At 41.3% G+C, this 67,191-nt stretch overlaps 3 protein-coding genes across 7 annotated transcripts; all 3 read right to left on the bottom strand.

Annotated features, from left to right (window-relative positions):
- Window positions 1–14,309: 14,309 nt before the first annotated feature.
- On the bottom strand, window positions 14,310–26,100 carry LOC124273540. Of its 2 annotated transcripts, XM_046708850.1 has the most exons (4): window positions 25,487–26,100; window positions 18,954–19,043; window positions 16,287–16,371; window positions 14,310–15,380 (listed from the first exon to the last, which is right to left on the bottom strand). In XM_046708850.1, exons 1-4 carry the CDS (start codon window positions 25,587–25,589, stop codon window positions 15,209–15,211), a joined length of 450 nt encoding a protein of 149 aa, XP_046564806.1. In that variant the 5' UTR covers window positions 25,590–26,100; the 3' UTR covers window positions 14,310–15,208. The 2 variants fall into 2 exon arrangements, with proteins under 2 accessions (XP_046564806.1, XP_046564863.1); XM_046708907.1 differs by lacking the exons at window positions 18,954–19,043; window positions 25,487–26,100 and adding an exon at window positions 16,549–16,809.
- A 15,300-nt stretch (window positions 26,101–41,400) lies between these two features.
- On the bottom strand, window positions 41,401–62,107 carry LOC124273781 (ribosyldihydronicotinamide dehydrogenase [quinone]-like). Of its 4 annotated transcripts, none has more exons than XM_046709121.1 (5): window positions 61,947–62,107; window positions 46,651–46,895; window positions 44,564–44,808; window positions 42,841–42,942; window positions 41,401–41,880 (listed from the first exon to the last, which is right to left on the bottom strand). In XM_046709121.1, the coding sequence occupies exons 2-5, from the start codon at window positions 46,868–46,870 to the stop codon at window positions 41,683–41,685; spliced, it is 765 nt and encodes a 254-aa protein (XP_046565077.1). In that variant the 5' UTR covers window positions 46,871–46,895; window positions 61,947–62,107; the 3' UTR covers window positions 41,401–41,682. The 4 variants fall into 4 exon arrangements, with proteins under 4 accessions (XP_046565077.1, XP_046565146.1, XP_046565279.1 ...); XM_046709190.1 differs by having other exon boundaries at window positions 61,943–61,960; XM_046709323.1 differs by lacking the exon at window positions 61,947–62,107 and adding an exon at window positions 47,637–47,711.
- Window positions 49,724–61,445, bottom strand: LOC124287961 (ribosyldihydronicotinamide dehydrogenase [quinone]-like; the record flags this gene model as incomplete). Its single annotated transcript, XM_046724496.1, has 5 exons — window positions 49,724–50,249; window positions 51,683–51,784; window positions 54,311–54,555; window positions 60,318–60,564; window positions 61,410–61,445. Coding segments are annotated over 5 exons (915 nt in total), but the record flags the coding sequence as incomplete, so codon positions are not given.
- Window positions 62,108–67,191: the final 5,084 nt, after the last annotated feature.

Genomic DNA, 67,191 nt, shown 5'->3' on the forward strand with positions numbered 1-67,191 from the left:
CAATTTGGACCCGTCCCAGCCGTATTTCATAGGAGAGAAGTGTCCCATTCTCTGAACATGTTCTGTGTTCTATTACAAACGCAAAACGTTTGACAGCAGAAGAAAAGACATTTATAATGCCATACTGTGTCCATGGTGTCAACAATTTTCAAAGTTGTTATTTTTTCATTCTCCTCGATGGTCAGTTGCATGGTGTCTTTGTAACGTTCTACATTGGACCTTGTGAAGTACGTGTTTTTGACTTCACCATAGTTAAATACTTAGTCATGTGATGTTCTCAGGTAATGATTGGCCTATCCTGTATGTAGGGCATTCTCACTGGTATCACTGCCACTGTTAATTGTTCTGTAAAAATGTATGATAATAAACTGTTGGATTGCCACGTGTTTGTTGAAATCGAAGAGGCATTTGAAAGCAAGTCAGTAACCTTTTTAAATGGGTGGGCGGGGTGGACAGTGGGGTTAAAGCGTCCGCTCGTCACGCCGAAGACCCGGGTTCGATTCCCTACATGGGTACAATGTGTGAAGCCCATTTCTGGTGTCACATGCCGCGATATTGCTGGATTGCTGCTAAAAGTGTCGTAAAACCATACTCACTCAGGGGCCGTAGGGTAGCCTAGTGGTTAAAGCGTTCGCTCGTCACGCTGAAGACCCGGGTTCGCATTCCCCATATGGGTACAATGTGTGAAGCCCATTTCTGGTGTCCCCCGCCGTGATATTGCTGGACTATTGCTAAAAGCTACGTAAAACTAAAACTCACTCACTCACTCATACACGAAAAAGGAAAAGCTGTTCCTGTCGCTTGAACATGTGGGATAAATTCCCCTAAAATATTGCTCATCATTTGATATGGGTAATCTGAATCTCCTGGTTAAATCTGACTGGTTGTTGGAGATGTGTGTAGGTAGATTTTTGATGACTGTTACTTAAGTAAGGCTTAACATGCGTCCATTTAATGCCCAAATCTCATCCTGTTCGTTGCTAACATCTCTAAACGATCCGATTTATTCCCCAATGTGGAAATCCACCTCCCCCAACCCCCAGTGGAGACTTCCGCAATGAAATGGCGAGTGTATGACAGGACAGATTTGGGAAAATGCCATGAGATCAGCTGCTGTGCCTGAGGCAAATGTCAGAGTAACACTGTTTTGGTGTTAGGCGGGTTGTGCACCCAGTGGCATTTCATTTGGCAGAGAAGCATCAGGCGTGAAGAACATGGGTTCAAACACTATTCCTGCCTTTAATGAGTTCAGACGAGTGGCTTGCAAACCACGTCAAGCTAAATGTCTTTTCTCGGATCCAAATATGTCGCCAGAGTATCATGCACTGGTACATGCATCTTTCTACCATGCGTCGAAACATGTGGCCGGATGACCATAAGATGTATTTGCGCCTGCTTTCTATGTGGCAAAACACGTGGCCAGATCTCCATGAGATTGTATATAATCCTTTTACCATGCGACAAAACACGTGGCCAGATCACCATTAGATTGTATATATAAACCTTTTTACCATGCGACAAAACACGTGCCCAGATCACCATTAGATTGTATATAAGCCTTTTTACCATGCGACAAAACACGTGGCCAGATCTCCATGAGATTGTATATAAGCCTTTCTACCATGCGACAAAACACGTGACCAGATCACCATTAGATTGTATAGAAGCCTTTTTACCATGCGACAAAACACGTGGCCAGATCTCCATGAGATTGTATATAAGCCTTTCTACCATGCGACAAAACACATGGCCAGATCTCCATGAGATATGTATATAAGCCATTTTACCATGTGACTAAACACCTGCACCAATTTCTCCATGACAATTTTGTATATAAGCATGTCTACCAGGTGTTAATCCCAGTGGAAGACTATTTTCAAGTCTTTATTGAGACTATATCTTCATTATTAGTCAATGTAGAACAATTAAAATAATATGTGATGGTAGCCACTAACGTCTGCTATCACATGTCCAGATTCTGACTCATAAGATTAATGAATATTTTTTTGGCTATATCATAAAACTTGATGCTTGAGAAACACAGTCTCTAAGTTTCAAGTATCAATTCAAGTTTCAATCTTTCTTGGCCAAGTCAGAGGTTGTCCCCTCTGACGTCCGGCAACTCCCTATAAATTCCAAACCATTCTAGTTGGCGGGAGTTTCCACGGTGGACTCACTCCAACTAGGACCTCTTGGAACGCTGGACACAGGAATATGTTGGTAAGTTCCTTGTAATCTTACCTTCAGTCTGGCGTTCCAATTATTACTTCACGTAATAATACACTATTCCTGTCAGGGGGTATTTTTATTATAACTGGTTCTTCATGTCCATATAGGCTTAATAGGAGTTCAGCTCATTGCAGATCTACATGTATAGTCCTAATAAATGTATTAACATTACTGTTTGGTTGTGCTCTTTTTTTTATTATATATTATTTTATCTTAGTCACTGGTGCGGTCATTATGGTGTCTCTAGACGACCACACATGGTTGAGCCAATGACCCTTAACGCAGGGGTCATTACCTTTGCCAGCACCGTGACATTTACCATGCGACAAAACACGTGGCCAGATTTCCATGAGATGGGTGTAGAAGCCTTTCTACCATGCGACTAAACACGTGGCCAGATCTCCATGAGATGTGTGTATAAGCCTTTCTACCATGCGACAAAACACGTGGTCAGATCACCATTAGATCGTATATAAGCTTTTACCATGCGACAAAACACGTAGCCAGATTACCATGAGATTGTATATAAGCCTTTCTACCATGAGACAAAACGCGTGGCCATATCGCCATTAGATTGTATTAAAGCCTTTTTTACCATGCGACAAAACACGTGACCAGATCACCATTAGATTGTATATAAGCCTTTTTACCATGTGACTAAACACGTGGCCAGATCTCCATGAGATTGTATATAAGCATGTCTACCAGGTGACTAAACACGTGGCCAGATCTCCATGAGATTGTATATAAGCATGTCTACCATGTGACTAAACACGTGGCCAGACCTCCATGAGATTGTATATACGCTGCAACACATGGCCATGTGATTATATTTAAGCCTCTTTACCGTGCGACAAAACACGTGGCCAAGTCATCGTGTAATTACACCTGTTTCCAATGCGACAAAACATGTGGCCAAAACGCTACAAAATTCTATTTAAGTCTCTCTACCATACAACAAAAAAATGGCCCCTATCACTTTGGCCATTTAAACCTGCCCACCACGTGACAATATACATGTGGCAAAATCTCAATAAAATATGTATGTAAGCACGTCTGCTAAGTTTTAATATTCAACACTGACAGCCTCTATTCACGTTTCAATTCGCGTGGCCAGTATTTGGCATGCACGCTGTGGAATACTGATGCGACATGATTACTGAAATGTCAGTGCTGTCGGCGTCGATAGGCACCCTCTGTAGGTCATTCAGTTATTCAGTCAGCACAGCTCAAGAACATTGTAATAAACAACAACAAAAACATAACACGAAGATAAAAAAGGAAACATGAAAATACTTTGGAGTAATTTAAATACTCGTACCTATGTATATTGACAATTGAATGTTGAGATGTTCGGACCGCATTTGAGAACACGGAAGGAAGTTTTATATGATAAAGCGTGAGTGAGTGAGTGAGTTGGGCTTAAGCAATATTCCACCAAAGTCACGGCGGCGGACACCAGAAGTCGGTACTGCTTGTGAGGCCGTGAAAGTTAAGTATGGTATACCGCTTGTGAGGCCGTGAAAGTTAAGTATGATATACCGCTTGTGAGGCCGTGAAAGTTAAGTATGGTATACCGCTTGTGAGGCCGTGAAAGTTAAGTATGGTATACCGCTTGTGAGGCCGTGAAAGTTAAGTATGGTATACCGCTTGTGAGGTCGTGAAAGTTAAGTATGGTATACCGCTTGTGAGGCCGTGAAGTAGTATACTGCTTGTGAGGCCGTGAAAGTTGGTATACCGCTTGTCAGGCCGTTAAAGTTAAGTATTGTATACCGCTTGTGAGGCCGTGAAAGTTAAGTATGGTATACTGCTTGTGAGGCCGTGAAAGTTAAGTATGGTATACCGCTTGTGAGGCCGTGAAAGTTAAGTATGGTATACCGCTTGTGAGGCCGTGAAAGTTAAGTATGGTATACCGCTTGTGAGGCCGTGAAAGTTAAGCATGGTATACCGCTTGTGAGGCCGTGAAAGTTAAGCATGGTATACCGCTTGTGAGGCCGTGAAAGTTAAGTATGGTATACCGCTTGTCAGGCCGTGAAAGTTAAGTATGGTATACTGCTTGTGAGGCCGTGAAAGTTAAGTATGATATACCGCTTGTGAGGCCGTGAAAGTTAAGTATTGTATACTGCTTGTGAGGCCGTGAAAGTTAAGTATGGTATACCGCTTGTGAGGCCGTGAAAGAAAAGTATGGTATACCGCTCGTGAGGCAGTGAAAGTTAAGTTTGGTATACCGCTTGTGAGGGCGTGAAAGTTAAGTATGGTATACCGCTTGTGAGGTCGTGAAAGTTAAGTTTGGTATACCGCTTGTGAGGCCGTGAAAGTTAAGTAATGGTATACCGCTTGTGAGGCCGTGAAAGTTAAGTATGATATACCGCTTGTGAGGCCGTTAAAGTTAAGTATATACCGCTTGTGAGGCCGTGAAAGTTAAGTATGGTATACCGCTTGTGAGGCCGTGAAAGTTAAGTATGGTATACCGCTTGTGAGGTCGTGAAAGTTAAGTATGGTATACCGCTTGTGAGGCCGTAAAAGTTAAGTAAGGTATACCGCTTGTCAGGCCGTGACAGGTAAGTATGGTATACCGCTTGTGAGGGCGTGAAAGTTAAGCATGGTATACCGCTTGTGAGGCCGTGAAAGTTAAGCATGGTATACCGCTTGTGAGGCCGTGAAAGTTAAGTATGGTATACCGCTTGTCAGGCCGTGAAAGTTAAGTATGGTATACTGATTGTGAGGCCGTGAACGTTAAGCATGGTATACCGCTCGTGAGGCCGTGAAAGTTAGGCATGGTATACCGCTTGTGAGTGCGTGAAAGTTAAGTATGGTATACCGCTTGTGAATGCGTGAAAGTTAAGCATGGTATACCGCTCGTGAGGCAGTGAAAGTTAAGTTTGGTATACCGCTTGTGAGGGCGTGAAAGTTAAGTATGATATTTGGCTTGTGAGGCCGTGAAGTTAAGTATGATATACTGCTTGTGAGGCCGTGAAAGTTAAGTATGATATGTGGCTTGTCAGGCCGTTAAAGTTAAGTATTGTATACTGCTTGTGAGGCCGTGAAAGTTAGGTGTAGTATACCGCTTGTGAGGCCGATAAGGGTAAGTGTAGTATACCGCTTGTGAGGCCGATAAGGGTAAGTGTGGTATACCGCTTGTGAGGCCGATAAGGGTAAGTGTGGTATACCGCTTGTGAGGCCGATAAGGGTAAGTGTGGTATACCGCTTGTGAGGCCAATAAGGGTAAGTGTGGTATACCGCTTGTGAGGCCGATAAGGGTAAGTGTGGTATGTCGCTTGTGAGGCCGATAAGGGTAAGTGTGGTATACCGCTTGTGGGGCGAATAAGGGTAAGTGTGGTATACGCTTGTGGAGGCCGATAAGGGTAAGTGTGGTATACCGCTTGTGAGGCCGATAAGGGTAAGTGTGGTATACCGCTTGTGAGGCCGATAAGGGTAAGTGTGGTATACCGCTTGTGAGGCCGATAAGGGTAAGTATAGTATACTGCTTGTGAGGCCGATAAGGGTAAGTGTGGTATACCGCTTGTGAGGCCGATAAGTGTAAGTGTGGTATACCGCTTGTGAGGCCGATAAGGGTAAGTGTGGTATACCGCTTGTGAGGCCGATAAGGGTAAGTGTGGTATACCGCTTGTGAGGCCGATAAGGGTTAAGTGTAGTATACCGCTTGTGAGGCCGATAAGGGTAAGTGTGTGGTATACCGCTTGTGAGGGCCGATAAGGGTAAAGTGTGGTATACCGCTTGTGAGGGCCGATAAGGGTAAGTGTAGTATACCGCTTGTGAGGCCGATAAGGGTAAAGTGTGGTATACCGCCTTGTGAGGCCGATAAGGGTAAGTGTGGTATACCGCTTGTGAGGCCGATAAGGGTAAGTGTGGTATACCGCTTGTGGTAAAGTATACCGCTTGTGAGGCCGATAAAGGGTAAGTGTAATGGTATACCGCTTGTGAGGCCGATAAGGGTAAGTGTGGTATACCGCTTGAGGCCGATAAGGGTAAGTGTGGTATATACCGCTTGTGAGGCCGATGAAGGGTAGAAGTGTGGTATATACCGCTTGTGGGGCCGATAAGGGTAAAGTGTGGTATATGTCGCTTGTAGAGGCCGATAAGGGTAAAGTGTGGTATACCGCTTGTGAGGCCGATAAGGGTAAGTGTGGTATACCGCTTAAGGCCGATAAGGGTAAGTGTGGTATACCGCTTGTGAGGCCGATAAGGGTAAGTGTATGGTATACCGCTTGTGAGGCCGATAAGGGTAAGTGTGGTATACCGCTTGTGAGGCCGATAAGGGTAAGTGGTATACCGCTTGTGAGGCCGATAAGGGTAAGTGTAATTATGTCGCTTGTGGGGCCGATAAAAAGTGTGGTATACCGCTTGTGAGTGATAAGGGTAAAGTGTGGTATACCGCTTGTGGGGCCGATAAGGGTAAGTGTGGTATACCGCTTGTGAGGCCGATAAGGGTAAGTGTGGTATACCGCTTGTGAGGCCGATAAGAGGCTTAAGTGTAGTATACCGCTTGTGGAGGGCCGATAAGGGTAAGTGTAGTATACCGCTTGTGAGGGCCGATAAAGGGTAAGTGTGGTATACCGCTTGTGAGGCCGATAAGGGGTAAGTGTGGTATACCGCTTGTGAGGCCGATAAGGGTAAGTGTGGTATACCGCTTGTGAGGCCGATAAGGGTAAGTGTAGTATACCGCTTGTGAGGCCGATAAGGGTAAGTGTGGTATACCGCTTGTGAGGCCGATAAGGGTAAGTGTAGTATACCGCTTGTGAGGCCGATAAGTGTAAGTGTAGTATACCGCTTGTGAGGCCGATAAGGGTAAGTGTAGTATACCGCTTGTGAGGCCGATAAGGGTAAGTGTGGTATACCGCTTGTGGGCCGTTAACGTTGAGGTGCTTCCCAGTTATACTGCATATTTTCCATGCACAGTGTCTTTGTTTCTGAGAAATTATAGATAACCATTTCTTTCCTGCTGTGACATAAATTGTCGTGATGGGTCGTTGTAGTGTTTTCATTGGAATGTCATCTTAATTATTTTCGTGAAATGGATAAGATCTGTGAAATGCCAGCCTGAAGAGCCTTTGTATAATGTTATGCGTGTTCCGTCCCGAACACAGCTACTGAGATGATTACGGTGTGAGGCATTATTCATCATCTCACATTAAGCTGTGCTTCCTGCACAGATACACGCCGGAGGCAGGCATTGTGACCTCATAAACAAGTCCTCTTCCACACCGAGCTGGTGTCACAATATGCACATTCATTATACAAACAATGAATATGAGCATGATGAAACAATGAATATTCATGTGGTATGAACGACAATACGTTCTTCAGTGGAAATATACATGCTTTCATATGAATGTAGGCATATATCAATAGCACCGCAGAGAAACACTGGTACACAATTTTGAGATCATAATCTCTTTTGTTGTATTCGTTTGTTTGGGGAGGGGGTGGGGTATTATCTGTGTGGGTGCTGGTTCGATATCCAGCAATCAATGTCTATTATTGGCAAACACTGATTTAGTATGTTAGGTTAATCCTTTTATGGCTTATTTCAAGCAATCATACTTGTTTGTATCTTAATCCACGAAACAGGTAATCCTGTTGATCGATACCCTGAACTGAACATTAATGCAACTACACAGTCACTAGCCTCAGGGCAGAAGCCATGTCTCTAAACAGGGCCGAGGCACTGACTTCAACTACTCAGTACCTGGAGCTTGTCATTTACACGAATTGTGGTGTTATCACTGTCATTCAGTCATCCATTCATATTATTTTCAATCCAGTTTTGTATTTCCGCACTGTAGAATCTCGGTTGATAATCGAAACAGGTTAGTCTCCAGCGTTGACGGTTTATACTTGACCAACCTAGTTGAGTGCAATAAGTCCTACAGAACATTTGGAGAACACTTTCATCGTCTAATTTACCATATAAATATGCAAGTCTACATGTATCCAAGGAACAACGACACAGTGTGTCGGTTCCCCGCTATCAGACTATAGGGCTTACCTGGAAATGGGCAAAAGGTTATAACGCGCATTAATCGACAATAATCTTACTCACCTCGTCGTGGAGCAGGAAAGAGTAATTCCGTAGCTACCCCATGCTTCAAGTATTTGACAAAATTTATGACATATTACCCTGCCAAGGATCAAAGTTCGGGCAGGAACGGGTGGTAGATAAAACTAGAGTGCATATCTTTGTACTATGAGTGAGGGCCAACGACACTGAAGTGTTTCTGATCAATTCACGAAAGCGTCGACACTAAATATGGTAGGAAAATCAAACGTACCATAGGTTGTAAGTGTTTATTATGAGTCAACAGACGAGCCCCGGACTTTGGCTGGCAGACCACCGGTCATAATCAAGCTGATATCGGATTCGAACCTAGACAAACACCTCCTGTAAAGACTAAGTGAGTGAGTGAGCATATTTCTACGCCGCTTTTTAGCAATATTCCAGCAATATCACGACGGGGGACACCGGAAGTCGGCTTCACACATCGTGCCCATGTGGGGAATCGAACCCGGGTCTTCGGCGTGACGAGAGAACGCTTTAACCACTAGGCTACCTCACCGCCCGAAGACTAAGTGAAGTACTGGAACTGTGTCTTTCATACACCTGGGCACCTCGGGCTTCTTGAATGATAAGGTATTCTAAGATTTATTCACGAGTGTCGGTGAGTGAGTTTAGTTTTACGCCGCACTCAGCAATATTCCAGCTATATGGCAGCGGTCTGTAAATAATCGAGCCTGGACCAGACAATCCAGTGATCAACAACATGAGCATCAATCTGTGCAAATGGGAACCGATGAGATGTGTCAACGAAGCCAGCGAGCCTGACCACCCGATCCCGTTAGTCGCCTCTTATGACAAGCATGGGTTACTGAAGGTTCATTCTAACCCGGACCTTCACGGGTTTTCCATGTTGGTAATTAGATGTGTTGCAACCTAGTCTTAAGCATGCCAGTCCTATGCACCAAGGCGGAGGCAAATGTTCGATTCCCTACATGATTATTACGTGTGAAGCCAGTATCTGTGATAGGCCCAATTTTTCATTCTTTCCATCATCCGGGGTGCCGTTGTACAAAGGAATCTTAACGGTTAAAGCTAAAGTGACCGTAACTCCCTATCTTTACATAGACGTATGACAGCCGTGGAACTGGGGTTCCATTGTACCCTGATATAAGTAAGGATAGATTTACTTATACCGGTACCACTAAACGTATTTTCTGCGCATGATCGGAAGGAAGCTTAAGGTTAAGGTTAGGGTTAGGGTTAAGGTTAAGGTTAGGGTTAGCAGGGTTAGTAGGGTTAGGGTTAGGGTCAGACTCCTATACACAACAACCGGAAGTACCTAAAACAATGGTACCGGTATATGTAAAGTGCTCCATAAGTAATAATAACTGACATACGTATCGCACCTTATCTATCGACAAATGCACGAACTCAGTATAATCAAGTCTGAACATATGTCTTTTGTCAGAGCAGCTTCTATGAGCTGGAGATTGCTTGATGACCAACTGTAGAGACGTTCACAGCGTTAGACCTTAGTGTGAAAAAGTCCAAGGATTTTAGGTTTTTGATAATAAATATTAGCAGCTCTTCATCCTTCAGTCGGAGACTTCTGAAAGGAGTGTATTCATTGATGGGCTCAGTCAGAAATTCTGAAGCTGCTTGCACTGATATAACGTAGGGAAAACTCCAGTCGTCAAATCTACCAACCAAAGACAAAGAAGAATTAGGACAATATTATGGATATACAACTTCTGTATTCTGTATAGTCGACGTTTAGACATAGATTCGTTGTCAAGTTGTCTTGCTTGACAAAGACATCAGAATCTATGTCGAAACTTCGCCTATACAGAATAAAGAAGTTGTATATTCATAAAAATGTCCTGATTCTTCATCTCCTCAACTTCTAGAATGCCAAAGAAAGAAGTCAACCCAAGACAACAATGTAGATCCTTTACAGTAGCTGCAATGTGTTGCTTTTCTAAGAGTGAGTGAGTGAGTTTAGTTTTACGCCACACTCAGCAATATTCCAGCTATATGGTGGCGGTCTGTAATTAATCGAGTCTGGACCAGACAATCCAGTGATCAACAGCATGAGCATCGATCTGCGCAGTTGGGAACCTGAGCCTGACCACCCGATCCCGTTAGTCGCCTCTTACGACAAGCATTGGTTACTGAAGGCCCATTCTAACCCGGACCTTCACGGGGCGCTTTTCTAAGAACATACACCCCAACGGAAAAGTTCAATCCACAATTTTATACCCACACCATGGTCATTACCACTGTGAACGCTAGCACATGGTCTGCCATCGTGTGACTTTGACATAACGCGCAAAACCAAACATGCATGCGTGGCCATTCTGCTCGAGGCAAACTATAGGAATTATGGCTATTTAAAAGCCATACCATATATTATTATTTGACTGTCGTTAATGCGTTCAAATCGGCCCCTGTAACAGAAGCACCCGAGGGTGAATGTCGGATTTGAACGAGCCAATGCTATTACGCGTGGTTGCTTATGCATGGCGATCACAGCAAGAGGGAAGACTCCTGTAATGACGCTTAGAAAGACTTTTGATCATGTTTTCTAATAACTGTGACGTTTAGTTTTTCTTGATCTTCTGGATTGGTAGAACTTGTAACATACAGTTCAAGTAGTCAATATGCCATGTACTCCTTGTAAAGCGATCACCATCGGTCATATGGGTCCACTTTCCAATACAGCCTGCCTCGGGCCAATACGATGACCTTGACCTATGACAAGGCAAATGTGAAAACACGTATATATAATATTCATGTGTTGTATTGGACGGTTTGTCCACGTCATTAACGCCCATTATATTTAAGTAGTTGTCTCTGGGTGTAAGATGAGCTTGAGTTATGGTGTACTGAAATTCCATTCTATAACCATGACAATTCTGATGCATTGGCATCATTCATTGTCGTCCTTGACAATCATTCCATGACAAGCCGTACTCCCATTTCATATCAGTTGTCAACACTCGGTCATTTCCGTAATGTATCCGATGACACGAGCTGGCCACAGATGTTTCTTAAAGATTACGGGAAGTTGCGATCAGCGACAAACCTTTAGTCTGTCTCACAGTCCTAGGCCTTGAACCACTTTATTTTCGCTTTCGTCCAGCCCTTTCTGCAATGCTAGAGCCCTAAATGAAGTCCAGATTTCCTCAGGTTCTGAAACTCACAATTCACTGGGGATTCTTTTGATTTTAAATGGAATTATTTGTTTCTAAAAAGTGTATACATTCAAAGACTATGGATCAGTCTAACAAACCTTGTACGAAACCGTGATCAACTCGTGTTGTTCCGAGCAGGTTACGGAAAGGGGCGGTTGGTGACGAATGGTCCTCGTACATACCAGAAGGCCATTCGTGACCAACTCGTGTTATTCCGGGACAAGCCGAATAGCTGGTTACGGAAAGAGGCGAGTGGTGACGAATGACCAGAAGGCCATTCGGCTATTCTGGAATGTCACGTACTCCTGACGAATGGAACCGAATGTCATTTGCCGAAGGCGGCACTGCTGGTGAATGTTTAAATGCGTAAACAACCTGTTTCTTACATAATCATTCGTTATAAATGGAGCAGATGAAATGTAAGATATTCGCGGATGGGATCAATGCAGTTGCGGTTGATTTCGGTCAATCGGGGTCAAAGTCTGGTCACCTATGCGGAAGGAATGTACGATAATGGCTGACTGTTGTAGAGCTGATTTATTTCCTGACAGATCTACAGCGAGCTGTCGGTAATATTCAGGACAGAACTGTATGATAATTATGAAACTGCTGTTAACTCAAACAAGGGCACAGGTGGTTAAACAGGTTGTCCATTTGTCCCAGGAGTGAGTGTGGTTTTTCGCTGCTTGTAGCAATATTCCAGCAATATTACGGCGGGGAGACACCAGGAATGAGCTTCACACATGTAGCCATGTGGGGAATCAGACCTAGGCTTAAGCGTGACGAGCGAACGAAATGAAATACCAATTGAATCATCTCTCAAACTTGTTAAAAAGGTTTCAATTTGCTTATAGTGTTAAATATTGGAAATGTGTCTGTATCTAGCGTAGATTCACAGATAAACAATGATTACACTGGATACGGTTTGTGTCCAGTATGAAACTAGAATAGAACAGATGTGCTTGTGAACTATTCCACAGGCATTTCTTATCGCCCTGGTGTGTTCCGAATGCAAAATGAATCAGTGTTACATTAGGATAGGTCTCGATCTTTATGAACTTGTTTAGTCTTTTAACACAATATGTACATGTTATTCAAATTTTACTGAGATGTGGGCAATTACGAAACCTTGAGAAAACAAAAAAAACTATTCGACATTGGACACAAGTCTCCCAAATATTTCCACTACTCCCATGGACGCCTAGGTTGTTGTGTATTTTGATACGGACTATAGGCCATTTGTCAACGGCGGGTGTGAATACTTTTAGACGATGACTGCATTACAGTCCTGCACTTTGAATAAATGGCGCCTTTCTCTACAATAGCTGTGTTAGTATATAGTCCAGTTGCAAGGTCAGATGAAACAGAGAGAGATGTAGAGACAGATGAGTTGATGTAGCAGCTGGGTGATGGCGGTCTGTAAATATTCGTGTCATTAATGGTCATCAATCCAGTGATTGACATCATGAGCATTGAATGGAATACGATGGCAACTCCCTTTACCACCGATCCAGTTAGTAGCCTCTTACGACCAGCATGGGTCTACTATGGGCATTGCATCTGTCTGTAGGGGCAAGAGTAACAGAATCTTAAGGACGCTGGTTCGATTCCAAGATTTGAAGAGAATCCTGTGTTAGCTTGATCTGTATCAATTTTGACTGTAATACAAATAACGCTCAAGCCATAATATAACATCTATTTCTTATTCACCTCACCTTGCCATACTCTTGAAAAAACCCTTTAGAGGATCGTTGACCCCAACACACCCAATGCATAGAGGAACCCACCAAGATCTGGGTCAGAATTGATCTTCAGCAACCCATGCTTGTAGTAATAGTCCACTGAAGGGATCAAGTACGTGTTGACATAGTTGATGCTTGTCATCGTATCTCAGTTGCCTATACCTCGAAGCACATGATGTCAGTCACTGGATTGTCTTGTCCCGGCTCGATTACTTACAGACCACCATTGCTACTTCTACTACGACTGCATGGATGCCTGCACAGTGCTTTGTGTTTCCATTCTATTTCACCCGTGAAGATCCGGGTTAGAATTGGTCTTCAGCAACCCATGCTTGTCGTAAAAGGCGACTAACGGGATCTGGTGGTCAGGCTCGCTGACGTGGTTGACACATGTCATGGTATCGCAGTTGTGTAGATCGATGTTCATACTGTTGATCACTGGATTGTCTGATCCAAACCATTATATTTCAATGAACAGAGATATAATAAACTACAGTACTTATTGAGGATGTGCTTGAGTTGGCATTCTGACCCACAGCTCTCAACTAGTTGCCATAGCCACCCTGTGCCTGGACAGTGTGATGACCCCACGCTCCCCGTCCCCTTGGCATGTTTAAGCCTGCACCCCCATATAACCTCCGGGCAGAAGGTGACCCAGCTGGGCACAACCCCAGCATGTCAAATATTAATGCAACCATAAGTGCATAATCGGAGTGTAATGTGAGTTCATCCATCACAAGATTTCACCCATGTGACTGTCATACGTAATTTTACAAATCGAAAGTACCCTGATGCAACACTTTATGGAGGAAATTAGTGTTAGGTAACAGATTAATTAGCTGGAGGCATTGTGCAATATAACATTTACCATCCTACCGAGGGAGGTCAAGGTAACAGCTTGTCAGGCAGCGAGACTTTGTGTAACCTCAGTAGGCAGTTTATTAGGTATATAGTGCAGCTGTTGTAACAATATCCGCTTGCACATTTGTATAGTTTCTTTGTGAAACGTTCAGAACTTTACGTTCTAGCATCACGACAAAGCAAGATCCCCCACGAGGTCGTTATTGTAGACTTCAAAATAGACCGACCTTTTCAAACAGCCTTGAAAATATGATTGAACAAGTATACGAATAATAATTTATTGAAAAACTATGTACATGGGAATGTGTGATTGGAATGTGAAGGTTGTGAAATGTATTTACTGTTGTAGACCCAAACAATTGCATAAGGTTGATGAATTTTCAGATATACATTTAAAGGAAATGGTTTTTGTACATTTTGATGTATTTTATAAATCACAGCTGTGGCGATTTGACAAGTGTACACGTGAAGTCTACAAGGATGAAGCTAGATGATCTAGTCCACTAGAAACAGTCTGTGCATAAAGATGGCCTCTTGGTGAAGGTTCTCGAACAAGGCACTCATCCGGTATGGATAATGAAACGAAATTTGACCTGGTGATTAGAGTTAGCTGAATAATTCTCAGTTTCTTTATCATGGTAAGACATCATCAAGTCAGGATAATGAAACGAAATTTGACCTGGTGATTAGATAAGTTTCCTGAATCATTCTCAATGTCTTTATCTTTGTAAGACAACGTCGAGTCCAGCATATACTCGCGTGATGAATTCACCGTATCTGTGGCACAGCACGTAGGTATGCCACGTCATGTCCGTCGATGTTTGATCACGAACACCTCCAAGAAAGGCATGGATATTTTGGCAATGTTGAATAAAGATTATTTCCGTTGGTTTAGGCCCAAAATACACTGTAGATAGCAGCTTGAGTAATGCCCGGGACGGTATTCCCACACAACTATATACACTAGCACTGTCAGCACTTCAAAACCGTCTGTACACTATAGCCTCCAAGGTCCAGTATTATATATCCAAAATTGTCCGAATTGTGAAAACATGATTGAGAGATTTGATGGTATAAATAATCTCGTTTTACATCGTGCTGGACTTTTTCATGATTTAATTTGGCAATATCTGCTTAGCTTCCTTCTTCAGTCATCCTGGTCTCTATTCATTCTCCTCTTCTTTCTTCAGACTCTCCATCTCAGAGCCCTCATTATGCTGGTCGATGTTGACCTTCACGATAGGGGACGACGTTGTCAGATCGTTGTAGACGCCAGCACTCAAGGCGGAGTTGCGCTGGACCTTGGCCGCTCTGGCATACTCCGAATCACGGTCCCTGGTTTAAAGAAATACGATTAATTTTTACCCTAAAGATTACATTATTCAGTGAAATGATAATACAAGGGACAGGCCAAATGTTTCCGCTTTGGATATTCATGTCATACAATGGTGTACTTGAATAAGATGACACTTTACTAAGAACATGTAATTAGAATAAGCATGGAAGCAGAGGAACATTTAATGATGTTTGTTCAGTGATGCTAGATATTAATGATGGAAGACACAGTGACTAAGACACATAGGCCCGGGGAGCTTACAGAAGGTCAAGCAGAATCCCATTTTCAGCTGACTTAGGGTTCTAATCCAACGTGCAGCCCAGCACAATTATGCCACCGTACACGTAGGTTTCACACAACAACCTGAATAACTTGGGCATTCTTCCAAACCGACGCCATGATAAGATTCAAATATCCACCTCGCTCATAAAAAAATATTTCCTTGTGGCTTGCTACCATTTCATATATATATATCTGTATATGCTACTTAATATTCAGTAAGTGTGCTGTATGTGCGTGATTAAAATACAACGCACGAATGAATTCAGACTGTTTTTATAAACATGATTCATATCCACATCATTTATATCAAAAGCTTTCTAAATATACAACAACGCCCGGGGTTTAAATAGTACTAATCGGTATTTCATTTCATTAGACTTTAGACTCGATAATATCACAGTGAATTCAAAACACCCAAAGGTTATATCACGTTATGAATATGTTGATGTTTTCAAAAGGAACACAAATATATTTAAACACATTTTTACCACCTCCCGATAAGCATGAATGCATTCTCGACCCTTTTCTCGGTTAATACGTTTGTGATCTATCACAAAAGGTAGCATGCGTGTATATAGAACCTTGCTGAACCAACAATGAAGGGGCAAACAAGTATAACCTACCTCTTATTTTTTATCCAGATAGTGACGATTATAGCGAATGCGGCGATTCCAGCCAGTACACCGAAAATAACTCCGACGACAAGCCCTGAAAGATAAACAAAATGAGCGAATAAGTGAGAAACCAACATGTAAACAACTCAACCTTGAATCAAATACGACGCAGTACTCCAGTCGGCTATCCTCGTGGTTTCCATTGGCAAATGTTCAACTGGATATAAAACAATAATAGCGTCACGTAAACAAAGACTTCAAATATAATTACCCTCCATTTTTTCTTCGGAAACTGCGAAAATGCGGGTTCAACGTTAAAAGAAACTAGACAAAGAACGTATCCTTGCTGTAGCCCAGTGAAGAGCGTGCGCTTTGTTGGAACGCTGGTGGGGAAATGGTGACACTGTTGTCACTCGGGGTTGTCTGGGGCGTACGTCACAGGTCAGTGGGCAAGGGTTGCTGTCGCTTCACTCTCTCTTGTAGGTCTGGGAGGTTTGCCGCACAGCACAGGTTGTGTGGGCAATGCTGGTGATGTCAGCATTGCTTTAGCGGTAGCTATCATTTGCATAACGACCTACTTTATTGTCCGTAGATAAGCGACGTTATAGAACGCAGTAGTCGATTAAGCCAGGCTTTGTTACCGTACAGGCTGTCGGTGACTAGCTCAATTGATTATTGGCGGGGAGGGGAGCGTGTTGGGGACTATGCGTGTATCGAACAGTTTGTTTCTAAATCTTTTTTTATGAATAACTGTTCTATTCTCTGTAATACTTACGTATTTTCCTTTTACACAAATATATCCTGAGTTTACATATACAGGCTGACGTGGTTACAAATGTTAGGGAAATGGGCAACTAATGTCACGACGATGGGGTTACCAGTGAGATTATCAAGAGGGCGATAATATATGGTTAAGTGGACGCATCTTAATTTGCATGGAAAAGAGATTTATCAAAACACATAACATAATGATAACTTTGCGTTGCATGCTCTCCTTTCCCGGCTATCATACTCAAACAAAAATAGTACTAAAATTTGTACTTTTCGAAGAAAGTGGAATCAATTTTGTTACATTTGACCACCTTCTAAAAGACTTTGGGTGTCCGTGCTATCGAAAATGGGCGCCGTGCCAATTTACACTTGTGGAAGGGGTGAACAGGTAAAGGTAACTTGAAAGTGTAATCCGATATGTTATTTGTTACATACAATTACCTGTGTGACGACGTATTGAGCAATATTCCAACCGACTGACCTAAAGAAAGTACACACAGGTTCAATTGTGAAATCAGACAAACAAGAACTGGTTATGGCGGTGTATTTGATAAGGCACCCTAGCTGTGAAATGGACTTTACGTTCAAGTTGTTTGACTGACTGACTGAGTTTGGTTTTACGCCGCTTTTAGCAATATTCCAGCAACATCACGGCGGGGGACACCAGAAATGGGCTTCACACATTGTACCCATGTGGGGATTCGAACCCGGGTTTTCGGCGTGACGAGCCAACGCTTTAACCACTAGGCTACCCCACCGCCCCACAAGTTGTTTGAAGGGTATATAGAAGTGATATAGAACACTAATCAAATATCGTTTTGGAAATCAGTTTCTTTGTTTGTAAAACATGAAGTTCGTTAATTCTAACTCCTTTGCTGTTCTTTAAAGGTTTCGGCGAATGTTTTAAAAGTAGTTACCTTGTCACAACGTGTGCAGGTTTGTGTCTTAACCAGAACACTTTCCTCATCCCGGATATTTTCACGGTAGGGGATGGGGTGTTGGAGTTGTAAATAATTGTATCTGTAGCAAGATTTGTATATTGAAAGCAACAAGTCTTCAAGCTGATCACCCAACCAATTTGATCGCCTTCTCAACAGCAAACGTTGCTGGAGACGTTCTCACCTGGATATCCCACGTGACAATTGTTGTGAGTAAGTGCGTTTAGTTTTACGCCGCTTTTAGCATATTTAGCAATATCACGACAGGGGACAACAACAGAAATGGGCTTCACACCATGGGAATCGAACCCGGGTCTTCGGTGTGACGAGGGAACGCTTTAACCACTAGCAGATATGCCAACCCTATTTTGGGCCTAAGTGTAATACTGGAGGTCAAAAAGTGTAATTTGGACCTAAAAAGTGTAACACTAAAAAAAACTTAGTGAAAGGTGTTAACTTTATAAAAATTACTTGTAAGAAGGTTTATTCGCATGAATAGGAAATATTCTAGACAGAAATACACGTGACCAATCATTATGAAGCTCCATACATCGAAACTTGTTGGTAGAGACACAAAATACTTTAATTCCTTACAAGTTAATTGGAATGAGCGCGATGCTAAGAGTAAGACCATTTCTGAACCCCTGTACCGGTGCGTTACGAAACATTTCCCTCTGAATTTTTTTCCACTTTATTGATTTTCTTAAAACGAGTAGAAAAGCGTAATTTTCGCAAATTAAATGTAATGGCGTAATTTCATGGTCAAAATCGTAATAATTACGCCCACAGCGTAAGGGTTGGCATCTCTGCACTAGGCTACCCCACCACCCCGATATTTGCATGAGGATCATAGTTGTAGGTACACACGGTGGGGGATCATGGGTAATCTTGATAGCATTTCCCCATCCATAGGACATATCTTGATGAGGAGGGTTTGGTTGCACTACAAAATGGCGCTGACACGTACCTATTCGTCCGGAGTCGTTGTTGGTGAAAACTGTAACTGTGGTGTTGCTGGTGGTCCCTTGACTCGTGGATATTGAACTACTTTCTGGAACTAAGGAAAATGCCCGTGAAAACATGGTGAGGTAGAGCGGAGAGTATTTACTTGGATAATACCAGGAACCATACACATGGTATCTTCATGGTTTGCAAGGATCCATGTATAGAAGTTTACTACTATTATACCCTGTACTGTTGTACTATAAACATTCACGGAGTAATTCTGCCGGGCAAAAGATTTTACTTACAATTACTGAGATGTTACTGTTGGGAGCAATGTTATTCTATTCTTTTACTCCAATTGTTTGTAATATTGATCGTAATATACAATTTGTCTCGTAGGCCAATAAGCCGGACGTTACTTTTACCACGCTAATATTTTAACTGTAACATGTGCCACTGTAAAAAACCCACTTTCTTCTTCTTCCTTACTCGACTCAAATTAATCATCGAAACACTTCCGACATTTCCAAGATGTTGCTGTGATACCCGTATCGAGTACCTTCTCGTAGAATACCTATCTTCTGTCTGAAATAAACCTACTTTACAGAAAAACAATATGTTCGCCAAATACATATATTATAATAAAAGGGGGCTATTTTCACTTGTCAAAAGCTGCAGTAAACCGGAGTTGCTAAATATCAAAGACTTGCATAAGCTGTATTGGATATATATTTTCAAGGTCTGTATGACTCCTATAGAATAACAATTTCCTGTCGATTATATTCTTAGCCGATATTTAACACTGGTGTATACTTTCTTTTGCTGCTCAGTATATATTGATCGTCAATATGTTATCTCGTGACACAGTAATCTGAGACTACTGAAACTTGGCAGGACATACAGGCCGAACATGATACCCATCATGTATACTTTCTTTTGCCGGTCAGTATACCTGCAATATGTTATCTCGTGGTACTGTAAACTGAGATTACTGAGACTTGGCAGGACATACAGGCCGAACATGATACCCATCATGTATACTTTCTTTTGCCGGTCAGTATACCTGCAATATGTTATCTCGTGGTACTGTAAACTGAGATTACTGAGACTTGGCAGGACATACAGGCCGAACATGATACCCATCATGTATACTTTCTTTTGCCGGTCAGTATACCTGCATTATGTTATCTCGTGGTACTGTAAACTGAGACTTGGCAGGACATACAGGCCGACCGTGATACCCATCATGTCAAATAATACGCTGATGGATTACACCACTTCCCACAATTGGATACATCTTACTGCGTCAGGTCCACCCCCGTGATCAGTTATCAAACTGATATACTCCACATAACATAACAATGTGTCACTCGGACTAGGTATGCATGATAGGTAAACTATCTACACCGCTTTGTCATTTCCCAGGTAAGGTGGGCGGTCGCTCCTGCATTGCAAGCCTTGCTTAACAACCTTGGCGTTCTGTCTGGCCGGATAACGCTTCCTGTGGGGGTCAGAGGGGGGTTATCGCTCAAGCCCGTAAACAAAGCTATTTCAAGGCTGCTTGGTTCGTAATGTACGAAATCTCCTATTGACATGGGGGTTTAGCTTGGAAATATCCCAATGATAACAATTGTCTGATTCATCTCGGGAAAACAGGTGGTGGGCGAGGGGTTCATCATTTCGGTGGTAGCATCCTCCGTATTTTCTTGTGGGCATCCAACCAGTACTTACCAGTTAATCGAGTATTATGCGCACTTTACTCAAGAAAATGCGACATTCAGGGTTCGGTTTCTATCAAGACTACATATACCATATGACTAATTAAGGATGACTTGGCACTGATCGCGAGACGTCTGTGTAAAAACATACAAATGTAGAATCTCATAAAGCTTCTCAAACATTTGTTTTCCTTGTTTCAAAATCTTGACGGCGTGTGTCTAGCATCACAATATTCTCTTCCTCTTGGCACGCAATGATCTGTCTCTTGCGTCACAATATTTCTCCCGCTAGCCGACTCGTGAAGATCCGGGTTAGAGTTGATCTTCAGTCACCCATGCTTGTCGTAAGTGGCGACTAACGGGATCGGGTGGTCAGGCTCGCTGACACATGTCACTGGTTCTCAGTTGCGTAGATCGAGGCTCATGCTGTTGATCACTGGATTGTCTGCTCCAGACTCGATTGTTTACAGACCGCCACCATATAGCTGGAATATTGCTGAGTGCTGCGTAAAACTAAACTCAATCACTTGCTCTAGCTTGTCCCTGGCACCACAATGTTCTAATTGACGAGCCCAACAATGTCCTTTCACTACCTTCACAACGTGCTGACTGTTCAGTGCTACAATGGTGTCTCTCCCTACCATCACAGTGATCTGTTTGGCGTCACAATGTCGTGCCCCTGGTGCCATAAACATCAGTTTTCCTCTTTTGACTTGGAATATGTTGACTTTCTTGTCTCTATCGTGTTTCAGCAGTGCCATAATACTATTTCCCTAACGTCTAACGCTGTCTGCTAGCGTCACAATGCTGCTTCAGCAGTGCCATAATACTATTTCCCTAACGTCTAACGCTGTCTGCTAGCGTCACAATGCTGTTTCAGCAGTGCCATAATACTATTTCCCTAACGTCTAACGCTGTCTGCTAGCGTCACAATGCTGTTTCAGCAGTGCCATAATACTATTTCCCTAACGTCTAACGCTGTCTGCTAGCGTCACAATGCTGTTTCCACAGCGTTGTAATGTTAATGGCCCCATTCCACAAAAGCAATCATGGCGCTACGGCGGTCGTCGTCGTAGTTGCGATCGCCTTAGCGCAAAGATTGCTTTGAGGAACGGCCCCGTTTCCCTAGCGTTAGTCTGTCTCACAGTCCTTGAACCACATTATTTTCATAACAGCCTAACCCTCCCTGCAATGCTAAAGCCGTTAATGAAGCAAGTCTAGATTTCTCCACGAATCTCGGGTCTCCCCGGTGCTCCTTTTCAATTTAAATGGATTTATTTATAATCAAAATTATATATTTCAGAGACTAAGCGTTAGTCTACCCTAGCGTCACAAACGACCTGTTTCCCGTAGATTACGCTTCCCCTTTTCTCCACGGTCACACTGTTGCCCATATTGCAGTTTCGCTAGCGCCACAATGACCAATTTCCCATAGGTTACGCTTTCCCTTTTCTTCATGGTCATATTGTTGCCCAAGCCCCATATTCCTGTTTCCCTAGGCCACAATATAAGTTGTTCACTGGTCACGAGGGGGGCATGGGTTGATGTACCCTCGATGTTTGAAGCACGGGTACAAATCTTTTTGTAGCCGTCGATAGATTTTGCTGACAAGAAAAACAGATTTAGAGATCTCCCTTCCATCGATTTGCATTTGCAAAACATCGGTAATTTCCGTACATCATACGTGATTCAATGTTATTCGAGATAAAGAATTACTACCACGAAGTACCAAATGAGTTGCCTTTGACATCGGGGTACATTGAAATGTTACTCGCTTGTAAGCGGGGTACATTGAAAATAATAGAAGAGCGCTCACCCAATCAGAAAGAAACATTTATGTGTAAGATAATGCTCTTAGTGCCGTCCCTGATACTTCAATATTTCATGGCGAGCCCTCCCTCATGCAACACCCCAAATTCTCAAAATGTGTTCAGTTTCAACTCAATCACCGCAACAAACACTAACACCAAGCACAGGCAACACGGTACTACGGGCTTACCTTTAGCAGGTAAACACAAGTTCATTGGGAACACAAACAATAGCCGAAACGAATTTAAGTTGCCCATTGTTTTGTTCAGTGCTCCAGTGGCTTTTATGGCTCGACATGCGTGTTACATTTCACAAAGGAATTTGTGGGACCAACTGCACAAAACCTTTCAGTGAGCGAGGGAGTTGGGTTTTACGCCGCTTTTGGCAAAGTTCCAGCAATATCACGGCGTGGGACGCCACAAATGGGCCTCACACATTGTACGAATATGTGGAATCGGACCCGGCCTTCGGCGTGACGGAGAACACTTTAACCACTGGGCTACCCACCGCCCTCAAAACGTTTGAACTGACTCTATTAGTCTCGTCTAAGGATAAGATAATGCTACAGCAGTTTTGTGCATACGGGCATCAACAGTGTAAGCTACACCCATACCACTGTATAAAGTCTTCATTTACAGATTGTATGACTTAAGCTTGTTTAGTCAAGCTAATGAGTCCTATTGTGAGCGACCTTTTAACGGGCTGTTAGGTACAGGTAGGTGTAGATCTCTATTGTCAACTAGGGTAAATATAGGTCGGTAATTGGTGTCTTGCGACCTATTACGTGGGTGCAATGCATTGCCCATATCGAACTACACGTGGTTAACGATTATGTGGAGGTGTGGCACTCCGCGTATAGAGTGAGTGAGTTAGTGAGTAGTTTTACGCTGCTTTTAGCAATATTCCACCAATATCACAGCGGGGGACACGAGAAATGGACTTCACACATTGTAGGCTACCCATGTGGGGAATCGAACCCGGGTCTTCGCAACGCCCCTCGTGTATAGATGTTGGCGATAGTGTGGTTGGTGAAAACCCACTGCGGCACAAGTGCCGAATGTGACGTACACACGTTCTGTGTGTCCGCGGGATGCCGGGCTAGAACGATGACAGGGCATGCCCTAATGAATCACACTCATATAGTGATGATACCAGGTGTTCGCCAAATAGGTGAGCGTATCCTGCCCCACCTGGGCATAAACATGCGCAAAGGCTAAAGTCAGCTGTTCACCTGAACCATTCGGGAAACGTATGGTACAAGTGTCCAGGCTGGTCGTCATAGGCGATGAATTTGAACTGAGGTGATAAGGCTTGCTGACTTGTTTGACTGGATGCCATTGTACGTAGACACGGTGGATCATTGCTCAAAATATCAATCACGGGATTGTCTGGACCACACATGGTTACTTAGACAGCAGTCATACAGCTGGAATATTGAAACATGTTGACAAACAAACAGTATAACCTGATTTGATCACAAGGCCAACATCACTTCGGAATTTCTTCCCTTATGACACCGATGTAACTAAAACACTGTCGAACGCAACTCACTCTGTCACGGGATACTTCATGCAAGGCCGCGATAACAGCTGGAGTTGCGTCCCTTTACAAGACAGTGGTCGTGGTTTCCCAGCTTGATTGTTATCAAGTCCTATCATCGACAACAATGAGTCACTGGCATTCCCCAAATATTCAGCAGACCAATAGTGTCATCGAGCCCTTAAAACCCACTCACTCATGCACTGCAAGACCAAGGCCGAAAAATGAGAGTTTAGTGTGTTTGCTTGTCTGATTCGAAACGGAGCGACTCATTTTTATATTTTGTAAAGCATTTTTATGAATCTGTTTTCAAATGTGCTCAAAGGGGCGACACTATAAATAGTGTTAAATAGTGTTTTAGGAGCAGGGAAAGGTCGCCTCGACCTCGACTACCATAAGGTAACGTGCCAACAGGGAGGTACACAAGGCTATATTTAGTGATGGTTTCATAAAGGCCGATGTAAACAGATAAGTGATTGCTGTACATCCTGTTTAGTTTAAAAATCATTGCATATATATTTATTCATATTCATTAAAATCGTGTTTTGTAAAATAAGGTAAGTCTTAAATGTTTTAAAGGGATGTAGATGAGTAGTTAGTCACAATAAAACATTCAACATCCGATAGATGCTATCAAATGTTGCAGCAGTCAGAGGCGTGTTATTGATTGCGCTGAGTAAGAGGATCTGGTTTCTCATGAGCAAGAGGTGATGACGTCATATCATTGAAACAAAGAAGTTGCAGACAAACCACCAATTATACTATCTTACCCAGGAAATAAACAAACATCCTCAACGACAATGTGCAATATTATGTTAAGACTATTTGCTCAACAGTTTGTAGTTCCGTGTTGAATAACAAATTCACTTTCAACGAAACTTCATTTTGACTCTCGATTATGAAACGAATTCTCCTGACAAGGATTTCCTCATGAAACTGGGGTTAATCCAGAGACCATATAATATATTTATCATATGATCTCCAGTTAATCCATGCTACATTATACCACACTTAAATATAGAATACATTGCTTCTGGAGAATAGCATTTCCTTAGAGCTGGAAGGGTGTCCTTGTATCAGATTTAACTATGACTTTAAACAAAGGCTATCCGATAGTTGTGAGATCCAACCTTATTATATTCGTTGAGGATACGTAAAAAAAACCTACAGAAACAAATTGGGATTCAATTCACGATATTCATAAGTTACTCTCGACACGAAGCATTTTTATGTTCATATATATAATAAGCGGATGTAATAAACCTGCCCGGGGTTACAAACAAAGCCTTGACAGACATTTCCAAGGTTGTTTGTTACAATGGTTTGAAAACAGAAGCAACACGATACGGAAACACACATGCAGAGGAAATATCATCACGCTCTGTAAAACAAGTTGGAGAGACCTCGGGGAAGGCGACATACGAATTACATGGGCTTCAGGTGAAGAGATATGACAATACCCCTACATAAGTAATAACAAAACACTTACCGTCATTTTGTCGTTTATGTCTGCTCTCAAGCTTGTATCCTTCGACCACGAAGTTTGTCAACATAAACGCTACGATCGAAACGCTACACACAAGCTTGTTCATCTTCAGCTTAATGTGAACTGTCAAGGGTTGTCCTAAAAACGTGCGTTATTTCACGTTTAGATGCAATCCGTTTGAGTTGTTGCGTTTTATACGCAGGTGAATCTTATCAGCTGATATACTCGGTGAGACACGCCAATTTAAACGCCGTCAATCGCTCCAATTCAAAGTGCACACAAATAAATCGTTATGCTTCACTGACACTCAACAAAGACCGTTTTTAAAAAGTGTATCACAGCAATTAATACTATCCAGTGAAGGCAAGAAGACGACGACTTGCGGTGAAATATGTCGTATAGCACAGGTGCAGTTTAAACTGTTATCAACACTGTGACGTCACGGGTTATAGTCGATCCGACGGGTCAACTTGTTAACAGGCCGACGAATTGCGAACCCTGGCGCCTAAGACAGAGCAGTGCTAAATACTTGCATTACACGAAACAAAACATTGAGTAATCCTCTACAGTGGTGTGTTCAACAGCAAAGACGACGGCGTAGTAAACAGCCCCACTGTGCAAACATGACGAGTGCGCTGTTTTAGAGTCTTTGAGGCTGATTCATTGTTCTATTTTTAGACTCGGAAATCCGTGTTGTGACTAATAGGGGATCCCCGTGCACTTAACGCTGATGTGTAGGATTATATCCAGCACAGCCGTGTAATACGGTTTTATGACATAATCTTGTTATGTCTGGTTTGGATGAATGCCATTTCCTCGCTATGGTGACGTAAATCTGAGATTAACAGAGATTTATACATGACACGTGCCACATGTTTAATGTCACGCTCCACGAACCGATGCGTCAGTGTTTAACATAATGTATTCAGTTCTTGTTGTCTTATCTATAAGTCAAGTTTAATCATGTTATCGACATGCTTGTATTGCGCAGTGGCAATGGAGCCGGTAAATATGTTTGTACAGATAGCATGGTAATTGTTTTATTAGGTGTTGCATTCTAAAAGAATTAAAATCAGCCGTGTGACCGGCGTTCTAGAAGGTGACAGTAAATAATAAACAACACGTACCACTTTATGGACAAAAACTTTCTTGTTTACTGCATTTGGCACTAAACAAAGAGTTATCATCCAAAGCGTTTTCTCAATTAAGATTGGTTCTATTATTGTATTTACATAATTTAAATCCACACTTGTAAAATCTGTGTTATTCAAGTTTCCAGTCTCAGATCCGTTTGAGCAGTGCGTACGGGCGCTCGTGTTTTTTTACATACACGTCACATACCGCGGACAGATTTTCCTCTGGGAGAACAGAGCTATACATTTGAACTAAGTCTGTTAGCCAGGATGACACGTTTTAACACTCGTGGTTTAAACATTTTATAAAGGATTGGCAAACAAGCCTAAATGGCTTATATTAATGCCGCTCCATAATACATGTGAACGTTCACATTTGTGCATAATGTTGTACATATTTATAGTGGTTATATCAAGTTATCTCTGAATAATGACAATCATGGATATCAACAATTTATCTTGGTTTTGTTTCGTGGCCAGTTAATACAAATAGAAAAATAAGAGAAGCTACAAAACTTTTATGGATCAAATCGTTTTGATGTAATAATGAATTGATGGACTGACCGTAGAATATCCATATTCGTCTGATGAGATACTGAGTTATTGCCATTTAGCACATCCCGCAGGGAGAAACCTTTCACATAGAAATATGATTCGTATCGAATGGTATTATATTTAGGACACATGAAAAAATAGTGGAATACATCCTCATAATCTTGTGAGCAGGAACAAGAAGCATTATCAGAAATGAAACGATTATATTTATCACTGTTTAAGTCACTGCATCCCAATCTAAGGCGGCAATGTATTATTTGACAGAATCGACTACCAAAATTTAGATGGAACATTGTGTTGGTATTAACTTGTGGTGTGATTAGATTCTTAAACTGTCCAACAGAGGAAGCGTTTGTAGCATTTGTAGGTAAGCCATTCCACAGTTTAATTGGTGGTAGGACAATAGGCCCACAAGGACATAACACCCTCAGACAAAACACCCCTAGGCTAAATGCCCCCATGACAAAAAGCCCTCAATGGGTAGGACAAAAGGTCCTCAATGAAGAGATGTAATAGAATACCAACCAAAAATATTTTCATTCCCACATGAATACAATATAATATAACATTATATAGCCTATGCAATAGCACATACTTCACAAATGTAAATCACCAAGCACATAATGCAGTTGTGCAGTTGATACTTGTACTACAGTTCTTACCAGTCTAATATTGTGTCCTATACCAGTCAAAAGCGAATGCTGTGAACACCGTCACCAATAGCCGGCAGCTGGATTCCAAACTTTAAAGAAGGTAGCAGGAAATCAGCAATTTATTTAAATAATAATACCATCTTAATAGACCATCTTAATAAACACACATTTAGCAGACTTCATTCCATTGTTAAAATAACAATTTCGTCACTGAGCAGGCTGTAACAACTATGAGCAGTGGGAGGAATTGCTTAGAAAACATCATGTTATCACCTGTCAACTCAAAATATACACCGAGGGTGTTTTATCCTATGGGTTGAAATTTGCAAGGGCTTTTTGTCCTGGGGGCATTTAGCCTAGGTTTTTTGTCCGAGGGCTTTTTATTGTGTAGGACAATAGGCCCACAAGGACATAACACCCTCAGACAAAACACCCCTAGATTGTATCGGGCAAAAACGATTTGGCATAATTAGTAGATTTGCATCTTATAGTCTGATAATTTTCATTATTCCTAAGATTGTAGTTACTGTTATCAGAAACATTCCCTGAACCATATGGTTTACCATTTTGTAAAATAATGTTAATTTAGAAGTTTCCCTCCGTTTCGCTAAGGAAGTCAGGTTCGCCTCATGATATAGTTTCGCATGGCTCGTACCTCTAACTGCACCGCATATTGTGCGTAAGGCATCTAAGTGAAGGTTTTCTAGTGACAAGGACTGTTCGTTTGTACAATTGTCCCAGAGATGACAGCAATAGTCAAATAGAGGTAAGATAAAGGATTTATACATTGTTTCGAGAGTTTTGCGTGATAGTCTATGTTTAAAACTACTAAGGCAATTAATCATAGGGTTAATTTTCCTTATCATTTCATTAATGTGGAAATGCCAAAAGAGGTTTTCCTGAAAAATAATGCCTAAGTGTTTATGGATCTGCACTTCATTTATAGGGGTACCATTCATCGAGAGGGGAGGTTTCATAGAAGGTTTGGTTTTGTGTGAAATTTGGACAGTTTCAGTTTTGTTTGGATTAAATTTTACTTGCCTGGTTTCCGCCCATTTAGATATTCTGTCCAAATCTGAGTTAAGAATAAATGCACTCGTATGGGGATCGTCGATTATTACATAGAGTGATGTGTCGTCTGCGAAAAGGCGTATATTGCTTTCGATTCCATCAACTATGTCGTTTATGTATATTAAGAATAAAAGAGGTCCAAGGACTGATCCTTAGGGCACTCCGGCTATTATCGGTTTTAATTCTGATTTGTAACCTTGAATAACTACTCTTTGCATTCTCGTGTAACAGGTGTATGAACTGATTCGTGTTTATACCATCTGGCCATCTAACGTCGGTAGAGTTTGATTCTTTGAGTGAGCAGGGTGAATGTTTTGAACACTAGAGGTTGTGACAAACTTGGGTGTGAGGGTGGGTGTGGGGTGGGGGTGGGGGTGGGGGATGGAGAGAATCATGTATAACTGCACTACCTGTCCCTTAATTGTCACAAACAGAACGCTTTATCCTGTTTATATCAACCGCCGTGAACAAAAATAAACTTATGCACATCAATAATTAAAATTAATAAACGAAGAATATACCAGGACATTCAATTATTAATATCGATAGATAGATGTTAACCCGTTCGAGGCTGCATGATTAGAACACACATTCCGAGTTCATTTTCGTGATCTTATAAGCGGCCCTCTGAAAGACGGATGAAAGACCAGGGCGTAGCTACAAGAAAAAAGCCCGGGCTTACTGTCCCTTAGTCCCTCCAAATAAGGTTGGGCAAGTATCAATACTATCTAAATGTACTGTTCAAAACAGAAACCATATTCCAAATGATGGTACAGTACTACATTAGTCCCTCCAAATGATGGGTGACAGTACTACCATTAGTCCCTCCAAATGATGGTACAGCACTACCTTAGTCCCTCCAAATGATGGTACAGATGGTACAGCACTACCTTAGTCCCTCCAAATGATGGTACAGCACTACCTTAGTCCCTCCAAATGATGGTACAGCACTACATTAGTCCCCTCTAAATTAGTCCCTCCAAATGATGGTACAGTACTACCTTAGTCCCTCCAAATGATGGTACAGTACTACCATTAGTCCCTCCAAATGATGGTACAGTACTACCTTAGTCCCTCCAAATGATGGTACAGTACTACCTTAGTCCCTCCAAATGATGGTACAGTACTACCTTAGTCCCTCCAAATGATGGTACAGTACTACCTTAGTCCCTCCAAATGATGGTAGTCCCTCCAAATGATGGTACAGTACTACCTTAGTCCCTCCAAATGATGGTACAGCACTACATTAGTCCCTCCAAATGATGGTACAGTACTACATTAGTCCCTCCAAATGATGGTACAGTACTACTATCCAAATGATTGTCCCTCCAAATGATGGTACAGCACTACCATTAGTCCCTCCAAATGATGGTACAGTACTACATTGGTCCCTCCAAATGATGGTACAGTACTACCTTAGTCCCTCCAAATGATGGTACAGTACTACCTTTAGTCCCTCCAAATGATGGTACAGCACTACCTTAGTCCCTCCAAATGATGGTACAGCACTATATTAGTCCCTCCAAATGATGGTACAGCACTATATTAGTCCCTCCAAATGATGGTACAGCACTATATTAGTCCCTCCAAATGATGGTACAGTACTATATTGGTCCCTCCAAATGATGGTACAGTACTACCTTAGTCCCTCCAAATGATGGTACAGCACTATATTAGTCCCTCCAAATGATGGTACAGTACTACATTAGTCCCTCCAAATGATGGTACAGCACTACATTAGTCCCTCAAATGATGATGGTACAGTACTACCTTAGTCCCTCAAATGATGGTACAGTACTACCTTTTAGTCCCTCCAAATGATGGTACAGCACTACCTTAGTCCCTCCAAATGATGGTACAGCACTACTACCTTGGTCCCTCCAAATGATGGTACAGCACTACATTAGTCCCTCCAAATGATGGTACAGTACTACCTTAGTCCCTCCAAATGATGGTACAGCACTACCTTAGTCCCTCCAAATGATGGTACAGTACTACCTTAGTCCCTCCAAATGATGGTACAGCACTACCTTAGTCCCTCCAAATGATGGTACAGCACTACCTTAGTCCCTCCAAATGATGGTACAGTACTACCTTAGTCCCTCCAAATGATGGTACAGTACTACCTTAGTCCCTCCAAATGATGGTACAGTACTACCTTAGTCCCTCCAAATGATGGTACAGTACTACATTAGTCCCTCCAAATGATGGTACAGTACTACATTTAGTCCCTCCAAATGATGGCACAGCATGAGTACCTTAGTCCCCTCCAAATGATGGTACAGTACTACCTTAGTCCCTCCAAATGATGGTACAGTACTACCTTAGTCCCTCCAAATGATGGTACAGTACTACCTTAGTCCCTCCAAATGATGGTACAGTACTACCTTAGTCCCTCCAAATGATGGTACAGCACTACATTAGTCCCTCCAAATGATGGTACAGCACTACCTTAGTCCCTCCAAATGATGGTACAGTACTACCTTAGTCCCTCCTACCTTAGTCCCTCCAAATGATGGTACAGCACTACCTTAGTCCCTCCAAATGATGGTACAGTACTACCTTAGTCCCTCCAAATGATGGTACAGCACTACCTTAGTCCCTCCAAATGATGGTACAGCACTACCTTAGTCCCTCCAAATGATGGTACAGCACTACCTTAGTCCCTCCAAATGATGGTACAGTACTACCTTAGTCCCTCCAAATGATGGTACAGTACTACATTAGTCCCTCCAAATGATGGTACAGTACTACCTTAGTCCCTCCAAATGATGGTACAGCACTACCTTAGTCCCTCCAAATGATGGTACAGTACTACCTTAGTCCCTCCAAATGATGGTACAGTACTACATTAGTCCCTCCAAATGATGGTACAGTACTACCTTAGTCCCTCCAAATGATGGTACAGTACTACCTTAGTCCCTCCAAATGATGGTACAGTACTACCTTAGTCCCTCCAAATGATGGTACAGTACTACCTTAGTCCCTCCAAATGATGGTACAGTACTACCTTAGTCCCTCCAAATGATGGTACAGTACTACCTTAGTCCCTCCAAATGATGGTACAGCACTACCTTAGTACCCTCCAAATGATGGTACAGCACTACCTTAGTCCCTCTCAAATGATGGTACAGCACTACCTTAGTCCCTCCAAATGATGGTACAGCACTACCTTAGTCCCTCCAAATGATGGTACAGTACTACCTTAGTCCCTCCAAATGATGGTACAGCACTACCTTAGTCCCTCCAAATGATGGTACAGTACTACCTTAGTCCCTCCAAATGATGGTGGTACAGCACAGCACTACCTTAGTCCCTCCAAATGATGGTACAGTCACTATGATTAGTCCCTCCAAATGATGGTACAGCACTACCTTAGTCCCTCCAAATGATGGTACAGCACTACCTTAGTCCCTCCAAATGATGGTACAGCACTACCTTAGTCCCTCCAAATGATGGTACAGCACTACCTTAGTCCCTCCAAATGATGGTACAGCACTACCTTAGTCCCTCCAAATGATGGTACAGCACTACCTTAGTCCCTCCAAATGATGGTACAGCACTACCTTAGTCCCTCCAAATGATGGTACAGCACTACCTTAGTCCCTCCAAATGATGGTACAGCACTACCTTAGTCCCTCCAAATGATGGTACAGCACTACCTTAGTCCCTCCAAATGATGGTACAGCACTACCTTAGTCCCTCCAAATGATGGTACAGTACAGCACTACCTTAGTCCCTCCAAATGATGGTACAGCACTACCTTAGTCCCTCCAAATGATGGTACAGTACTACCTTAGTCCCTCCAAATGATGGTACAGCACTACCTTAGTCCCTCCAAATGATGGTACAGCACTACCTTAGTCCCTCCAAATGATGGTACAGCACTACCTTAGTCCCTCCAAATGAATAGGAACGGCCACGAAAGAGACAAAGAATTCACGGCATGACTAACGCCAAGAAGACTAGAACTCTTGGACAGGGAGGAACGGCCTAGAAAGACGAAGATTTCACGGCTAGACTAACGCCAAGAAGACTAGAACTCTTGGACAGGGAGGAACGGCCAATATAGACGGAATTCACGGCATGACTAACGCCAAGAAGACTAGAACTCTTGGACAGGGAGGAACGGCCTAGAAAGACGAAGATTTCACGGCTGGACTAACGCCAAGAAGACTAGAACTCTTGGACAGGGAGGAACGGCCTAGAAAGACGAAGATTTCACGGCTAGACTAACGCCAAGAAGACTAGAACTCTTGGACAGGGAGGAACGGCCTAGAAAGACGAAGATTTCACGGCTAGACTAACGCCAAGAAGACTAGAACTCTTGGACAGGGAGGAACGGCCTAGAAAGACAAAGAATTCACGGCAAGACTAACGCCAAGAAGACTAGAACTCTTGGACAGGGAGGAACGGCCTAGAAAGACGAAGATTTCACGGCTAGACTAACGCCAAGAAGACTAGATCTCTTGGACAGGGAGGAACGGCCCAGAAAGACAAAGAATTCACGGCATGACTAACGCCAAGAAGACTAGAACTCTTGGACAGGGAGAAACGGCCTAGAAAGACAAAGATTTCACGGCTAGACTAACGCCAAGAAGACTAGAACTCTTGGACAGGGAGGAACGGCCAAGAAAGACAAAGAATTCACGGCAAGACTAATGCCAAGAAGACTAGAGCTCTTGGACAGGGAGGAACGGCCCAGAAAGACAAAGATTTCACGGCAAGACTAACGCCAAGAAGACAAGAACTCTTGGACAGGGAGGAACGACCTTTAAAGACAAAGAATTCACGGCAAGACTAACGCCAAGAAGACTAGAACTCTTGGACAAGGAGGAACGGCCCAGAAAGACAAAGAATTCACGGCAAGACTAACGCCAAGAATACCAGAACACGTTTCACGGCATATCAGCTTCACGTGGGAGGGACACCCGTAGTTACGCAGGTCCTGGTTGTTTACCACTTTGTTAAAAAGCCATGAGCAGGGGTAATGTGCTGAACCCCAAAAGCATAATCGGTACGAAATGGGATTCGAACCCACGTAGTACCTAAACTAACACCAAATCAGCCAAAACTCACGAGCAGCTCTGATCATGCCCGTACAATGCATAATCTCTGCTCTCGTTGAAAATTTGAAATTGAAATTTGTACATTCGTTGATGAAATACAGGCTGTCAGACAAAACAACGTAGATGTCTGCAACAGCTGTAACAGATGAGAGTTGTAACAGATGTAAGTTGTAACAGATGCAAGTAATAGGTATGTTATGACGATACGCCTGACGCCATCTTCCTAGGAAATTGTGATTTGATTGACTGATTTTCTGATTTGTCAATGTGTCTCGTAATGCGATATGTTCTACTGGTACTTGAGATCTTTACTGACTATTGTATACGCACCCTTTAAAATTCGACAGTTTACTTTGATTCAGTCTTGACGGAGAATATAATTTCAATCGAAGAGGTGTAACATTTTCGATTGGCACAGCTTAATATGTTTCTTAAAGGCATCAGCTGTGTCAAGTACAGTGATTTTGGATTTCAGCGTTTTTCTTCTTTCAATGTAAGCTCCTGTAAAGATACTAGAGCCTTTATTACATTTTATAACTATAACAATTTGCCATGACTATTGATGACTCTAGTCTTCTTGAAGATGACTTAAAATGAGAAACGGTAAAAATATTGCTTGTTGTAAGGGGCGACAACCTATGCTTGTTGTAAGGGGCGGCAACCTATGCTTGTTGTAAGGGGCGGCCACCTATGCTTGTTCAATACGGCGGCATAGAATGTTTGTAAGGGGCGACAACCTATGCTGGATTTCAAGGGGCGACACCAGTCTATGCTTCTTGTAAGGGGCGGCGACTTATGCTTCTTGTAAGGGGCAACAACCTACGTTTGTTGTAGGACAACCTTGGTGTTGTTTCATTCCGTCGTATCCATAAATGCATGGCGCCAGTCACTGGATTTTCAGGTCCAGATCACGAGTTGCTGAGGTCGACGTGTAATAACAACAAAGAAGATGACCTTTAAAAGAGCCAAGATAATGTTTAGATCATGCAAAACATGTATAAATGAAATATAGAACTCACTTCAAAAACTAGCTAAGTGGATGACGTTAGAGATTGGATGAGCGCTTCTGACGGAACTGGTTTTGATCTATTCACTTAGGTGAGGTGAGGTGAAATTGGGTTTAACTTCGTGCTTGAGAATATTTCGCTCATATGACGACGTGCATGCGTATGTGTATGTGCTGCTGCTTGTACTAGCCCAGACTTAAGCTGGTTTTATAGTGCTAGCCACTGAGATACCATGCCGCAGTGAAGCATGAATATCCCACTCAGACACATTATACTGACTCCGAGCCGACAAGTCCTTGTTGTACCCATTAATGCCGAGCGCCAAGCAGGGACCAAGAAGTACCATATTTTAAAGTTTTTTGGTATGAAGCGGTCGGGGATCGAACCCGCGACCTTCCGCTCTCCGGGCGGACGCTCAAACAACTACACAACGGAGGCAGTCTATTCACTTAGGTTTCCCCCGTTTGGTTAATATTAGATGATATATGTTAAACATATTATGAGTGTTTGCTGCAATCTGATTAGTTTGAAATACGTTGTTAAATGGAATTCGAATGTCTTCTGACACTTCACTGCTCGAGAACGCTGTTATTCGTGTTTTGTTTTCCCAAATTTGGAAAACGTGCTATCGACATGACAAAAGTGATACATCATATTGACTGTGTATATTATGGAAACATTAGCCGGCTATATTTCATGTGTTTCATATCTTTGAGCACGGTTTGCCATACAACAGAGTTATATACGGTTCGATAATTAATCAAATTAGTTTCTCAACTGTAAATGTGTTTGTCCATGGAAGGTTTGAAGGTGAAGGAAGGTATTTGCTAATTATAGCGGCCGTAAAATTCAATCTCTTACCCATACTCGATTTACAGAGAAAGCACTGTACTGAGCATGTTCAAGGGGTGTGTGCCTTCTGCAAAACAAACAGTGAGGTTAGGGGAGGTGAAATTGGGTTTAATGCGTGCTTGAGAATATTTCGCTCATATGACGACGTGCATGTGTATGTGCGGCTGCTTGTACTAGCCCAGACTTAAGCTGGTTTTATAGTGCTAGCCCACTGAGATACCATGCCGCAGTGAAGCATGAATATCCCACTCAGAAAACATTATACTGACTCCGAGCCGACCAGTCCTTGTTGTACCCATTAATGCCGAGCGCCAGGCAGGGACCAAGAAGTACCATATTTTAACGTCTTTTGGTATGAAGCGGTCGGGGATCGAACCCGCGACCTTCCGCTCTCCGGGCGGACGCTCTAACCACTACACCACGGAGGCGGTCTAGGGAGGTTAGGAAGAATTAAAGATCAAAGCACTTATATATCGAGGTGCGTGTACTTCTTTGCGTGCGTTCGTGTGTGCTGTTTACTTGTGTATGTGCATGCGTGTACACTCTCCAATCAAAGATACGCATAAGAGACAATTACACGACATTTATTTTTAAGTATGATGGCTCACATCCAAGTTATGACAACCAACATGTTAGATGTTCTTTATGAAAACAGAATGGAGACATAGGAAAAGCAAGATTTTTATGGATGTCAACTTCTTTATTGTGGAAACACGACGTTTCGGAGTGTATGCTTGCTCCTTCATCAGGTGAATGGTAGGGAGTATAAGGGGGATATATATATATACACATACATGGGCATCTTACAAAGAAAACATGTATAACAAGTTTAACAATGTTGAGGAAAGAATATGTAATAACAACATGAAGCCGGTGATACATTAAAACAACATGGTAATAGATTGATGGGATGTAATACAGACACGAGGAGGCCAGTGATACGCTAAAACAACATGATCATAGATTGATGGGATGTAATACAGACACGAGGAGGCCAGTGATACATTAAAACAACATGATCATAGATTGATGGGATGTAATACAGACACGAGGAGGCCGGTGATACGCTAAAACAACATGGTAATAGATTGATGGGATGTAATACAAACACGAGGAGGCCAGTGATACATTAAAACAACATGATAATAGATTGATGGGATGTAATACAGACACGAGGAGGCCAGTGATACATTAAAACAACATGATCATAGATTGATGGGATGTAATACAGACACGAGGAGGCCAGTGATACATTAAAACAACATGGTAATAGATTGATGGGATGTAATACAGACACGAGGAGGCCAGTGATACATTAAAACAACATGATCATAGATTGATGGGATGTAATACAGACACGAGGAGGCCAGTGATACATTAAAACAACATGATCATAGATTGATGGGATGTAATACAGACACGAGGAGGCCGGTGATACGCTAAAACAACATGGTAATAGATTGATGGGATGTAATACAAACACGAGGAGGCCAGTGATACATTAAAACAACATGATAATAGATTGATGGGATGTAATACAGACACGAGGAGGCCAGTGATACATTAAAACAACATGATCATAGATTGATGGGATGTAATACAGACACGAGGAGGCCAGTGATACGCTAAAACAACATGATAATAGATTGATGGGATGTAATACAAACACGAGGAGGCCAGTGATACGCTAAAACAACATGGTAATTGACAGGGTGTAGAATAACACAGGGAAGCCAGTGATACCGTACAACCACGAGGTAAGGGAGGGCAGTGAGCACTACAAACAAGAGGCTGACGAGGTAGTGATAAGCAATAGTGATGTACATGTAATTAGATGAGTGAGTCCCAAGCACATGGTACGTAGATTCCTGGGTCCAGGTTGATTGCTGGCTGACATCTCCGTATGTCTATGGCTTCCCGAAGCTTCCTTTGGCGCCAGTTGTTGTTGTTTGTGGACATGATTTTGGTGGCTTCCCATTTGATTGTGTCTATTCTTTAGTATATGTTCTGATATGGCAGACTTCTGGTCGAGCTTGTTGACGGATGAACCAAGCCCTGTGTTATTCTACACCCTATCAATTACCATGTTGTTTTAGCGTATCACTGGCCTCCTCGTGTCTGTATTACATCCCATCAATCTATTACCATGTTGTTTTAATGTATCACCGGCCTCATGTTGTTATTACATATTCTTTCCTCAACATTGTTAAACTTGTTATACATGTTTTCTTTGTAAGATGCCCATGTATGTGTATATATATATATATCCCCCTTATACTCCCACCATTCACCTGATGAAGGAGCAAGCATACACTCCGAAACGTCGTGTTTCCACAATAAAGAAGTTGACATCCATAAAATCTTGATTTTCCTATGTATTCCACTTCCAAATGCCCATCAAAGATTAGAATGGAGACATGACATAAGATAAGATAGTGTGATCCAAAGGGGTTCGAATCACTGTTTGGACAATAATTTCTAAAAATAAAAATCTAGATTTTTGCAACCGTATATTGTTTTTATGTGTTATGAGTGACTTATATTTCAAATTTAAACGAAATCGCTGAAGAAATGGAGAAATATAAGTTACTCATACACATATAAAACAATATACCGTTGCAAAAATCTAGATTTTTACTTTTAAAAATTATTCTCCGAACAGTGATTCGAACCCCTGTGGTGTGATCAATCTCCTGACCAAGCCGATCTTCTAATGTCTCTCTGTTAACCAACTGGAAAAAGGAAGAGAGAGATTATATGACGCTTCATTTGGTTTGGTAACGCATGTACACACATGTTTGCACCTACTCTGACATGCTGCGTAGTTACAGGTCACTGACACATGTCAGCTATGACAATGGCAATTCTAGATTAAGGGCTTACATTCTAAGTTTAAACTTTTGTGTGAGATTGATGAGAATTATTTGTTAAACAGACAGGGCTAAGCCGAGTTCAACACAGAGCAGTGTTCAACGTCAGAAATCCATTTCTGGTGTCCCTCGCCGTGGCTTTGCTGGAATATTGCTAAACACGGCGTAAAACTTCACTCACTCCCCCACTCAATAAAAGCCGTGTTTAACACCACTCTCTTATTAGTTAAACAACGTTAATTATTAATATCACAAATTCGAATTTATGTTATCGTAAAATACATTTAAGTTCTCGGCAATCACGTGACGAAATTAGAATTCTGTCATAAAGTGAAGCATTCCGTTATACGCGATGACGGTGAGGTTATCGCCGCTTCCAACAGTATTTCATTAACACAAGCGTAGGCTTGGGAAGAGTCCCTTGCATAATGGAGGCTTATGACGTTTCGCCCCTTTGTGAACTCCACGAGGTGCTGTGAAAACAGGCATCATAATCAGGGCGAGACTGGGATTCGAACCCACTGTCATCACATTCTTGACGAAAGAGCCACTCGCCGAACCGACATACAGGAGTAGATATAATCCGAGAGACAGGACCAGGATGTCAATTTAATGAAGATCATTGCAGTAAACTAACTTCCGTATCATTTTGTTTCAGATAAACTATGAATGTTCATTAGACAGACTTATATGTCTAACACTCTATGTATCCTGATCAAGTCAATTGGATCTAGAAAGTTCATTGACAATGTGGTCCTTCCCCCTGGAGGGAGGTTGCGCACTTTTGAGAAAGTGGGGTACACAGTTTATTTTCACCCAGTTTCGTGAGAGTTTCAATGGTCATTTAATAAACTATCAGGACAAACACACACACAAAAAAAAACCCACCACACACGAATGTACTCTTTCAAAAACAAACTCCACCTTATCAATCTGTGATATGATGTGAAGAGCAGTGGAGTAGACTAATGGTTAAAGCCAACCGCTCGGGTTCAATGTTTGAAGCCCATTTCTGGTGTCCCCCGTCGTGACATTTTCGGAATATTGCTAAAATCGGCTTAAGCCCAATTCACTCACTCTGATATGAGGGGGAAGTAATCATTGAACATATATGATGACGTTTCTTGTGCCTGCTGATCTCTGTCTTGAACCAACAAAGTTGCATTTACTTACAATAATACACAACCAACACCCGTGCCACTTGCATTTATTGTTTATAGTTTATATCAACGACATCGTTGAAGGAATAAACCGCAATATCCGTCTCTTCGCAGATGACACATCACTTTATGCTATAATAAATGATCCTGATGAAACTGCTCTGTCTCTTAATAATGATCTACGTAAAATTTCTGATTGGGCTGACAAATGGCAAGTGACATTTAATCCTAATAAAACAGATTCTATACAATTCTCTCGTAAAGTTCAGCCCAGCCCAAAACGAAACTTAACAATGAAGGATAGTAATATTAATGACGTTAATAGCCATAAACATTTGGGACTTACTTTACAGCACGATTGTTCCTGGACTGACCATGTTAACTGTATCGCTAAAAAGGTTGCACCCATGGTAAACTGTCTTAGAGGTTTTAAATATCGTCTCTCACGTAGAACTTTACAAACAATGTACAAACAATTTATCTGACCTATTTTCGACTATTGTTGTCACATCTGGGACAATTGTACCAAACAGCAAGCACTAACACTGGAAAAACTTAATCTTGATGCACTTAGAACTATTTGCGGTGCTGTTCGCGGCACGAGTCACAACAAAATTTATGATGAGACAAATTTCCAACCACTATGTACTCGAAGATACATCCCAAAACTAACGTTTTTCTATAAGATGGTTAATAATTTAACTCCAAAATATCTGAGCGATCTCGTCCCTCCTAAGGTATCTGACACAACAAGCTACATTTTCCGAGACCGTTTGAAGCTCCAAACTATCGATAGTAAAAGTACAAATTATGCTAAGTCATTTCTCCCAGATACAGTAAGATTGTGGAATTGTTTGTCTACTGATTATAGAGAAACGGCTACTTTGGGTAGTTTTAAGAAACAGATTAATGGGTCAAATAATAATAGTCAAAATGACTTCAATTTAAGCTTTGGAACAAGATTCTGTCAGATTATCCATTCACGCCTCAGGCTCGGTTGCAGCGATTTAAACGCACATAAATATCAACGATTTATATCTTCAAATCCCTCTTGTTCTTGTGGCTACTGTTACGAAGATCCAATTCACTATTTCTTTTCGTGCGTTAATTACACTGACATAAGACATAAAATGCATTTCTATACTAAAGGATATGACATCAAATCAATACTATACGGCCACTCTAATGGATCTACTAAAGGTAATCTTGAATTATTAGAATCTATCCATTCTTTCATTGTACTGTCAGGCAGATTTGTGTTGTAATAGTAAAACGAAATTGCACTTACTATTAAGTATTTTCCGACACTAATGGTTCTAACGTTAAAAGCGGCTATATTACAGTTTATGATTGTTACATTTCCAGAAAGCTATTGTTTATCGTTTGTTAATATCATGTTTTTCTCCGCACGATTATTATATCTATAATTTATCTGTATTCCGGAGCGGTATTCAGATAAGCACCATACTGCTTGTTTACCAATCCGGTTCCTCTTTTGGAAATAAATATGTTTAAACCATTTCAGGCTAAAACAGTTAATAAATCACAGATTTTCGAAATGGGCAAGTGTGAGAAATGAGAATAAACTTCTTTCGTTTAACGAAAACAATAGATCGTTGATGTATCATCCTTAACGTATTCGGCCATGGAAGAAACATCATGACGATGACATATGGTTCGATTTTCAAAAACGCTTCCGTCCGCTTCTAGTCCCTGCATTTACGCTACAAAATGTGGTCTTCTCTAAGGTTTCAGCATTCCTGTGGGTGAGAATGGTTTGCCGAGGTGCTGGCCTATAGTTGGGCCATACTGCTTCGCAGATTCGTCTTCTAGATATTTGTCTGACAGCTTCGTGTTTGTAAAGTTGGAAAAGTCCACAAACTTGAGAGACGGTTCTTCGAATATGTGATTGAGACGTTTGGCCCAGTCATCCAGCCACTGCTTCCGGTCATCGTCACTGACATGCGCAGCAGCATAGTGTATTTGGGGGCGAGGACATCAAGTCCGACAGCCCTTAGCATGCCGTTCTGCAACAGAAATATTTTGAAACATGTTATGTTCGGGATTACACTTTCTTACTAAAGTACAGGCTTCTAGTATTTTTGTAGGGTTGAAACCCATCGGGATTCGAACCCACACCCTCAGAGTCAGGCATATAATCGCCAGCACACAAAGTCAGCCGTCTAACCCGCTCAGTCACCGCGACTTCCAGAAAAAGGGAAGTCTGACAACTGGTAGTCCAGACCACGGACTTTGTGTGCCCCTCTGATAAGTGTAAAATGGCACGACCCGCTGCCATAAGCTATGATTACACAACACCATTTAGAAAGGGGTCACATGTAACACATGTAATTTTTAGGGTTACACTTTCTCAGTACTAGCACTGTTTCTGTGAAACCCTAAATATAACATGTGTTTTATTTGACCACATTCTAATTGGCATTGCGTATCATAGTTGCTTCTACTACTACTACTACTACTACTACTACTACTACTACTGCTGCTGCTACTACTACCACAACAACTGTTACTACTAATACTACTGCTGCTGCTACTACTACTACTACTGCTACCACAACTACTACTACTACTGCTACTGCTGCTGCCTCTGCTGCTGCTACTACTACTACTACCACAACAACTACTGCTTACTACTACTACTACTACAACAACTACTGCTTCTGCTACTACTCCTAGTACTACTACAACTACAACTACTGCTACTACTGCTACTGCTCTACTTCTACTACCACAGCAACTACTACTACTACCACAACAACTGCTACTACTGCTACTGCTACTACTACCACAACAACTACTACTGCTGCTGCCTCTGCTGCTGCTACTACTACTACTACCACAACTACTACTACTGCTGCTGCCTCTGCTACTGCTACTACTACTACTACCACACAAGAACTGCTACTGCTACTGCTACTGCTACTACTACTACTACTACTACTACTACAACTACTACTACTACACACCTGTAAGGGCCACAGTAGGACGTTCATATCTCCGAACATACCAGCGTCACAGAAGGCAGCCCCTGTCCCTCCAGTTGTAAAGGACAGCATGCCTCGTTTACCCTGCAATGGTTAATAGAAGTAAATTCACGAAGCCCCTTTTGTCTCCCAATTCACTCTCAAAGTCTGATACGTCTTTAGTTTACTTGTTTTTTTATGAAGACATCGATTTTAATGATTCAACAAATACCTGAACGTACATTTATATGTATCTGCTATTAATTAATGATTACCTGCTATAACTATGAATCTGTTATGGTCTTTTGTCTTTACACACAACGTTCATTTAGTATCACATCACCTGCACATGGCCTTAGTTATATATATTGTTATTTTTTTATAAAAATTTGGGTACCTCTGCAGTATCTTTATTTCCGGTACTGAAAGGCCACAGGCCTGTACTACAATACATTTACAAATCAATATTTACACGCACATGTAATATACATAAAGAAGAGAAAATAATCAAATGTAGGTTACATTGTTTTCTGAGATATATTCTGTTCTAAACATTATGACATAGTAAGTAAGCATGGACACGTTTTGGAGTATTGTATGTTTTTTGTTATTTAACAATGCTGAGAATTTATATACTGTAGGTTTGGATGGACAAAATAATATTTCTTAATATACAACTTTTTCAGGGAATTATACGCAGGGCAAATTAAAAGTAAATGATATTCACCTTCTATTTGTTTAAGATCACATAGTTTGCAAGTTCTATTTTCTTTTTTGACATTTTTAAATCTTCCACTTTCGATAAATAAATCATGTGAAGAACATCTCAATCTGCTTAACGGTATCCTATACTTTTTTACGTTTAGACATGAAAGATAAATTTCGGGCGTCAAAGGTACATTTAAACATCTTATAATACAAACATTTACTGGGGAGTGATATCTTTTCAAACCATTCTTGCAAATAGATACATGTATCTTTTAATCTTCTTGTTAATTCTAAAATAATCTTACCGTCAGAGTCAACATACTGATCGTTCCACACAAAACCAAAACCCTTTAAGAACAGAAAATTACTAACAGAAACCCAATTTGTGTGTCCATTTTTATCGAAAAATATCATCATATTGTAACATTTCTTTCGTAGCCTATAAGAAGGCATCCTCAATAATTTTAACCAGTATTTCATTTATTGCAACATTACAAGAAGGTGGTTGTTGTTGCTCTGCCTAGGACTCGGCATTAAGGGAATAAAACAATTTCACATGGACTTGTCAGCTTGGAGTATAGTGTCTCAGAGTGGGGTTAATGACATTTTGCACAAACAAGATGCTCGCCGCAACCGAACCACTGCTATTGAGAGATGTCATGTTCTTAGATTGAAGAGGACACATCTGGCAGAGTACACAAAGTCAGGGGTTCGATCACCGGAGGCTGATGCGCCGTAAAGCAATATTCGTTCATTCATTCGATCACCGATATACACACACGTAAAAGATAAAAGTAACTATACATGCAATTAAGGTGGTAAAACCTAGACTGCCAGATTCCTTGTTGCTGTATCATGATAGTACAAGCAGTCACACACACACTCACGCACGCACGCACGCACACACACACACACACACACATACACACACCTACCTTCTTCCCAACCTCACTGTTAGTTTAGCTATACTCTTTGTATGTAGAACCAGTCATTAAGATAAATATGATCGAAGTGTCACCTTTAAAGGTCCATCACTAAACAATTTCCCGCCTCCGTAGGCGAAGCCCATGACGTAGACTCGGTCAATCCAGCCCTTCAAGATGGCGGGGTAACTGAACCAGTATAAAGGAAATTGGAAGATCACAAGATCAGCTCGTTTCAGTTTCTCCATTTCCACTTTTATATCATCAGATAAGGTTCCATTCTGCCATGCTGATTTCGTTTCCATTTGATATTTGAAGAAACTTTCATCCCGGACGCTACCTGCAAAGTAAGTAGATTTTCTTCAGTCTCTGTTGAGTATATTATAAATGTTAAATACTGTTGTCGCCACATTCTTGTAGTTGACGAGCTTGGAACTAGCGTTTGGAACCCTCACAGGTCCAGCAAATGTAACACTACCGCCTTGCTCATAGATTCGTTAGTCCTCCTTACAACCAACGAAGATTATCACATGTAGCAATAACTTTTCTTTGATTGTCGTTGAACGCCGCACTCAGCAATATTCCAGCTAAATGACGCCGGAAAGTAAATAATCTGGAACAAAAAATCTTTCGACAAGCATGGGTTACTGAAGATTGGTTCAAACTCGGATTTTAATGGGTCAGAAAGTCTTTAAGACACGAAGGCACCATGTGGATTCTCAATAAATGAAAGCTGAAAACGAGTGCATTGTCTCACGTTTTTCAAGATGACGTCATCAATTGTTCATGACGTTTAGAAATTCAGACTGGTGTCTTTTCCAGACATCGGCGTAGGGTATAAATCCTATAATCTCGGTGCACATGCAGTGTTATTGCCGAGATAGTGATTAAAACGATGTAAAATTAGATTCTCCCATTAACTTGAAAATGTATTTCTAAAAAAGGAGGGTTCATTTGGTGATCACTTGGTGAACAAAATATATTAGTTACTGAGTTTTGTAGTGTTATGTCTGTTAAAATATTTCAACAAATGATTTATGAAGGGCTTGTAGACGTTTCCACTCAAATGATAAGACTGGCAATAGTGTTCAAACGTTCAATCCAGCTGAATCACCCACTCGTTGACATGAGATAATTCCCTTGGCAATGCAAAGGACTGTGTGACTTGCAGCAAATCATCCCTGTATAATGCAGTAGACTGTACCAAGTTCCGGCGTTTCTTAGAACATTCCACAAGGTTGGGCAAGGTTTATTCGAATGCTAACTGAAGTCAGAAGTGGGTCATAATCAAGTAGACAGCCAGTCTGACATTACGTGCCGTTTTACGTACACAACCATTACACAATGTCGGCCATCTAACGGGTATTTTGGCTACTGGAGTATGTACCCTCATAGATGGTTTCGGTTACACTAGTTTTCCTGATACCTGGCTATTCTTGTGGTGGGTGGAACTGAAAGGATTAGGTGGAATGGTTTGGTAAATCTTGATATTACATATAGACTTGTTAGAGATCATCCATTCCATTTGATGTTGTAAGACATTGAACAACGAACATACATACACGTTCATAGTCATGCCCTATCATAATCCCTGATTGGACTGTGGAATGTACGTGTTGGGTTTGGATTCTTTGATCAAGAACTATTCCAAAAGAGACCCTGAAGTGTCTAACAGTTGGAACAGTAAGGTGGCCTCGTGGTTAAGGCGTTTGCACGTCACGGCAAAAGGTCCGGGTTCGTTACCCACATGGACATATTTTCGATATGTGAAGCTAATTTCTGGTGCACCCTTCTTTATCCCTGAAACCAGCACTAAGCCGTCAAAATTGTTGAATATTAATCATATATTATTGCTGGACATATATTAGTCCTATCCAGAATACCCTACGAGTTTGAAACATATGTGTAATCGTTATACGATACTGGTTGGTTGGTTGGTTGTTTAACATCACACTCAGCAGTATTCCAGCTATATATATGGCGGTCTGTAAATAGTCGAGCTGGCCACGACAATCCAATGATCAACAGCATGAGCATCAATCTACTCATTTGGATGCAATGTCATGTGTCAACCAAGTCAGCGAGCCTTTCCACCCGAGTTCGTTAGTCGTCTCTTACGACAAGCATGGGCTGCTGAAGATCAATTCTAACCCGGATCTTCACGGGTTCATACAATACTGACCGACAATGTCCGTCCTTCCACTTATTGGGTAAAAGTGCATGGCGTACAGGTCGGACACCTCCACGCTGTGGCCGTCTGCTTCCAGAGTCTCCACTGCCTTCCGCAAGAGGGCGCCATTAAAGGACTTGGGTTCCTGGTGGGCGTACACAATCAGCACGTTCTTTTGCTGCTTGCTGTAGATGTGTCCCGACTCGAACGACTGGATCAGGTTCTTGGCCATTGTGGGATGATATCAGAATTCTTGGCTGAAGAGAAATCATTCGGTTATATAAGGGTTTACAGTCGCTTTGGAGAATAAGTCATTTAAAGGGAGGGAAGGAAGGGATATTTAATGGAGGTACAAGGTATTTATCATTCTGATGATAGCCACGTTCATGTGTATGGGGCTGAGAAAACAAGAGTCATAATAGGTGCGAATCTGGGATTCGAACCCAGTGTCGTTGGATTACTGACGATTTTGGCCACTCGTGACTCTGATACGCATATACATATGGTTCCCGTATTGCCCAAGGTTAGAAGTCACCCATTGCTTTCCTGACGAGTCATTACGTTCTTTGGTGTTTGTGCACGTGCATGTCTGGACAAGAACATCCAGTGATCAATGTCGTGAACAGCCAACGATGATAACAGCCACGTTACCGATCACGAGCCTGACCGCACCATCCCAGTCTCCTGCTTAATCTCCCAAACTACAACCACCGCGACAACGACTAACTATCTGTACTGATGCCACTACTTCTATTACAACCATATAAATTACATGATAATTACTGCTACTACCACAACTACTGCTACTGCTGCTGCTGCTACTACTACTACTGCTACTACTGCTGCTGCCCATGCTACTACTACTACTACTACTGCTACTACTACTACCACTTTTACTGACTACTATCACTACTACTATTACTGCTGCTGCTACTACCACAACTACAACTACTACTGCTACTACTAACTATTTTACAATGATCAGTATACGTACTCACATACGCTGTTTTCCAGGGACTGTGTCTCTGTGTTGTGACACACGGTTTATCAAGTCAACAATTTGCAAGTCATCGTTTGTGCAAAACTACATTACATCGCGAATGTCCCCACACATGACTGTGTTGATAACATGCAAGACACCACGTGCACGACGTGCACCTACACTGTGTACACAACATGTTAAGTGTACTGTCGGGGTGTTAATCATCCTCCCTCACCCACAGACTGTCTCACAGTCTCAACCATGTCACTTTCCCTTTCACCCATCACAGATATTTCAAGTAAGAGGAAAATAAATGCTTTTAAGGATATTTTTATTCAATGTGACGTCACCGACTTGACACGTGAACTACGGAACGACCACAACAAACCAAACGGGAACAATCTCTGAACCTATAGAACGTTCAGACAGTCAAATATCGAGATCAACGAGTGAGTGAGTGAACGAGTTTAGTTTTACGCCGCCTTTAGCAATATTCCAGCAATATCACGGCGGGGGACACCAGAAATGGGCTTCACACATTGAACCCATGTGGGAATCGAACCCGGGCCTTCGGCGTGACGAGTGAACACTTTTATCTAAGTTCAGATGTGATAACCTCCCCTTAGCAAGTGAGACAGGAAGATACTCCAAGCCTCCTATCCCACTGAACGAAAAAATATGCCAGTTTTGTGCAGAAACAAGACACGCAATAGAAGATGAAAGCTACATTCTTATTGATTGTGACTTCTACTCGGATTTGTATGGAATCCTAGAAGGGACATTGTCGCGTTGTCGCCCTGTCAAAAACTAGCAAAGAGAGGCAAAATTAACCAAAGCGCGACAACGCGACAATGTCCCTTCTACCATTCCTTAGATTTGAGATACAAGTTATTTTCAGGGGCTGAACGTTACATCCCAGGTTTCATCTCTATGGACAGTGGTTCTAAACTATATATATTCTTAACCATAACCATTTACAACCAGTTTTAGCTTTTACCCTTCTTCAAATGTTTAAAAAAGGATGTTTTTGTGTTGTACTCAGGGGGTATAAAAGAAAATGACGTCATCGAACACCTGGCTGACCTCATTTCACAGGGGGCAATGACCTTGTACTGAGCTGACCTTGGGATAAACAACTTTCCCAAAGGTATTTTTAGACTCGAGTGGGCAATATAAGGCACCCGAACAGTCCCCATGTCATTCAGACTTCAGTCGCCAGAGAGAACGCACGCATGCTCTTGACTCTATTGGTTCTGGTAGCCGTTTACCTCGAAGATAGAAAATGGAAGCCGCTCACGGTGATATCCTGAGGTAGAATCGCTCCGACCTCGTGTTAGCTATACAGCGTGTAGAAGAGGTGGTCGACAAACTGGTACAGTTTGAAGTCCTTACCATCTTCATGAAGGCAGAGATTATCGAAAACCACAAACCTCCTTTGACCGGGTCAGAGCTTTATTAGATACCCTTCCCCGGAGAGGACCCCAAGCTTATACCCTCTTTTGAAAAGCTTTGGAGGAATGCAGAGAGATACAAGCCATGACACTGCTGGGACTAGAGACAGACAAGACAGAGTATCCTCATGGTCATGATGATCTAGGTGGGTACCTATGTATGGATAGTATCCCTCTCAAACCTCAAACACGGTTCCAAGCACGGGATTAATTCCTTTCAGTCTTGGCCTGTGCAGATGAAACAGAGTCCTAGTCAAATGGCCAAGGCAGGATTTGTGTACTTAATCAGAGGGGACGCTTGCAAGTGTGTTCAATGTGGTGTTGTTCTCAAGAACTGGGACGTAAAGGATGATCCTTGGGTCGAACATGAAAAATGGTCTCCAAACTGTCAATCTATGATATGATGTGAAGAGCAGTGGAGTAGCCTAATTGTTAAAGCCAACCGCTCGGGCTCATTGTTTGAAGCCCATTTCTGGTGTCCCAGACATTTCTGGAATATTGCCATAATCGGCTTAAGCCCAATTCACTCACTCTGATATGATGGGGAAGTAGTCTATATCATTGAACAATATGATGACGTTTCTGGTTCCTGCTGATCTCTGTCTTCAACCAACAAAGTTGCATTTACTTACAATAATACACAACCAACACCCGTGTCACTTGCATTTATTTCAGGCTAAAACAGTTAATCAATTACAGATTTTCGAAATGGGCAAGTGTGAGAACTGAGAATAAACTTCTTTCTCTTCACGAAAACAATTGATCGTTGATGTATCATCCTTAACGTATTCGGCCATGGAAGAAACATCATGACGATGACATATGGTTCGATTTCCAAATACGCTTCCTTCCGCTTCTGGTCCCTGCATTTACGCTACAAAATGTGGTCTTCTCTAAGGTTTCAGCATTCCTGTGGGTGAGAATGGTTTGCTGAGGTGCTGGCCTATGGTTGGGCCATACTGCTTCGCAGATTCGTCTTCTAGATATTTGTCTGACAGCTTCGTGTTTGTAAAGTTGGAAAAGTCCACAAACTTGAGAGACGGTTCCTCGAATATGTGATTGAGACGTTTGGCCCAGTCATCCAGCCACTGCTTCCGGTCATCGTCACTGACATGCGCAGCAGCATAGTGTATTTGGGGGGCGAGGACATCAAACCCCACAAACCTTAGCATGCCGTTCTGCAACAGAAATATTTTGTAACACATGTTATGTTTGGGATTACACTTTCTCTCTAAAGTACAGGCTTCTAGTATTTTTGTCGGGTTGAAACCCATCGGGATTCGAACCCACAACCTCAGAGTCAGGCATATAATCGCCAGCACACAAAGTCAGCCGTCTAACCCGCTCAGTCACCGCGACTTCCACAAAAACGGAAGTCTGACAACTGGTAGTCCAGACCACGGACTTTGTGTACCCCTCTGATAAGTGTAAAATGACACGACCCGCTGCCATAAGCTATGATTACACAACACCATTTAGAAAGGGGTCACATGTAACACATGTAATTTTTAGGGTTACACTTTCTCAGTACTAGCACTGTTTCTGTGAAACCCTAAATATAACATGTGTTTTATTTGACCACATTCTAATTGGCATTGCGTATCATAGTTGCTTCTACTACTACTATAACTACTACTACTGCTACTACCACTACTACTACCACAACTACTTCTACTACTACCACAACTAATTCTACTACTACTACTACTACCACAACTACAACTACTACTACTGCTGCTGCCTCTGCTGCCGCTACTACTACTACTACCACAACAACTGCTACTACTGCTACTGCTACTACTACTTCTGCTACTACTACTACTACAGCTACTAGTACTACTACTGCTGCCTCTGCTGCTACTACTACTACCACAACTACTGCTACTACTTCTACTACTGCACTACTACTACTACTACTACTACTACCACAACAACTACTGCTACTACTACTACTACCACAACAACAACTACTGCTACTGCTACTACTACTGCTACTGCTACTACTACAACTACTGCTACTACTACTACTGCTACGGCTACTACTACCACAACTACTGCTACTGCTGCTGGCTCTGCTGCTGCAACTACTACTACTACCACAACAACTACTACTACTGCTACTACTACTACTACTACTGCTACTAGCACAACTACTACTACTACTGCTACTGCTGCTGCTACTACTACTACTACTACTACAATAACTGCTACTACTACTACTACTACTGCTACTACTACTATTACTACTGCTGCTACTACTACTGCTACTACTACTTCAACTACTAGTACTACTACTGCTACTGCTTCTGCCTCTGCTGCTACTACTACTACCACAACAACTACTGCTACTACTACTACAACTGCTACGGCTACTGCTACTACTACTAGTACCACAACTCCTGCTACTACTACCACAACTACTGCTACTGCTGCTGCCTCCGCTGCTGCTGCTGCTACTACTACTACCACAACAACTACTACTACTGCTACTACTACTACTACTACTACTGCTACTACTACTGCTACTGCTACTACTACTGCTACTACTGCTACTGCTACTGCTACTACTGCTACTACTACTACTACTACCACAACTACTACTACTACACACCTGTAAGGGCCACAGTAGGACGTTCATGTCTCCGTTCATACCAGCGTCACTGTAGGCAGTCCCTGGCTTTCCAGTTGTAAAGGACAGCATGCCCCGTTTACCCTGCAATGGTTAATAGAAGTAAATTCACGAAGCCCCTTTTGTCTCCCAATTCACTCTCAAAGTCTGATACGTCTTTAGTTTACTTGGTTTTTATGAAGACATCGATTTTAATGATTCAAGAAATACGTTCGGGTATCTGGACGTACATTTATATGTATACTAGGCACATAAAGAAACTGTGCATACAAAAATTTAAAATCTAAATTGATCAAACCTGTGTAGACACATAAGGATTTAAACTCAGAGATTAGTGACATGTATCCAACATGCATGCACGTGCCACGTTCCGTGACGTCAGTGGGTTCGTCCTTCAGACGTGCAATACGTTGTTGCACGTGCATTCCGGGAAAGAGAAACAGAGCAAATGAATGCCACACAATACTGTCAGTTTGGAAAGCTCAACCCTGCCCTTGCGATCGTTCAAAAAATTAAACGGCTATTGAAACGCATAGCATGCCAAGGCTCACGTCTGCACAACGTCATGAGGCCATTGGGATGGTCCGTGGGGGAATGTCTCAACGACAAGTGGCTGCACATTTCCACTGCCACCGGAACACCATTTCTGCACTGGTGAGACGCTACCAGAACACAAATGACGTCATCGATAAGCCACGTTCTGGACGTCCACGTAACAACGCCAAGACAGGACAGATGGATAAAGGTGGCCCATCTTCGCCACAGGTTTCAGACTGCAGTGATGACTGCCCAAACCATCCCAGGACTTCGCCGTATCCACCCCAACACAGTTCGACAACGTTTACGTCATCACGGGATCAGACCACGACGTCCCGCCATACGGCCTATCCTGACACAACGTCATCGACAAGCTCGCCGAATGTGGTGCCGAAATCATGTCCGCAGACCCTTGTTTTGGTGGAGAAATGTTGTTTTTACAGACGAGTCCAGGTTTAACATTTCCCATAGTGATGGACGTCAACGTGCCCATAGACGCGTGGGAGAACGTTATGCACAGGCCTGTGTCTTGGAGAGGAATCGCTTTGGTGGTGGTTCTGTGATGATTTGGGGTGGAATAACAGCACGCCAAAGAACACCTTTGGTGATTGTTCAGGGCAACTTAACTGGTGTGGGCTACAGGGATCAGATTCTTCGACCTGTGGCAATTCCTTTTCTGCAACGTCATGGCCCTGGGTTAACATTCCAACAGGACAATGCTCGCCCTCATACGGCAAGGGTTGCTATGGATTTTTGCAACACCACAACGTTGACTTACTGCCTTGGCCTGCAAATTCACCGGATCTCTCCCCGATAGAGTAGTTTGCGACGAGATGGATCGACGTCTACGCCGTCTTCCTCATCCGCCAGATAACGTCCTTGATCTTGCAACAGAACTTGAGAGAATCTGGCGTGCCATCCCACAAGCCTTCCTTGCACGTTTGATAGGCTCTATGCGTCGTCGATGCACTGCTGTTCTCAATGCCGATGGTGGACATACCTGTTATTGAGCTTGTGACATGGTCGTTTGACCCCTGTCCCGCTTGTGGACTCGTGACGTCATTGTGATTGACTTTTCAATTGAAATTGTCCAGACTTGTTATGGTCTCATGATCCCTCCATTAAAGTTTATATGTACCTTTGACATTGTTATCGTACTTATCAACTGGGATAATATTTTGACAATCCACAGTTTCTTTATGTGGCTAGTATATTTGCTATTAATTAATGATTACCTGCTATAACTATGAATCTGTTATGGCCTTTTGTCTTTACACACAACGTTCATTTAGTATCACATCACCTGCACATGGCCTTAGTTCTATATATTGTTATTTTATTAATTTTTTATCCTTTTGTACCTCTGCAGTATCTATATTTCCGGTACTGAAAGGCCACAGGCTTGTAGTACAATATATTTACAAAACAATATTTACACATGTAATATACATAAAGAAGAGAATAATAATATACTGTAGGTTACATTGTTTGGTAGCCTATAAGAAGGCATCCTCAATAATTTTAACCAGCATTTCATTTATTGCAACATTAAAATAAGGTGGTTGTTGTTGCTCTGCCTAGGACTCGGCATTAAGGGAATAAAACAATTTCACATGGACTTGTCAGCTTGGAGCATAATGTCTCAGAGGAGGGTTAACGACATTTTGCACAAACAAGATGCTCGCCGCAACCGAACCACTGCTATTGAGAGATGTCATGTTCTTAGATTGAAGAGGACACATCTTGCAGAGTACACAAAGTCAGGGGTTCGATCACCGGAGGCTGATGCGCCGTAAAGCAATATTCGTTCATTCATTCGATCACCGATATACACACACGTAAAAGATAAAAGTAACTATACATGCAATTAAGGTGGTAAAACCTAGACTGCCAGATTCCTTGTTGCTGTATCATGATAGTACAAGCAGTCACACACAGACACACTCACGCACGCACGCACGCACGCACGCACACACACACACACACCTACCTTCTTCCCAAACTCACTGTTAGTTTAGCTATACTCTTTGTATGTAGAACCAGTCATTAAGATAAATATGATCAAAGTCTCACCTTCAAAAGTCCATTACTATACAATTTCCCGTTTCCGTAGGCGAAGTCTACGACGTAGACTCGGTCAATCCAGCCCTTCAAGATGGCGGGGACGGTGAACCAGTATAAAGGAAATTGGAAGATCACAAGATCAGCTCGTTTCAGTTTCTCCATTTCCACTTTTATATCATCGGATAAGGTGCCATTTTCCAATGCTGATCTCGTTTCCATTTGATATTTGAAGAAACTTTCATCCCGGGCGCTACCTGCAATGTAAGTAGATTTTCTTCAGTCTCTGTTGAGTATATTATAAATGTTAAATACTGTTGTCGCAACATTCTTGTAGTTGACGAGCTTGGAGACAGCGTTTTCAGGTCCAGCAATTGTAACATGAGCATGAGCAAATGAGCAGGGGCTCAGAGATTCATTAGTCCTCATTGCAACCAACGAAGATTATCACATAAAGCATTAAATTTTGTTTTCTTTGATTGTCGTTGAACGCCGCACGCAGTAATATTCCAGCTAAATGATGTCGGAAAGTAAATAATCGAGTCTGGAACAGACAATCCAATGATTAACATCATGAGCTTCGATCTACGCAATTGGAATTCGATGACATTAGTCAACCGAGTCGGCGAGTCTGACTTGGGGACCCCTTTTGTCCCCTTTTTCGCCAAGCATGGGTTTCTGAATATGGTAGATCGGTTCAAACTCGGATCTTCACGGATCAGAAAGTCTTTGAGACACGAAGGCACCATGTGGATTCTCAAAAACTGAAAGCTGAAAACATTTTCCAAGGAGGCCCATAACAATGACGTGAGCGCATTGTCTCACGTATTTGAAGATGACGTCATCAATTGTTCATGACGTTTCTATCAGAACTCACACTGGTACTATTCCAGACATCGGCGTAGGGTATAAATCCTATAATCTCGGTGCACACGCAGTGTTATTGCCGAGATAGTGATTAAAACGATGTAAAGGACAAGGTATGATAAAGGCCCTTATTGGCCCACAAAATTTTATGATATTCAAAATTGTACAACATGATAATTTTAGCATCAAAAAGGCTAAATAAATTGTTGAAATTACCTCCAATTGCTTTTTTTATGTTTTAGTGTTGTTTTTTCCCTCTTTGAAGACCTCAAAGTTAACCTATTTTACGATATCTTCTAAAAACCTACATTTTCTTATTTTCAGAGTGATAAAAAGTGTGAGCAAAAGCATGACCCATCCCAATTGTTTCACCACACATGAAGAGAGTAAAATAGAATGCACACCTAAAAAATTGTGGTGGGTCACGCTTTTGCTCATATCAAAATGTTTAAAAAAGTACATTTTTTCTGTAATATGAAATTGCCCCATACAACATCTCAAAAATAAACATTGGTGTAAAGTAATATCTCTGAAAACTATCCGTCACATTTACACAACTATACCATGATTCGTTATTATTTTGAATGTTTTAGAGCACTAAAATGAACTTATCAAACTTGTTTATTAAATCATTTTCAATATCATAGGGGACTAGGCTGATTACTTTGAGGTAAACAAGGGTAATTTTGGGGGGAGACCCTGTTATTCTCTGCTGGAAAAGTAAGAAGACATCAGAAGATTTTTCAAAATATGATCAGGCAGCAATCTAAAGGTGAGAATCTTTGTAATTATGCAGTATATTTTATCATATTTGTTCTATCATCTGTTTATCAAACACCTCTGAGTCACCTGTCACTGTCAAATAACACTGTCATTCAACAGGATGTAACTGTGTATAAACATACACACTTTAACAAAAATAATGTACCTTGATGTTTTCTAGGATATATCAGATTGCATTGAACCAAAATGACTATGCTTAACTGTATGAAAAGTTTATTGTTAAATTAAAAACATTGTATCAAGGTCTAGCATATGGTGAAGGCAAGCAGACGCCAAGTGACACATTGTTGCAATGTGTAATATATAAGCTTAAAGTGAAAAATGGTAATAGTAGAATTTGTAAGCTAGTGGTTACAGTGATGGCCTGTCAATTTTTTTCTATTATCAGACATGCAGGTTCAAAACCTGGTAGTTTCTTCTTTTTTTCTTCAAAAGTTTGGTAAGCCAATTTACAATGTTTAACTTAACTTGTACACATGAAATCCAAATTTTATAAAAAAAATTCTTAAGTTTGGTCATCTATTTTACACTGTTCAAACAAACTCGAATTAACATCATGTAAATCTTTTTTAAGCCTAAAGATACTGACTGTTCCACTCTGTCTGGTTGCCTTTGTTCCCACACAACAAAGAACATGGAGAAGGTAAGCATTGTTTCAAAATGTTAGTATGGTAATTTCTTTAAGTAAATATTTACAAATTGCCCAGAGCTGTTAATTAGTGGTGTACTGATCAAACAAATAATTAGTTTATGGATATTTTGTGGGCTGCCAGTCAACTACCAATAACCAAAACACATAATCGATTAAAGCGTTCACTATTTCTTCTTAAAAATATGTTTACAGAATCAATGACTATTGGTCATATTGGAACTGAGGACTAATTACCTTTGTTCCATGTGCTCTAACAGCTGTTTTTATCTTATATTTATAATTGATCGAAAGGTGGCCTCAACAATTGATTATGCTTTTGGAGGTCATTTCCCTTCCCTATATAACTATACTATTGACATGTTTAGCATTAGAAAAACTAGAAAGCACCAATTTCTTGAACATAGTGATAATTCTTATATAATTTCAAATATTTGTTTTCAGATAAGAGAAAATTGCTTGGACTGATTTCAGGAGTGTCATTTCATGAAGATGAAAACTTCAAACTTGAGGTTGAAGGTAAGCATAATATGTGTGTTAAAAAATAATCAATATTATTTTTTTTTCAATTTTCTAATTTTATATGACTGATACTGAAATACTGATGCCTCAGGGGTGATTAAATCTGCAAAAGCCTTCAAAGCCAGACTAATGACATTTGAAAATAAGTCATGTCACTCTTGAATAGATTATCAAAGTTTTTAGAACAGACTTTTCTATTGATATAAAGTCATCTGTTTTTCAGTTGAGAAGATCTGGGTATGGCATACACCAAGACCAGATGCCTAGTGATACACTGTTGACTGCTGCAGTTCTTGACAGTGATTCAGAAACTGCAATTGATGACCATGTGGATGAAGAGTGAAAGTGGATGTTTTATATCTTTGCAGTGAATGAGTTGTGAATAATTACTTTCTGAAGATTTTTGAATACTGACTTTTAACACTTACTTGGTGTTAAAATCAAGCTGTGCCAAGAATCTAATTTCACCCGAAATGGGCCCCTTTGAGGTCAAGACCTGTGAAATTTAGTGCAACATGATTGGTTATTGTAATAACATGTTGTGAATGAGATGTTTACTGTATATTTGCTTAAACTGGTTGTGAATACTGACTTTTAACACTTACTTGTTAAAATCAAGCTGTGCCCCAAATGTAATTAGACCCAAAATGGGCCCCTGTGATTTTTAGTGCGACATGATTGGTTATCAGAAGTACATGTTGTAAAATTGACTTATAGTTTATATTTGCAAAGAAAGCTGTGAATAATGAGTTTTTTTGTAAACAATTGGCAAGTAATTGAATTACTGTCCACAATGTATTGCAACCCTAATTGGGCCCCTTGAAGTTAAAACCTTGTGATTGATATTGACATGTTTCTTCATCATGAATACCTGTTGTAAAACTGATGTTATTTGTATGTTAATAAACTCGTGGTTGTAAATAAGTCATTATGGCACACTGATATTTCAGACTTCTTGTTATTCTTCATGGGAACTGATAAAACCCGTTTTGGGCCCCTCTGCATTGACATTACGGCCTCAGATCATTTAAAAAATAACTTTTTATGGAAAGCTATCCTGTCTCTAAACAAATTACATGTGTTAAGCCAATTCTGTTTGTGGGCCAAAAACACCCTTATCATACCTTGTTACCTAGGTTTCTCATAAAGGAGGGTTCATTTGGTGATCACTTGGTGAACAAAAATTATTAGTTACTGTGTATTGCATTGTTATGTCTGTTAAAATATTTCAACAATTTCAATTGTTTACGAAGTGCTGTAGACATTTACACTCAATGATAAGACTGGCAATAGTGTTCAAAGCGACCTTCAATCCAGCTGAATCACCCACTCGTTGACATGAGATAATTCCCTTGGTAATGTGGAGCACAGTGGTGTAGTGGTTAGAATGCTGGCCTCTCACGCCAAAGGCCCGGGTTCGAATCCCAGTGGAAACACCAAACATTTGTGACCTGGGTCTCATACTGTGTTGTGTCCCTGGGCAAGGCACTTCGTCAACATTGCACTTAGTCCACCCAGCTGTTTAAAATGGGTACCTGAGAAGCGGATGTACGAACCTACACGGTCGCGCGAAGCGCTTAATTGCGGCTTTGAAAGTACAATTCCGTCAGGGTAATAATGTAACGTCAGAGAGCAGCATTGTGTTGGATCCTAGGCGCCAAAATTAGCATTATTATCAATAATAATAATGCATAGGACTGAGTGACTCGCAGCAAATCACCCCTGTATAATGCAATGGACTGTGCCAAGCTGCGGCGTTTCTTAGAACGTTCGGCAAGGTTGGGCAAGGTGTATTCGAATGCTGACTGAAGTCAGAAGTGGGTCATAATCATGTAGACAGCCAGTCTGACATTACGTGCCGTTTTACATACACAACCATTACACAATGTCGGCCATCTAACGCCAAAGACCGAGTTGCTGTGCCGGAAGTGTACAAAACTAGGTCGTCAGCGCAATCAAATTGGTTAATAAAATGACAACAAATGCACGTGCGAAAATGAGAGGAAAACTCAAACGTCTATCATCCAAGATGTCACTATCTGATGTTTTATGTTGGTAAGAATAATTTTAAAAACGAGTACAAATATTTTTTAAAGAAACACATTCATTAAGTGTAATGTGTTAGCCAATCAGAACGCCGGAGGTAGTGAAGTCAAGCGCTGACGAGCTAGTTTTGTATACTTCCGGCACAGCAACTCGGTCTTTGGCGATTTAATAAAAAACATCAAATGCATCCCCACAGAAAGCCCATGTATATGCCTCCTACATACATCGGAGATATGGACAAAAGCTTTTGATACTTGTGAGACCTTTAAAATACGATATATTCATTGACATGTGCGTAATTGTCCGGTTTTCAATCATGTCACCGTATTTCTGTGATGAACCTTTATGTATTATATAGAAGGGGGTGTTGATACTAAACCGGGGCCTAGTTTATCGATTTTCTGACCCGCAGTGGGGGCCTGTGCTAAAAGGATTAGGTGGAATGGTTTGGTAAATCTTGATATTACATATAGACTTGTTAGAGATCATCCATTCCATTTGATGTTGTAAGACATTGAACAACGAACATACATACACGTTCATGGTCATGCCCTATCATAATCCCTGATTGGACTGTGGAATGTACGTGTTGGGTTTGGATTCTTTGATCAAGAACTATTCTTAAAGAGACCCTGAAGTGTCTAACAGTTGGAACAGTAAGGTGCCCTCGTGGTAAAGGCGTTTGCACGTCACGGCAAAGGTCCGGGTTCGTTACCCACATGGACATATTTTCGATATGTGAAGCTAATTTCTGGTGCACCCTTCTTTATCCCTGAAACCAGCACTAAGCCGTCAAAATTGTTGAATATTAATCATATATTATTGCTGGACATATTATTAGTCCTATCCAGAATCCCCTACGAGTTTGAAACATATGTGTAATCATTATACGATACTGGTTGGCTGGTTGGTTAACATCGTACTAAGCAGTATTCCAGCTATATATATGGCGGTCTGTAAATAGTCGAGCTGGCCACGACAATCCAATGATCAACAGCATGAGCATCAATCTACGCATTTGGGATGCAATGTCTTGTGTCAACCAAGTCAGCCAGCCTGACCACCCGGTCCCGTTAGTCGTCTCTTACGACAAACATGGGCTGCTGAAGATCAATTCTAACCCGGATCTTCACGGGTTCATACAATACTGACCGACGATGTCCGTCCTTCCACATATTGGGTTAAAGTGCATGGCGTACAGATCGGACACCTCAACGCTGTGGCCGTCTGCTTCCAGAGTCTCCACTGCCTTCCGCAAGAGGGCGTTATTAAATGACTTGGGTTCCTGGTGGGCGTACACAATCAGCACGTTTTTTTTTGCTGCTTGCTGTAGACGCGGCCCGACTCGAACGACTGGTTTAGGTTCTTGGCCATTGTGGGATGATGTCAGAATTCTTGGCTGAAGAGAAATCATTCGGTTATATATATATATATATAAATAAGGGTTGATAGGGTTTACAACCGCTTTGAAGAATAATACATTTAAAGGGAGGAAAGGGATATTTAAAGGAGGTACAAGGTATTTATCATTCTGATGATAGCCACGTTCATGTGTATGGTGCTGAGAAAACAAGAGTCATAACAGGTGCGAATCTGGGATTCGAACCCAGTGTCGTTGGATTACTGACGATTTTGGCCACTCGTGACTCTGATATGCATATGCTGCATGACGTGGTTCCCCTATTGCCCAAGGTTAGAAGTCACCCATTGCTTTCCTGACGAGGCTGTTCGTTCTTTGGTAAGTGTTTATGCACGTGCATGTCTGGACCAGACAATCCAGTGATAAATGTGATATCAGCCAACGATGATATCGGCCACGTTTCCGATCGCGAGCCTGACCACACCTTCCTCGTCGCCTGCTTAATAACCACTTATATATTACATACTGCTACTACCACAACTACTGCTGCTGCTACTACCACAACTACTGCTACTGCTCATGCTACTACTACTGTTGTTGCTGCTGCTACTACTACTACTGCTGCTACTACTACGCTACTGCTGCTACTACAACTACTGCTACTACTACTACTACCACAACTACTCCTGTTGCTCATGCTACTACTACTGTTGTTGCTGCTGCTGCTGCTACTACTACTATACTACTGCTGCTACTACTATTACCGCTACTGCTACTACTGCTAACACTTTTACTACTACTACCACCACCACTTCTTCTGCTACCACTATTACTACTTATGCCCAAACCTCCTCTATTTAACAGTGAGCAGTGCAACTACTTACGGTAGGAGCTTCCTGTGCTGTTTCTCGCTTGTGACTCACGGTGTATCAGCAATACTACTGCTACTACAACTATTTCCACGAACACCTATCCTCAAAGGATTCGAAACTCGTTTATAGAGATTGTAGGTGGTTCGAATCCCACATTCGCCGTGATTAATGATTCTCGGTTTGTCAGCTTCACACCTGTGCTGTCCTTAACTAGGTATTAAGGTGACAGAGGTCTGAACTATATGCATGAATGTAACTAATTCTGCGATGAATTCTCAATTCTGACGGACAATTCTGAACGGGAATACAACACAACGAAAACCTCAACCAATCGGTTAAAATATATTTTAGAACGGTCAGATCTGAAGATGACCTACCTGTATAAAATACCACTACCATTATGCCTGTTTGTACTACTACTACTACTGCTGCTCCTACTACTACCGCTACTACTACTATCATTACTGCTACTACTACTACTGATACTACTACTACTACTACTACTACTACTACTACTACTATTTTACAATGAGCAGTATACGTACTCACATAAGCGGTTTTCCAGGGACTGTCTCTGGGTTGTGACACGCGGTTATCAAGTCAACAATTTGCAGAGTCACGGTTTGTGCAAAATCTGCATTACAGCGCGAATGTCCACACACATGACTGTGTTGATAACATGCAGGACGCCACGTTCTCGACGTGCCCCTACACTGTGTACACAACATGTTAAGTGCACTGCCGGGGTTTTAATCATCCTGGGTCACCCATAGACTGTCTCACAGTCTCAACCATGTCACTTTCCCTTTCACCCATCACATATACCTGACGCAGATATTTCAAGTAAGAGGAAAATAAATGCTTTTAAGGACATTTTTATTCAATGCGACGTCAACGACTGGACACGTGAACTATGGAACGACCACAACAAATCAAACGGGAACAATCTCTGAACCTATAGAACGTTCAGACAGTCAAATATCGAGATCAACGAGTGAGTGAGTGAACGAGTTTAGTTTTACGCCGCTTTTAGCAATATTCCAGCAATATCACGGCGGGGGACACCAGAAATGGGCTTCACACATTGAACCCATGTGGGGAATCGAACCCGGGCCTTCGGCGTGACGAGCGAACACTTCGAGATCAACGACGAATTTTATTTAAGTTCAGATGTGGTAACCTCCCCTTAGCTATTGCGACAGGAAGATACTCCAAGCCTCCTATCCCACTGAACGACAGAATATGCCAGTTTTGTGCAGAAACAAGACACGCAATAGAAGATGAAAGCCACTTTTCTTATTGATTGTCACATCTACTCGGATTTGTATGGAATCCTAGAAGGGACAGTGTTGCCCTGTCAAAAACTAGCAAAAAGAGGCAAAATTAACAAAGTGCAACAATGCGACAACGCGACAATGTTCCTTCTAGGGTTCCATAGATTTGAGATACAAGTTATATTCAGGGATTGAACGTTACATCCCAGGTTTCATCTATATGGACAGTGGTTCTAAACTTATATATATTCTTAACCATAACCATTTACAACCACTTTTTAGCTTTTACCCTTCTTCAAATGTTTAAAGGAAGGACGTTTTATGTACGATTATTTTACCTTTACAGCCCTTTGTAATTCTATGCTCTATACCCTGTGTATTCATTTTATGCTACTATCTTGTTTTAAACCTGTACTATGTGTTTACTCTTATACCGTGTTTGTACATTGTACATACTAAAATGGCGTGACACATCAATAAACTATTTATCTCTCTCTCCCTTCCTCTTCTGTAAGGCAAGAGATGATCTAACCACTACCATTATAACTATTTGTACTACTACTGACCCGTGAAGATCCGGGTTAGAATTGGTCTTCAGTAACCCATGCTTGTCGTAAGAGGCGGCTAACGGGAACGGGTGGTCAGGCTCGCTGACTTGGTTGACACGTCATCGGTTCCCAATTACGAAGATCGATGCTCATGTTGTTGATCTCGATTTGATACATGGCTTTGAAATCCTAAAAGCTAGCTCAGGTATTAACACCATTCTGTACGGCAGCCTTAGTCTGCCACAAACTATAAATGAAAATGTTTTTGTCAAGTCCATAAATTGATTGTAACATTGTGTCATTCATTGTTCTAACGGTTATATCTAACATGACCACATTTTCGAACCTTTTTAGCTGGCGATGCATTTTATAATGAGCTTCGTCCTTCAAGCCTGAAAACCTATTAATTCGGTTGAATGAACCTTTGTCATTTATCAAACAAGTCGTGAGGTAGCGCATTTTTATTATTGATTCTAAAATCTATGGACACTACTGGGACGTTGGTAAATATTATAAGACATTATCTGACGACATTTCTCATGGTTGGAATATAGCCGACTTCATAGAAGCTAAATATGAGAACCCTTGTCTTATCATGTTTACGACACAACTGCCTATACCTTGGTATTTTCTGAACCAGACCAAGGGATATGGTCACGAATATAATTTTCTATTTATTACCGAAGTCCTTAATTGAGGAAATTACGCGATAATCTACTTTCCAACAAATATAGTCTCCCCATCATCATTGTATTTAGAAGGCGGCTTCTTAGAAGCAACGTGACGTCATAACATTGTACATGATGTCATTTCACCATGACAAAGCGATATTTTTACCCGGAACACTCGCTGTGACCTTGAACATTACCCGAAGATCACTGAATTCGACTGGCGTTAGACGATACTCCCACACATTTTGGTACTACTTTTAAGCAGAATATAGTTATTCTTTCTTGTGTTTTCGCACTTAAAATGTGCAAAACAATACACTTTTCGCTGTGAACTCAAAATAAGCACAAGTTCCCCAATCAACTGGTGTAGGGGAAACCCCATCAATAGTCAAGGGTTATAACAATTTGCTGCAAGTATTACAATTTACATTTTTATTACAATTAACGTCGTAACATAGCCCCTTCATAGTAGTGTTGGGAATTGGTTAAAATCTAATAATTGATGATTGGTCCATTACAACCGATCACTCATCGAAAATAATTGGTTAGCGTCATTTATCAAATGTTCCCGTTATTTGAGTTAATGCACACAAAAATAAAGAAAAAACATGTAGTAATTTGTTTGGTTTTTTGCAAATTGCATAAAGTCCATTTGCAAATTTTGCATATTTAAATGATAATTAGTATGTTAGGAACACATATTTCCTGGATTCTTAAAGATAAATTCAATCATGACTTGGAACGAGCTTGTACATGTAGTGCTTATGAAATGTAAATTTAATGACACAGACAAAACCAGCCTTGTGAAAAATATTGTTAATGCAAACAAGTGTTCAAAGATTGGTCGTGTTCGATTATGAGAAAACATGTTCGATTGCTTGGTCGTTTAGTCACTGCGACCAATCTTCGATTATTTCAATTAATCGGACCACCACTACTACATAGGTGCTGTCAACGTGGCATTCGTGACCCACTCGTGTTATTCAGGGACAAGCCGAATAGCGACTCGTGTCCCTCTGGAAGGATTTCATATTGGCGCATAACATCAGAACTACTTTAACAGGAACGATAACTATATCCCTGTTTGATTCCAATTTTTCTTAATATCACCGAAGCATGCGTACACTGTATTGCTGTTTTTGGTTTTACTTATTTATTTTAAAGAATTAAACCTCTTTGATACAACTAAAAGAAGGAGAAACATATTTGTTAAAGACGCATTCTAATGTAATTATTACCAGCTGATCACCTTATATTTCCAATTATATTTCTAAATAGGGTTTAATAATCACAAATGGGAACTGTTTTATTGAATATACAAATAAAATAATATTTTATTCAGCTACATTAAAACCAAAAAGCAGATACTAAACAATGACATTAAAATATTTCTCAAACTGAACATTCGTGTAACCTTGCTGTCATACCCCTGGTGGAATTTTAAATGAATTCGCTGAAGAAAAAAAAACGAATGACCAAACAAAAGTCAGACTAAAATATCCGGCCTAGAATCCATACTGAATCATCCACTCACTGACATCAGACCACATCATGGATAATGCACTTGGTAATGCAAATCATCCCTATATTATACAATAGACTGTGCCGTGTTTCTGTTTACATTCGGCAAGGTTGGGCAAAGCGAATTCGAATGTTGACGTCAGAACTGGGTCTTTGTCAAGTAGGCCACAGCCAAACTGTAGCGCAAATAGGGTTGCGCAATAATGATAAATATGACCAGTCTTTCTACAAGCGAGCGAAGCGAGCAAAGGTTAACAACGTACTTCCCTCGCTTCGGTTCGAAAAATATTTTTAATATCAAAATTAAATATTGCCATCATCAAAGTTAGACACCCATTTCCTCACAGGATTGTGCTCTCAGATTTCCAACCTCATATTTAATAATTACTCACGTACAATATATTTAATTCAACATTTTAAGCGCCACTCGTGGCATGTCATATCGTTCTTCGCCTCCATTACCCCTGCTGGCTTGAGGTTCAATGGAGTGAAGGAACAAGAATACGCAGAAATTAAAAAGAAATATCATATTGCCTAATTTTACCATTAAACTTTTGGAGATTACTTTTCGTATCTGCCGTCGTTATTGTTAAAATTTTCGTAACATTTATTCTACATTCTACCATTAATGTATCTATTAATGGTACATTATCAAAAGAACTAAATGTTACTGCAGGGGTTCCTCGAGGATCTGTCCTTGGTCCATTTGTGATCCTTGTATATACATGTATCAATGATTTACCTGGAAATTTATTCATTGTTCTAACGGTTATATCTAACATGACCACAATTTCGAACCTTTTAGCTGGCGATACATTTTATAATGAGCTTCGTCCTTCAAGCCTGAAAACCTTTTAATTCGGTTGAATGAACCTTTGTCATTTATCAAACAAGTCGTGAGGTTGCGCATTTTATTATTGATTCTAAAATCTATGGACACTATTAGGACGTTGGTAACTATTATAAGACATTATTTGACGACATTTCTCATGGTTGGAATATAGCCGACTTCATAGAAGCTAAATATGAGAGCCCGTGTCTTATCATGTTTACGACACAACTGCCTATACCTTGGCATTTTCTGAACCAGACCAAGGGATATGGTCACGAATATAATTTTCTATTTATTACCGAAGTCTTTAATTGAGGAAATTACGCGATAATCTACTTTCCAACAAATATAGTCTCCCCGTCATCATTGTATTTAAAAGGCGTGACGTCATAACATTGTACACGATGTCATTTCACCATGACAAAGCGATATTTTGTGGCGGTGTGTGGTCCTGTGCGTAGAGCTCAGGTCACAATCAGTTGAAGTTAAACAACGTTGGTCGCGGACAGTCCTCGGATGGGTGACCGTGTTTGGCAGCTTGACTCCTGAAAGTTTCTAGGACTTCAGTCCTACCCCACAACGAAGCGCATGTGATACATTCGGTCTCACTTTAGGCAAGTGAGTTTGTTCAAAATTGCCTCTGTCCACCCAGCAGTAAATGGGTACCTGGTATGATACGATGGTAGTCTGAATTTGAACCTTGACCGCCTGACAGGCGACCGGTTGTTTTGTTTTACTTATTTATTTTAAAGAATTAAACCTCTTTGATACAACTATAAGAAGGAGAAACATATTTGTTAAAGACGCATTCTAATGTAATTATTACCAGCTGATCACCTTATATTTCCAATTATATTTCTAAATAGGGTTTAATAATCACAAATGGGAACTGTTTTATTGAATATACAAATAAAATAATATTTTATTCAGCTACATTAAAACCAAAAG

Source organism: Haliotis rubra, unplaced genomic scaffold (genome assembly GCF_003918875.1).
Source record: "Haliotis rubra isolate DU_JTF1 unplaced genomic scaffold, ASM391887v1 Scf1, whole genome shotgun sequence".
In the NCBI taxonomy this organism is placed as follows: Eukaryota; Metazoa; Mollusca; class Gastropoda; order Lepetellida; family Haliotidae; genus Haliotis; species Haliotis rubra.

Bases quoted from the DNA above. Each gene is read 5' to 3' on its own strand.
- LOC124273540 (XM_046708850.1), bottom strand. From the start codon at position 25,589: ATGAACAAGCTTGTGTGTAGCGTTTCGATCGTAGCGTTTATGTTGACA. The intron at 19,044-25,486 runs GTAAGTGTTTTG...CATTTTCCTTAG, and splicing joins ACATAAACGACAAAATGACG to TTCCAGAAAGTAGTTCAATA. The intron at 15,381-16,286 runs GTAGGTTATACT...TCTTTAAACCAG, and splicing joins ATCTGGATAAAAAATAAGAG to GGACCGTGATTCGGAGTATG.
- LOC124273781 (XM_046709121.1), bottom strand. From the start codon at position 46,870: ATGGCCAAGAACCTGATCCAGTCGTTCGAGTCGGGACACATCTACAGC. The intron at 44,809-46,650 runs GTCAGTATTGTA...CTTACTTTGCAG, and splicing joins TGGAAGGACGGACATTGTCG to GTAGCGTCCGGGATGAAAGT. The intron at 41,881-42,840 runs GTGTGTAGTAGT...TTTCTGTTGCAG, and splicing joins TCCTACTGTGGCCCTTACAG to AACGGCATGCTAAGGGCTGT.